Source organism: Dufourea novaeangliae, unplaced genomic scaffold, assembly GCF_001272555.1.
Source record: "Dufourea novaeangliae isolate 0120121106 unplaced genomic scaffold, ASM127255v1 scaffold165, whole genome shotgun sequence".
Lineage (NCBI taxonomy): Eukaryota > Metazoa > Arthropoda > Insecta > Hymenoptera > Halictidae > Dufourea > Dufourea novaeangliae.
This window is the reverse complement of record NW_015374045.1, coordinates 635-72,723: the sequence shown is the minus strand read 5'-3', so window position 1 is coordinate 72,723 and position 72,089 is coordinate 635. Positions and strand designations below refer to the sequence as shown.

General features: G+C 48.2%; 1 protein-coding gene across 1 annotated transcript; it reads left to right on the top strand.

Annotated features, from left to right (window-relative positions):
* Window positions 1-36,060: 36,060 nt before the first annotated feature.
* LOC107189623 (PR domain zinc finger protein 16-like) lies at window positions 36,061-63,276 on the top strand. Its single transcript, XM_015578190.1, has 8 exons — window positions 36,061-36,109; window positions 39,536-39,925; window positions 40,378-40,577; window positions 52,533-52,664; window positions 53,876-54,002; window positions 58,890-58,989; window positions 61,038-61,194; window positions 61,276-63,276. The coding sequence occupies exons 1-8, from the start codon at window positions 36,061-36,063 to the stop codon at window positions 63,274-63,276; spliced, it is 3,156 nt and encodes a 1,051-aa protein (XP_015433676.1).
* Window positions 63,277-72,089: the final 8,813 nt, after the last annotated feature.

The following is a 72,089-nucleotide window of genomic DNA, read 5'->3' as shown; positions in this document are numbered from 1 at the left end:
AAACGCTCGCTACACGCAGCGCCCGCGTAAAGAAGAAAAAAAAATGCGCGTGTGTTCCTCCCCGCGGGCAGGGCCCGCGGGACACGTGTTCCCTTAAAGGAGTTGTGTAAACCTGCGAGTTAAAGCGCGCGAGGCGATCGGGGAACATTTATGATATTTTATTTTTATTTTATTTTTTTTTTTGTTCGTTCGTTCGCGGTACTCGAGGAAGGCGATACAACAGGGTCTCTCGTACAGAGGTCGGTTCGCATGTCTCGACGAGGCGGTCTCCGTGGTCACATCAGTCTCCGAGCATGCGAGGGCCCTCGAGCTAAATCCCCGTAATATACACACAGGGGCACCGTCGAGGTACTATCGCGGCATTATACAGACATACCTATATCCCCAGCCCGATGACTGCTGATATGACATGCGACCGTCTTAGATATAGGCTGCACGACATGCTTCGCTCTCTTTCTCCCTCCGTCACAATTTCCTTCTACCCCCTCACCAACACTCACCCACCTCTCTTCGCAATCCTTCCCTCCCACTCGTTTCTCACCCTCCTGTAATCCGCCCATCGGCTTTGGAAAACGCTTGACTCGGCCACGACGTGTAATCGGCTCGTGACCACGGGCTTCTTGATGTACGAACAGTTTTATCACGACTGGTTCGACTCTATCTTTTTTTGAATAAACCTTACCCTGCCCCCCCCCCTCCCCGGTGACTTCTCCGATCGTCGTAAAATATAAGTGGGAGAATTAAATTAACCGTACCGTATACACCGCGCGATGTAAGGGTGTGGGTGTGTGTATAAATGCGGCGTGCGGTGCACAGCAGTATCAAACTCTTCGTATCTTTCGTATTAAAATGCAGCGTGCTTCCTTGCTTTCTCAGCAATTATTGCCGGTACTTTACTGCAAGGCAAATGCGATTCGATTCGTCTTGCTCGGGGTGCTATCCCGGTTGCCGATCTGCATAGCTGTGCGTCACGCACTTGAATAAAAAAAAATGAAAAAAAAGAAATAAGTTATGTACTCATGGTACTCGCGGTGCTCCTATGTTAATGGATGTTAAGAGTAAAAGCTCATTCTTCTTATTCAAAGATACTTTTAAGATAATCGCGCACTACACGCATGAAAAGCATTATTTCATAATCTCGCGCCCCCTGTTACCCCCGGCGAACTAATATGTATACAGCAAAATTACAACTCTCGATCCCCCGACGTCAGAGAGATCGCGAGTTCTGGAATGTGTAATTGAAAAGCACACACAGGGGACAGGGAGAAAAAAGACGAATTTCGCGATGAATATGGAGAGGGTCGCACGGTCGAAACTTTTAAGCGCAAGAACGACGGACAAGTGATTCGGGAGTTTCACGCTTCCGCGAAGTCGTACCGGGCCGGAAAACAGGCGGATGTAAAAGCCGCTGTAAACCCCTTCCTCGGCAATCTTCGTCGGGTAATGTCTCAAGCGGTATCGATTAGCAGTGAAAGAGAGGTTGAAAAAAAAACACTTATAGAGCTTACCCAACCGTTTATGCTTGTGGAATACAAGGAATACAAATCCGAAAATATCGATGTCCCTAAAATCGCAGTCCGGAAGGGAGGGAAAAGTTTCATCTGTACATTCGTTATAATTCGTTAGGAAAAAGCGTTTTATGCGGATATAGGGAAAAATGCGGGAAACCGTTAATTGAACTCGCAAAGATGAATCCACAGGAGGACGGCAGGCAGGGGGTGTAAGGTGTAAGTCGGGTTGATCGCGCGCAAGAAGTCCGAGTCCAGAAGCCAAAGAGTAACCGAACGCTCGTTTCTTGTGGATCGATAAGGGTGGCAGGGCGGATTGGCCTTTTAGCTAAGGGTCGAGGAGAAGGAAGGCGAGTGGTTTTTATAGCCGGCGAAAGGACAGGGAGGGTCCTGGGATCCTCGGGTGCCTTACTCGACCAGAGTATCCCTAATATACGTCATCCACGTTACCGGCACTTTCCTACATCCCTCTCCCGACCGATTCTCTCCTTTCGGTCAGAAGTGGCCAAATCTACTTCCTCGTTCGCTTTTATAGATTTCGAGATCTTGAGTAGCCTTGTACAACTACTCTCCCCTTCCCCGTGATTGGTTCGCGTTTTCACCCTTCGGTTTTCCTTCGATATTAAATGACACATATTTCAGCTTGTTTACTTCCAAATAACATCTGTACACGAGTCACGTCGGGATCGTAACCGAACAGGGCCGATCGTATTCTGTTCTTGCGCCTTGTATGCATCGCCGCGACGAATAGGCGAGGACCACGTCGGTGATTAGAATGATTGAACTCGGTGGGCACAAGATCCCCGGAATAATATCTGGGAACTTATTGGAATTATTCCATGTTACTCAAGAAGTCGCAGGGAGAATGTCTGTTACGTATCGTTGAAAAGAACTGTTGCACTTTCGAAATATGTATATGTGTATATCCACGCGACGAGAGAAACTCGTGTCGGCTTCTACGCCACTGACAGGCACGTATTCAATTTGTACGAAGAACGTGTGCACGTTTGCCGCACGGTAAATACACGTACGCGTGTGCATGCCTCTCTCTTTCTCTCTCTGTGTATCAGACTCTCCGTTCCTCTCGTTGACCCTCACCGATACGAGCGGCCAACACCTGCCCCCCGCGTTAACCGAGGTTAACGCAACCGTAACCGGCACGCACACGCGCGAGTCAGCGCGAGTGCGGGCGCGAACCAGCGCACGAAATACTATATCCATTTAAACATGGATGCTTTATGAAGTCACACATATCCTTCGGGGCTCGCTGGTTTCTCTCCTCTGGTTGCTCCTTTTTCCACCCCCCTCGCGCTGCTCGCGTATTCTTTTTTTTTCTTACGCGTGTACAAACGCGGGTGGAGCACGTGCAGCCCGGAAACAAAGAAAGTCTGGGTGGAAGAAGGAGGTGTCGCCGTGGTGAATGCGGAAGAAGGAGGGAAAGAAGAAAGCGAGAGTCGGAGAGAAACACGCGTTGGGCAGGGGGTGAAGGGAAGGTGACTCGGTGAACGAGAAGGGAAAAAACGTAAAGGAGAACGAAAAGAAACGCGCTGGGACCGGATGAAAGTGTGCACTGTGGTACACAGTCTTGGTTGGTGTGCAGGGCGGCGGTCCGAGCTAAAGGGAGTAGAGGTGGAAATAAAGGGCAGAGATCGCAAAGGAAAAGAGTTTATGCACGTTCGGTGGTACATACGCATACTTGGCTTCGGATGCAGGCACCCCCAACAATTGTTCACTGAAAATTAAACCACAACGAGATTTAGCTCTTTAGTGTCTGCATTGGGTAATAAATTTTAGACTTTGAAAAAAAAATGAATGAATAATGCTCGTAGACGGTATGCATTTCTACCTATCGTTTCGTATATTTTCGTTGTACCTCCAGGAGACGAACGCAACGCGCGCGCATGGCCGTCTTTCACGATTTCCCGAGATGAAAATAAACGCTGGACCATATTGGCTCGCACCCGCGATACGTCGTGATATTTCTGCGAGCCTCGCGCGCGCGCGTTGCTGTGTTACGAACTGTTGGAGACCCCAAGATCTCCGGAGCGAACCGTAGCCGCCAATAAGCGGATCGCGAGACTCGCACGTAGTTCTCATTAAAATAATAGCTACTTGCAATCTGAACAGCCCGTGCCGTTTATACATAATTGTGCCATTGAACTCAGGAGTGGCCGCTCCAACTATTCCACTTAAAATAAAGTTGACCGTCGGTCTTCGTCGACGTTTTTCTGTCAGCGGTAAAAGAAACTCGCACGGGGAGATCGACCTATGAACTTCGTTAACTTCTCGACCGATCGAAACGCGAGAAGTTGATAGTCTTATGCATTTCCGTCTATCTGTCGCTGTTTTCTAAATAGTGCCTCCAGATCCGTAAACGCACAGAAATTAAAAACGAGTTTTCGAATGTCAATTCGACCGAGTAAAGTCATTCCTTTTTCACGCGTATCGATGAAAACGTACATGTGAACGAAAAAAAAAAAAAAGAAAACAGAAAGAGGAGAAGAGGTGCCGATCCCTGGTTCCAAAGGGCGAAGAAGCAGGGCGGAGCTGCGCTCGGAAGGGTGCGCGGGCGCGTTTCAACGCCGAACCACCATCCGTGGGGTCGGAGGTCGCGTTCAGGTGCGACGAAGACGGAGAAGAGGGGCGCCTAGTGGAGCGAACGCACCCAGAAATGCAAAGTCAAAGTGTCGGTGCGAAGCGAGTTGCCAGCCAAGCCCCGAAGTCGACGCGCCGGGATCCGGCTCGTATTTCCACCGACGATTTACATTTTCTCGCGAATGTGTCGCGTCGCGCGCGTTCCACCTTCTTTCTATCGTCCATCACGCGTCGGCGGACGCCTCTTGACGGTTCGGGAACCGGTCACACGGCAGAATCGCGGGAGTCGTCGCATTGCGCGTAATCGATCGACGGGACCGGTTCACGGATGGATCGATCGATCGATCGATCGATTCTCTCTACCAGACAGCCGTGGAACCAAGAAGGGGTTGCTACGAGTGCACGCGTTCGTTGAAAGTGTGACTACTACCCTCGCCGTCGATCGCGATATCGATCCCCGGAGGCGATTGGTCACCACGTGTTATTCGCGCTACGTGAGAGATTCGATACTGGATGGATGGGTATTCCATGAATAGAATAACGTAATCGAACAACGTTGTCCTGCCAGCGAAAGGAATCATTTGTATACCTACGTATTTTTGATACATCGAGAGCTCTCGATAAAATTCTGATGACCGCGGATGTTGCATAACGACGCAGACGATGATCTGAAAGTTGAACTTGAGAAACGGCCGAGACATAACGAAATTATCGGACAAGAATGTTTATAATCAGTGCACACGTTAGATACTTCGTATCGAGCCCGTACAGACTACACGTCAGCAACAAGAAGCGATAAGAGCCCCCGGCACAGAGGGACAAAGTCGTGGATCAGTGATCAACGTCGTCAGCAAAAGTGATGCGAACGCGGTGAACACCTGTTCCTTACCAAGACGTCGACGTTCGTTCCAGCATACGTGGCCGAAATTGAAATCAGGAATGATGAATGTACGAGCCCGGAGGGTTGGTCATTCACGATCACTGAACAGACGACTGGAATAAAGTCTGTTGCAGCTTATTTCGTTTGCAACAGTAATGCTCGGCAAAATGATACACTGGGATCTCCGATGAATGTAAACTTTCTCAAGTAGAAGTAAACACGATTACAAGTTGTTTAAAAAGTTAACGATGGCTCAGCGAGGCTGTTATTGCAAAAGTAACGTTACTGGACACGAATTCTCGGTATCGTTCCCAAACATTGATAAGTAAATGCAAACAACATCGACAAGCCTTGCACAGTCGAAAAACTATTTGGGTGGTCCATAAAGCCGGCGCTCGTTCCACCGCTCCTGCATCCCTTAAATCATATTTCATCGGATTCGTTCAAAGTTTTCATCGGTTCGAGAAACTGGCCGTCCTAACGCTCGGAATCACAATCGAAAAGACGAATCGAAGACGTTATCGTCGCGTCCATCGATACGATTCGCGTGGTAGTGGTGCAACCTCGAGTCGCCGACGTACATAGGTCTCGATAGGAGAGGAGCCCGGGAGCGAAGAAACGAGAGGTTGCGCTCACCGTAGGAAGAGAGGAACGCGGCGGAGAGACAGCGGCTGATCATTGGTGGACAGCGGAGCCGGATCGCCTAGGTGGTGGGGAAGCCACCAGGTCGACTCCGCAGGTGGGGACGGCCAGGAGGCAGAAGGTGGAGAAGGCGGAGGTGGAGGCAAAGGCAGTCGTGGTAGTAGAGTAACACGAAGCAACACGAAGAGGAGAGAAAGAGGAGAAAGAAGGGGGTGGAAGAAGCGGTGGTGTAACCGGCAGAGCTCGCGGCGGAGCGAAGAGAACGGAGTGACGGGGCACGGGGAGGACGGGAACAGCGAGGGTGGAGAGGGTGGGAAAGGGTGAAGGAGAGGAAGAGAGAAAGAGAGACAGAGTGAGTGAGATCCAATCGGAGGGAGTGGAAGAGGAGGGGAGAGGGAGAGGGTCGCGAGGGTGGAGGACAAGGTGGCGGAGAAGGAGGAGACGCGGAGGACAGGAGAAGCCTCCACTGTCGGAGGACAGATCCAACGCACGTCAGGATCCCGGTTGGACGGACTGACGGTGCCCGTCAGATTACGAAGGAACCAGAGGGTACACCGTCGGTGTATCGGAACCCGCGTGTCGGAATGGACTCTGTTCGCGTACCCTTCGCAGTGAACGGCATCGAGCCTCGATCGGGACGCGTTTGTTTCGTCCTATGATTGATCCCAGTGAAGAGTACCGAGGGGAGGAAAAAAGAAGGAACGCTTTTGTGCGAGTCAACGTCGAGTCCGTATCCTTCTGGGAACCGTTTCATCGACGGGGGTAGAGGGTTGGGGTCAGTGATATAAATCGGGAGGATAAGACGATCGTGCATAAACTCTCGCATGGCTCGGAGGACTGTCAGCTGCGTTCTTACGATTAGTGTTTTGTTTTCGAATTTGCCAGCCGCCCTCCAGCGATGAGATCCAAGCCGGTGGCTAGAAGATTGGCACAGGGTGAGTACGTTGCCGCCCTCTTACTCTCTCTTCAATTCTTTCATTATTTCATTGATAGATTTATATTTACAAGTCCACTGAAATGTTCCGTATGTATGTTACGAGTTATCGAAAATTTACGTAACGCCGTGTACGCGTTAACGATAATTTAGTGAACAATGGGAAAGTATCGAGGATAAAATTCTTTGAAAGTTCTTTTGACGTGTCTTGTTTTTCCCCGTGATTCGATGCGCGTTTTTAGCCGATGTTCTACATTGTGATGGTTAATGTACAATAAACAAATGGATCGAAGTTTAGGAATGGGAAATTCGCTACAAATTTGAGGAGCGAATAACAAAATTTTGAAGAACGTGCTGTTTCGTTGCTCTTCTGAAAAGTGACATTATAAAACGTAAGACATTACGAGTTTTTTCGCGGAACTTACTCAACGAAGCTATAAAAACGTACCCGCGGCATAGAGGCTATATAAGTCTCGTTTTCGAGATTGCCTTTTAAAACGAGCTTGTGTCTTCGTCGTTCGCGATTCTGCGATAATACCGTCGGCAGTTCGACAGACTTTAGTTTCGCTAAACAGATCGCGTGACCAACGGGAAATGTTAAACACTAATGTACACATACACTCGCCGAATTCCTACTCTCATTGCCCCTTAATTTGCAACGGCTCGATCCAATGGACTGTTACACAATTAAAACGGGCAACGAACTTGAAAAACTGAACGAAGATTACAAGGATATGTTTAAAGTAGCCGAAGAAAATTTCATTCGGAGTTTTCATTACGGAAAACGGCTTCGGAGCTCTTCTTTATTGTTTGGAAAAAATTAATTGCTTGTGGTGGGATCGGTTACGGTAGTATGTTTCCTGATAACATTATCACGTACCGCGAGCCTGTGTCATTGTTCACGATATCGTCCCACTCGTCACCCCGCACAGAAAGAGTAGTAGGCGGTTCTCGCGCTGGCGCACTCGCGACGTCGATATCGTTTCTTCTTTCCTGTATTGTCTAGTCACTCTGCTCGTCCTCCTGCCTCCACCTCCTGGTTATCTACTTTCAAAAGTCCCGCCCATTCTCGCCTGTCACCATGTTTGCGAGTCTCTACACCGCGGATCGCTAAACCGGCTTGTTTTCTCCCCGTTTCGACAAAAAGTTACTTAATGTCTTGCGAGCACGAGTTCAAAGCGTTCGAAGTAACTTGTTAAGTTCGACGAGCTTCTCACTAACGCGATTAAAACAGTTCGGTCACACGAATTTTCTGACGTCAATGGGCAACATTTTTCAATACTTCCGCACGATCAGAGAACATTTGCCCCGACAAGAACGCGGATCGATCTCCCTTTGTTTGCCGGTTAACAATGCAGGATCGCTTCGTTCACAAAAGATTCGCCGGCACAACGAGCGCAACGTTAATTTATTGTTATATCCTGAATGGCGGCGCGCGGCTAACTCTCCACCGACGATTCACGGATGGGACGGATAGGCAAATTGGTGGAGAACGGTTGACGCGATCGACCGATGTCTCTCGTCGAGAACAATACTCGTGACACTGATAGCGCGGTTTAACGGAACAATGTCTGCGGACACATCTGTCGTTTACTTGTCTTACATTCTTGAGAGCTTGGTCCTGAGCCTTGTAGTCGATAAAGTGTGAATGAATATTTAGTTTCTGTAATAAAAATTGTAAAGGAAATAGAAGATCAAAATCGTACCGAGTATACGCGAAGAGTACTCCGTTTAGATTGTCTGACAGATTTGTCGAGTAGCACGGCCTGCTCGTTGCATGATTTATATCGTGTTCGCGATTTATAATAAAGCATCGCTTCCCACGGTCTGCCACGCACCGACGATGACGACGACAGGCACTTTCAAGGGATCTAGTAATCTGTAAGACAAAATCCGTTAACGCTTGACTCACAAGTCGACGAAACAATGGGAAAGAGGAGGAAAAAGAGAGAGGACTCAGGGCGCGAGGACTATTGCTTACGACGACGCGCTTTTTCGCAATGGCGCTTGAAATTAAATCGAGATAAAAAAAAGTAGTTTTCCGTTACGCATTCAGCATCGAATCGCGGCTGACTATCAATTTTCTCGATCCCGCAGACAATATCGAACCACTGTGCTCCGTTCTCTCCATAGGTATTGTGCTCCGAGAGCAGACAGGAAATTTTTGAAACTGATAGGAAGTAGATCGGGGATGGGGAGGGGAGAAGGGCGATCTCGAGCAAACCGCAGGAATAATCGCGGAATCCACCTACAACGCGTTTCAAAGGCGCATCATCCCATTGAGGGTTGCGTCTAGCCGCGGCACCGGAAGTCGTATCCGAGAGGAGACAAAGCCAAAGAAACATACACACAGAGTGCCGTGCACGGGGGTGTGGGGGCGGGGGGAAAGGTTCTGTTTCATCGGTGCTTTTGTCTCGCATCCTGAGAGAGTACGATTGAATATAAGGAGCCTGAATAGATCGGATGATCCTAAGGTAGGTCAGTCCATTCTCGTCTTGCGGGAGACTCCTGCTACCTCCGATCCCACCTCTTCTTCTTCTTCTTCTTCTTGTACCTTCTCCAGGCATTCCGCCCCTGGGGACAATCCCAATTAAAAGCGTCTTCCTTCTCGATATACATACGTATGTCAGGAATAATAAGATTCCTCGTTGTGTCCTCGAGTTCTCTCCAAGATTTCCTGTCGTCTTCGATGATCGTTTCCACCGCAGCCACCTGGAAGAGTCTGTAAACGGATGATTTCTGGAATTACGTTTCACGAGTGACACGGTATTCCCATAATTTTTCGCGGCATTACCCGCGTCTTGCGTATAAATACAACATATGCATAATACGTTTGACCAGTCACGCGATCAGTTCCGAGTACTTTGAATTTTTCCTAACGACCGAACGCTTATCAAATAATGAGATGATCACGTTGTTGCGACGGTAGCTCGGTCCGTTTGCAAGTTAATTAATCCGGGGGATATACACGGTGTCGAGTCTTAAACAGATGTGGGGGATAGGTGACACGGAGCAGCGAGACGATGACACGAAAATCGTAGGAATTTCGATGTACAGTGACGCAATGCCTAGGGAAGTAACCCCGCGCGGTTATTGGACGACCGGACGTGATCGATTCGAGCCGTATGAATTAAAATGCCAACAATAGCCCCTCGAATAACTGCACGCGGCCATGCAAATCCGATAACAGAAAGTACGAACAATCGTCTCCGGCTCCTTCTTCGGGTTTTCCTCTTCACCCTTTTCTTCCGACTTCCACCACTTCACCCCTTCCTCTCTCCCCCCTCGGTTTCGATGCAGCAATAATCCCGCAAGTCTTCCTTGACTCTTTTCTTCCGCGCTCTAGCCTCCGCCAATTAACGATCGTGCACGGTGTTTATCATTTGTTTTGCCGTTTCCGGTGGAATGCAATCAGGCCGGCCCTGAAAGAACCGTCGGCCAATCAGCCGCGACAGACCAACGCATCGAGAGCAGCCGGATCCCTCTCTCGATCGAGTAGCGCGCGGTTCCACTCGGTGTAATGCTAATATAATTGAACGTCGAAGGTGGAATTATTCCCCCGCGGTGGGATTTCCCTACGCCCTTCCGTTTCCGTGGAACATTCGCCTATCATCGACGAGACAGGCAGCCGTTCGAATTTATTTAATTGCCAGGATCGATCACGTGTATTCCATGAATCGATCAACGAAAATCGTCTCCGTGTTCGTACGATTTAGACTTCGCGTCGCCGTCGTGTGTTGCCATCCAAAAGCACGCTCGGGCGATAAAACGAGGGCCGTTGTTGATGGTGCGCTAGCAATCGAACGATTAATCAACTAATTAGGCATTTGTCGTTCCGGCTATCGCGATTCCTCTCCGTCCCAACGATTGTTCGCCGGATAAACATTCGTTTCTTACACTCCACGCGACTTGCAAGGAGGGCGAGCTCGCAAGAAGAGCAGGACGCGTGATCGCGGCCGATTCAGACTGACGGAGCTACTCGGCGCCTGAATGCGGCTAACACGCCGTACCGACGAGTCGCGCGATTTGCCGGAATACCCGATCGCGAGCGGGAGAGAGAGGCCGACTGGTATTTTATTCGCTCCGCGATATTTCGAGCGTGCCTGAAAAGGAGCCATGTCGAATACACCGGTCTTGTTTTCATCGATGCAGATGAAAAGTTTATCGGGGGGGAGGTGAAAAGGGATTTTATTCGATCAGTTATATTTTCACTCCCTTTCGCGAAGGAACTCGACGATATCGGTCGATGTTCCGTGTAGAATCGGAGCCGAAATTTTGTAGAACTAAATATTATGCGAATAGTTCTCTTGGATCTCCGATATCTACTGCATTTGCATACGAATACGAGTGGTAATGTTCGATAAGACGACGCGTTACCATTGTCTTCGGGGGGAATGAGGGAGCAACGAGTGCCGTTTAACGAGCAAGATTTCCTGGAAACTTTTCCCCCAGGAGGTACTAAAACACTATGCCGTCATAACGATAAAACTGACGCATACTGATGCCTCGTTCGTTGCGCATCAAACTACATACCCTGGACTACGAAGTAACGAGAGTACCAGCGTACACACGTTAACAATTCGAATCGAAATAATGGTATACATAAAGCCGGAATGACGTAACCTGTCGACGTACGCTCGCGAGAAGGTTATTAAGTCGAAAATTCTCTTTTATTTCGACGGTTCTCGGTACGCAGGTTGGTAGACGTGAAGGGGAACCGAGGTGAAACGAGTCTTTGGCGGAGGCGTGCGTACGTAAAGTAAGAAAGAGTAGAATACCGTAACGGATGAGCACGCGTGTTCACGCATGAACCTTTCGCCGTTAAAATCATCCTTGTTGTTTTTCTGTTTCTCCGAAAGAGTATGTTTCTGTTATTTTTTTGCTTCGTTTCGCTCTTTGTCGCAGCGCCAATCAACAAGCGACTGCTTTTCCCCGGGTGTTTCGCGAAAGGGATCGAATACCGTTTTCTGCTTGGAAGAAAAAAAAATGTCCCTTCCCGAGCGGCGCTTAATCGGAAATTTATGCAATATTACGGGGGACATGCAACGTCGAAAATCACGAAGATAAAGCGATAAGACATTAATTAACGTCGAGGACACCGGGCAGAGAGATGATGTGAATCGTACATTCAGAAGCGAGTCCGGGGATCGTTGGAAGGTAGGACTCTCGGGGCCACTTTCCCCCCGAGGTGTTCGCGTGTCTGGTATTGTTTTACGAGACTCATTTCCCGCAACGTCATTCCACTACCACCGCCACAAGCACTTTACCACCCGTCAACGTTACCATCACTTTTCGCCGGTCAGTTCGCGAACTCGCCTTCCATTGAACTGGGCCAGAATTCCGGGATTATAATCGATCTGACGCCTCCTGTGACTCGCTGAAAAACTCCCACTCGATAGTGTACGTTCTCATGTAAATTTTCCGTGGCTGGTCACGTAAGCTTCGACGCCCCGCCTCTACACGTAGCTGAACACTTTTGCGGAAGTTAACGCGACGCGACAAGGTATTCCGAGCCGACGAAAACATTGACATCCAGCTGGACGTTGAAACCTAAAACGTCGAACATAATTTGCGGTTTCGAGCACGGAAACACAGCAACAATTTAGATGTAATGTACTTCGTCGTAGCTCGGCAGATAGTTTGAACAACACGCTGCGGCGGTCGGCTGCGTGATCTGATAAAAGTCTAATGAATCTGGTATTAAAGGGAATCGAATATCCCGATAACGTCAAGCGTCCTCCCCCTTGTCCGTAACATAATAACTTCCATTCTCATTTCCTCGGTGTCCAACGCGAGCGGTAAGATTTTCCTGATGACAATCGGCTACCGACCATGTACACCCGTTGGGCTCTCGTGCAGCCCGCGAAAGTGTCCCTACCGAGGAGTACACCGCCGGTCGCACGAAGAACCTGCTCGGTGTTAGTCGGACTGAGAAGTAGGTAGTCGATGTAGGAATGACACGAGCGGTTATCTCGCTGGCCACGCGATATTGTCATCAGGGGTAGGAGGGGATAAAAGTAGTTAACGAGTGGGAGAGAGAAAACGTGGCAAGAAAGAGTAAGATCAAGGAGGGATGGAGGAGGGGGTGAAAGGTAGCGGAGGAAAAAATGAAGGAGGAAGGACAGGGAGAGGGGGAGTGAGGACGCGATAAGATCATCTTACCACCCCCTGGCATAAGTCGACAGTGGCCTTTCCCTGCCCTGACCAACCCCCTCCGTGACTCGACGGAGACCATTTCAACGATAGCACACACACACAGAGGCACAACCTTACTCGGCCACCGCGTTATCTCGCACGCGAATTAGCTCTACAGATTTCCTTTTTTTTCTTCTTTCTTTCTCTCTCTGCCTCCTTCCTGGCTTTCCCTCCCCGTCCTCTCCCTTATTCCGCTCCTTCTCCAGTCTTTCTTTTCCCCTCGTTACCTTTTCCTTTACGTGCTCGCACCGTCACCGTCCTCGTCTTCGTCTCCTCCCTCGCGCGCTGCCACTTCTAGTCGACGACGTTGCGACAACGCCGAAGGAGGAAAACCTCTTACATACGACACACCGCACACGACCGTCAGCCAGTCCACCCCCCCTACCCCTCCACCTACCCTTACTGGCACACGTCTATCGCATTAGCGCGCCGTGCCACGTTGTTGCCGCTGCACCACAGTTGTGCCGCATCGGGGACCTCGCGAAATGCATATGACGCGTGGTGTGTGCGTAGGTATGCGAATTTTCATTGGAGCAGGACCGACGCATAATTTTGCATAAACCCGGCTTCGGATCTGTAACGACCACGGGGCAGGCGATTAAATTACCGGTACGCGCTCTCGTTTAAAGAGAAACCGTGCTTATCCTCTTTGTCCTTGCGGAACCAACCGCGAGCGATCGCCTCGTTAATACAATTCCGTCCCCATGGAAAGAAGTCGTATCCTGGCTCTCTATCGCATGGATTGTGTTTAGACAGGTCACCAAGATTTATCGATAGCGACGCGGTTTTACGATCGTTCACGTCGCGACCGACCGACAGACCGCCGCGCCGCAGCAATTGTTTGTGTATCGCGTGGCCAGACATTCAGGATTTTACGACGGTTGGGAGGTTGGTTACGCGACCGCGATGAGGATGTCACGGTTCGCTAAAGAGATCGACACAGACCTACGGTAATAAAATCGATTCGAAGCTGAAAGCTTATCTGGCATTACGCGTGTGTAGATTTAATTACCCTCTTTCGGTGCATAACCCTCGAGAAGGGTGATTTTTTTTATGGTCACAGCTTCTCTGGTTTCTCAGAGCCACTTTCACCACGACTCGCGGTGGGTTTCTCTGCTATCTCAAGTAGTACTTGGTCTATTCGGCCGTGATGATCTCACGGGAACGAGATGACACAACCACGCCTTGAAAACGTTTTGGTATCCCACGTACGTGTACCTATATAACTGCTCGTTTCAAGGTTCCTGTTCGATATTTCTCCCTGTCAATTGTGTAGGTAATATATGTACACTTTCAGCGCGTCCCTCGATCTCTCACAGCTCCCGGTAGCAGCCCGTAATACGTCACAATATTTAAAGCAGTGTACAGTGACACTGGAAAGAATGAACACGTACACCGCGAAACGTGTTGCCGTTTCGTGGCACGTACGACTGTTGCGTCTATTTTGTCCTCGTGAAAGGTACGTGCACGAGGGTAATGCTCCACGGGCAAGGTGGATACTGGATACGTATGCGCAATGGAATTCAATTTGGTGTCGATGTATAGGGGTTGCTCGGAGTTCCCCTTGATACACCTAACGCTCGCCTTAAACGCGTTCCAACGAGGAGAAGATTAATGTGTTATTACCGCGTACGATACACTTTGAAATTGAGATTGAATAAAAAAAAAAGTCCAGAAGTATCACCGATCGTTAACAACGATGTTCACACGCTACAATTTCGACGACTCGCCGCGAACGAGGATCTCGCCGCTGCGAATGAAGCAGCTCCCCTTATCGAGTAACTTATACAAAAGGGGGTTCATTATCTTCACGACAGACTCCGTGATGTCTTTCGGCCCTCGAATGTCTTTCTAACCCTCTACACCACGCTCCTATTCTTCCCTGAATGGCGGTCTCCTTATCTTCACGAGAGATTCGCGGGCCACTCTTTCAATTGAATTCCGCTCTGGGAATCGTGATCACCCGCCTCTCGCAGTTTCACACACTGCACGTCGGTGAACGTTCACACGTATACCTACATCCCCATCGGGCCACTAACGCGCGTCTGAGTCCCTGTACGTTTTCGCACAGACTAACAGCGTGTTCGTTTGTATGTGTTTGTGTACACGCACGCGTTTTCGCGTGAGACCACGCATATATTTCCAGCAGTACATCGAAACGCCTGGCAAACCAATACATGGACGCTTATTTCCGTACACCGGAGGAACACCAACACAGACTCGCATTTGGACATGTCGGTGGTTATGTAAGTCCACCGTGTGTACGCGTGGACTCCTCTCGTTTGTTCTCCGCTTGGGAACAGGGACTCCGAGACAAAAACTCGCAGTTCAGAACAGAAAGAAGAGAGAGAGAGGGGAACGGAGAGAGAGAAGAGACAAAAAGGGCGAAAAAGGCGAGCCAGAGAAGAAGAGCGAGCGATCAGCTTGTGGCGCGAATCGGGTTTAGGACTGTGTCAAATGACACTGGTCAAAAACACGACCGCGCGCGACGATCGTCTCGAGAGATCCTCCTACCATTACAAACACACAACCCCCCTCCCTTTTTAGCCTCTTTTTTTCTCCTTTTCGGTGTTCATTCGAGAACCGAGATGAGACCGTGCAAGAAATTTGTGTAGGTCGTAGGTCGCGTGGGAATGAAGAGCGCACCGTGAGCCGAGGTCCCAGACACGAATTACACGGTCCCGTCTTCGTCTCCATCATCCTCCACTCGTTCTCGTCAGCTTCGGTTCGGCAAATAACCGGGCACGATCCTGGCAAAAATTCTACACTAAATAGATTAGACATGATTACCACCCCCACCCCCCTGCTGGATTCTACTTAAAGAAATTTATAGTCCCTTGCGCTAGAACGTGATTCTAACGCGACTTCGGGGAAACGATAATCACCGTCGAGGATTGACTCATTACACGCCACGTTCCACGACGACACCTTCCGACACCGCAATAAGCAGACCCTCGTAAAGTCTTTATTTCATAGGCCGCGTTGGTACGCTGTCGGACACCCATGTCGGATAACAATATCCGTGGATCTTTTTTGGGCAAAACGCGTCGGGGAATCTTTCCACGGTGAAACTTCGCTTCGACCATTCGCAGCAATAAGCGTACTTCATGTTCCCGTCTCGAAGACTACAGACAGAGAGACAGAGAAAGAGAGAAGGTCCTCGAAACTTGCTCGTTTCAGGTTGTCTGGTCGCGTCAGGTTGTAAAAAGGTCGGGTGGGATGGACCGAAGGACGACAGCAAATATATGTAGGTATGTCTCTGTATACCGAAGAAAAAGGACACGTGTGAACATCTTCGTGGTACATGTGTAGGACGGTTACGTAATCGTAAACCCCTGAAGGATGTAGGCGGGATCTTCTTCCATGGGGCAAGTAGTAGACCTGACTTCGCGTGCATTTGTCGGACGATCGGCTGGACAGAGAATCCTTAAGACTAGTTAAGACTAATCGACCGGTACACACGAACAGATGTTGCAATCCTCCAGGGCTACAACTGTCCTATACGATCGTATTCGATTTTATCCAAGCATCGTTAGTTACTTCCGGGGACTGAGATGATTTTAGATGTTGTTCTTCGTGTCCCTCGTGGACCGCGGAAAATGAATACATATCTTAAAACATCTCGTTGATCTCCTCCGGCCGTGACATTTGCCGGGAGGGCGCGACAAATGTTATATTAATTTTCGAAACGGAGAATAATAGTCGTCGTTCGTCTTTCTTCCATTGAGCCCGGTCATTCGTCAGTCGAGCACAGTTTCATATTATGTCATGCGACACTGTCAACTGTCAACGGTGAATATTGTACGTGAATGGCGCGAAGCGGGCGGACATGTGTGAAATTAGCTTAATCTTTCAGCTCGGATGACAATGGTGATACAAACGCGGTCCCGTGTACGACACGTATCGTCCCGTGTACAGGGTGACAAATCTCACCCCATCGACACACCGTCCCCGCGCTGTCTCCACCCCGTGTAAATACATTAGAGGATGATCCTTCCATTGGCGTCGGCTGTACATCGAGTCTGTCCAATATCTGCACGCGTGTTCAACTTGTCCCTTTTGGAAAATCTACCAATAACCTATACCCGATCTTTCGCGTACCGAAATTCTTATAACAGACGAATATATAATGAATTTAAATAATCTTAATGAAATCATGTGTTTCGATCATAGAATCTATTTAACATTCGGTGTACGTAGAATATCGTTGCTGATTAGTGAACCAGTTTGCGTAGCGTCATTGCATCACAAAGAGCTTAAACGGCGTTAATAAATTTCCACGATCGAGATTCTACGCCGCTGACAAACAGATATCGGTGGGGTCGTAATTTAACAATGAGCCAGCTGGCGCGTGCTACGAGGGGGGGGAAAGGTTGCGACCCCTAATGTAGTTATATAGTGTACTTTCCTACACGCAGACAAACGTATCGGGGACTACGCGCGAGCGCGCGCACGTACATACACGCGCGAAATTTCACGCAGAGCCCGACAACAATAAACAGCGATGCCTCAGCCCTTTTGTCACGGTGGTTCTCGCGTCAATGCGCATTGAATCTCTCGTCCGTTTTATCATCCCTCTGTCTCTGCCCTTCATCCCCGAGGCTCTTTATTCCGTGTCGCCCGGATAGCCCGTACCACGAAGTCCCCCGCCCCTCTTTATCGAGCTAATTGAGTTGTTCGTGTTTTTCGGGGGCGAAAAATATGCTTTTACGCGGAGGGGGTCGGATCATGAGCGTATCTCCCGCAGAAATCACCCCTTGGATCCGCAACAATTTCACTCTTTCGATTCCATACTCGAGTATCTATACTGTGAGAACGGTTATTTTCAAAGTGGATTATTTCACTTAATTTCGTACCTTACATTCGTAGTTATTGCGCCCGTCTCTTTTTCTCCGTTGTCCAACGGCAGATCTCTGTGATTTATCGAGGACCGACTTCTTATCCTCGAAAGTCTCGTTCGACGCGTATGAATAATTGGACCGTGGCATAATTTCTTCGTGTGTCCCTTCCCTTCTGGATGCATTATGCCCCGTTCAGCCCCCCACCACGAGCTGCAGCAGCAGCAACCCGCCCCCGAGCGTTATGATTAAGTAATAAAACATTTAGGCCCTTCTATCCTGCGACCCCAAACTGTAAAACATCCCCACCCCCCTGGCCGCCGCTTACGCGTCTCTCCGTATGAACGACATGTGACTTCGCGCGTACACGGAGGACACGCGTGCACACGCACACACACATTTGCTCCGCGAATATACACGTATGCACACGGGAAAGGGCGTGACGACAGATGCAACGGAACATATCTACCCTTCGCATGGGCGGTTCAGATTCTCCGCTGATTTTTTTTCATTCTTTCTTCTACTCCCGGTCCTCCGCTCACGATCGTAGATAGCATCGTTTCGTCGAGCAGTTTTCACGTTCAGATCCTGATCGTAATTTACGGTTATTCCATGGCGATCGAAATGCCGATCTATTGTTGGCCACGAACCATTGTTTCTGCGAAAACACGGACTTCCGGAGCGTAGGTTTTCGATAAACGCGTCCGCTCCACGGGATAGGTACATATCGGGAGATCGAGGACGAGCACGAATGATTGGGTAAGGTCGAAGCCGCAATCAAAGTTTCCTCCGAAGTCGATGCACTGTTTACTCTGGACTGAAAATAGCGTAACGTTCTCAAGATTAGAATTCACCTTTTCCGACAGCGTCGGATCCGATCGATGGAGCGGCAGGGTAGGCCGGGAGGCGGCCACGTGATCGCGTGACGAATTTAGGTTCAACCGAAATCCACGGATTTTCCGGCGAACCCATCCTCTCCGAGCGTTTTCTCGATCCGATCGTTCCGTCGTTTTGTCGGGGCAGGCATTATTGGGCCGGAACGACGCGAGCAGCGAGCTCGTTGCGTGTACCGGGCCAATGGAACGAGCCACCGGACGCTCGTGCTACCACCCTTGATTTATCGGTCCTTCGAAGCTCGCGGATTGCCCGTAATTCCAGTTATTTCGTCCTAATCCGAAAGTTTCGTTCCTGTCCGGTTACCGACGTGATCCCCCAACGCTCCTCGAACTTCTTTCGCCGTGTCTTCTGCTTCCGCGAACACGCTCGTGTTTCACCCTTTAACATTCTTACAAACTTTCCATCGCCCGTGAATCGTGCTCTCTACCCGATATTATACCCAACTATTTACGGGCTATCTCGTTCGAACACGGATAGGAGGAAAATTGAAAAGATGATGGGGGGTCAATTCGAACGATCTCGATTTCTATTAGCCGACGAGTAAATTACGTTAGGTTGGAAAATAATACGCCGGTGTAAACACGTGTCGCTAATGGTCACACCGCTTTGGAAACGAATACTTCGAAATGAAATCAAAAACAAGACACAACGATTTACAACGTGTTCCAGAACATTCTTTCTCTCGCGTGAAGCTCTCTTACGATTGGTCGCTCCAGGCCAACCGTTATTTTCGAAGCAAGACCCCCCTAGGATATCTAGTTTCCTCGTGGAGGAGGACTTCTTCGGGCTCCCCCTGTCGATCCTATACACAGCAAAGAGAATCTTTCGTGGGCGGTTCCCTCTTCTTAACGTTACGCGCGACTAACCACGATAACCTGGATGATCGAGCACAATGGCGTATGGTTACCAACATCTGACCTCGGGCACAATGTCGTCATTAGAATATGAATGCAGCAAACGGCTCGCGTGTCCCAACGGCACGCGACGTGTTTTCGTACAATCAATTCGATTTCGGGCCCAGGAAGTCTCTTGTTTAAACTCGCGGAGAACACCCCCCGATAAGACCGTCGGCTTCGAAGCGAACAACAAATTGGCTGTTTTTATTGGTGGTTCCGTGAACATTTCGCATCTTTGCCGGCCGTCGGGGGTGGCGAGGGACATTTTTCTCGCGCGGCGAAGGATATTGTCGTCGGTCCGACCGTGCGAAAAACAAACACGGCGGAAGTTTTCTCTCCTCTCTTCCCCCCCCTTCCCTCCCTTCCCTCGCCCCCACCCGACACACGAAAGAAAACGCAATCAGCAAAACGGCAGATAGTGGCGTGATCGGTGTGGCGCCGCGCCGTCACTTCCGGCGCGGACGATAGGCTGACGCATAATTTCCGGTCCGAAGCTCGAGGATCCATCGATCAAACACTTTGGAACCCGAAGAAGCTACGGAGGTTCCGTCAGAGATATCCGAAACGCTCCGACCGACGTCCGTGTCCCGCTTGTTACTCATTAACGATCGACTCGCGTGGTAACCGCGTCGTGCATGCAGACGTAGGTGGAACACGAGGTCCACAGAAGAGAAAAGAAAAGGGAAGACCGGGCAGGGAGTGCCAAGGGACAGAAACATCGAATTCCAAATGTAAAACTTTTTCCCCGTTTTTATCTTGTTTACCGTTCGCGACGAGAGCATTACCGATCTCGAGGTTAATAAAACCGATCGTTCTCGGTTTCCCTTCTTCACGAAACGAGCGTTTTATTGGCCGATGTTATTGACTTAGGATCTGATATATTATTGCCGCGTCAAGGAAGGAGTCTCTATGTTTTTTTCTTTTCGGTCAGGGAAATGAACGGACAAAAAAGAAAGAAAAAAAAAGAAAACGTTTTCACTGACTTATCACCGGTCGACACGAGATGGTCGGCGGTCCCCGACGTCCTCTCGACGACGCGTATCCCCGCGGGTTAGACCGGCGCAGAACCCAGAGGCGGTAATTATTTGGAACCCTTTGATGGACGTCCTCCTGGACCGCGTCTCGTCTACGCGGTCTCGGGTTGCCCCATAAAGAACTCGGACATTCATTGGGCCCACCGAGCTACTGTGTCACCGAAGAGAAGCCGGGGAACACCGGGACCGTGTATGTGCGCGCGCGGCCCGCTCGAATTCGAAGCTTCATTTCACGCCTGCCTGCCGGCCCAACTGGCCCCGCCAGGATCACCATCGAGTCCTGGCGAGTCCTTCGCATAAATCACCGAGCAATACGGGTCCACCGAACGCCAACTCGGTCACCATCGCCTTGCGCTCTCAAACTCGCCGATTCACGATCGCCGCTGAAACCGTGTCTTCTTAAGTAGCTATACCTAAAGATCGTCTCCCGCGAGATAGAAAGTCGGGGGGACCATTCTGCCGTATACCGTAGGCGCCTGAATTTTCCTATCGACAGGAAGAAGGAAGTCTGTATCTAGGGACAAAGATAGTTTTCGTGTCACGGTGACGATCGTGCGTTCGCTCGAATCCTCTTTAATACCTTTTCGTATCGGATGATCGAAGCAAGAAGCGGAAAGGGAAACCGCCAGAAAACCGAACAGAATTAAAAACGAACAGACCCGTAGCTGGGCGAAATCCGAGGCGGTCGACAGGAAGTCACCGCACGCTCGTATCGCTGAACAATAAAGGTCATTAAGGGAATAATCAGGAAACCGGCCGCTGTCCACGAAGATCCCCGGATGTTATCGACCGCGTCCTCTTCAGTTTTATCTGGCGGAGTGCAAACAAGAGCCACGAGTGTCTCGAAAGGCTTCTCGGAGTGGCGGTCGGTGCTTCTTTATCTCGCGATGTCGGCCCGGGTTGTTTAGGCTGCTGAAGCCCTCGTGACACATACGGGAACATCACACGAGGAATCCGACGATCCCACGATGCACAGGTGGTCCGATGATTAGAGGTTCACTTTGAGCGATTCCATTCAACCATGAATGCTGTGTACCTACTCGCACGTCTGTCGATGAGCTCTGGCACGGCGAATTAAAAATCATACGGCGACGCTTCTCGTCCCGCGGTATAAAGACATTTTTTTTCGATGTTAATCAGAGCAGAAGAGAATCCATCGTGATCTATTATTAAACACGATCCCTTGTTGTTGTCACTGCCTTTAATGTCGCCGATATCTGATATCCGGTTATTGGACATTGGTCACTGGATTTGCTGATATAATCGGTTATTTCTGTATCACTATGTTGCGAGTGTCACAGTACGATATTGGATGGGAAATATTCAACCAATTGCGCATCAGCTGGATAAGGTGGTCACTGACAACAGGAAGAATTTGAATTTTCGGTCGCTTCATATGTAGGTAGGTACAATGTACACTGGACGAAGTGGAAAGTTATGCGAGCCACTGACGTTCTCCTCTACTATCATATCTTGCTCATTAGTTGCCATTTACCATACGTTCCCGGTGGCGTAGAGGCGATTTGCGGTTACGACCACACCGTCGCGATACAATTTATCTTCGGGACCCAGATTCTTCTCGGAGAAACTTTATAACGACCGTCGAGATTTTATTGCGTATCTCATCCGGGCTTGAATTTCTGTAACGAATCCAACAAAACGCGGTTGTTCCGTTTCCTTCGAATCTTCGCAGGACAGGGAACATTCGAAAAGTTCTTCGTACTACCGTGTGTGTGTGTGTGTTTGAAAATTACGAGGAACCAAGTCAATTACACAAGAATTCTTTTTGGCTAATCTATGACACACGCGCGGTATGACGTAACGCGACACGACAGGTGTTATCAAACGTACAATACAGGTACGAGTCACTCGACGAATTTCGGACCGGCTGGTGGATGGAGTACTTGTGTCGGTTTCATCGTGTACCGTTTCGAAATGATAATGACAAAGGGTGGTCGAACAGATACAATCAGATATCGCGAAAGTGTCGTCAGCGACGTTCAATTTCCAGCGAAAACGATTTCGGCTGATCCCTCAGTAAACATCTGCGCGGGCCATGCATACCGTCGTTCTATCATATGCTCGGCGTTACTGACATAAGTTGTGCTTCTGGTTTGAATCGAAGGGTGTCCAAAAGGTACGGTGGAAAGTTTCTTCAATCCTACCCCGTCCGCGGATCGTGACCGATGACGATGATTTTCAACAGGAATCGTAAGTAACAATCCACGTTTTCATATCGTTACGCTTATCGAGAGTCTCATCGACATGTTCTGTAATCGAATTTGACTGTGATTTTCCACGTTTCCAAATACGTGACGCCTGATTCCCGGCGTGGACAGCGAGACAGAATCGAAAACAGGAAGGACAGAAATCGAACGAGGAGACAGAAAGAAGCTAGACGGCTTTTATTTGTGTCGTTTCTTGTTCGGCAAACTTCACCGAGTGCCCATTCGCCTTATCGACTCGCACCCTCTCCTCTGTTCGCGCGCCCTCCTCGTTACTCTTTCTCGCCTCGTTCTTTTTTCTTCCTTTTCACCTGGTTTCTGCCTCCTGGCCGAGCCGAGTCGTCCTTGCCAGGAGGAACAGTCCTCGGCACGCAATCTCGAAAAGCTACGTAACTCGCATGCTTCCACTGCGTTTCGACCCGAGAAAAGAAAAGAAAAAAAAAGCACCCTCCACGGGCATCTTGATAATGAGACGATGAATTACGCCGATAATCGTCGGCGGATGGCCGCCGATTAGGTTTCCGCGCGTTGCCCTACATTCCTTCCACGCGGTGGCCGTTCGACGTCCGCAATCTACACATTTGATTTTGTTCTTTCCGTCGCGTTCCCACGATCATTTCGCTCCGGATAATGGTACGGTTATCGTTTTAACCGGAGCTTTCGCGCTAGGAAACCGTTTCACGTGCCAACGTCGGAACAACACGTATGTATTCGTTATTCAAAAAACAGAGGAAAGTGTGTGTGTGTGTGTGTGTGTCGCCGTTACAAGAAGAAAGAATCGAGACGCAGTTCACGAATCGGAATAGGAAATTGCCCCCTCGGCATATGATTAAGAATACGTGTATCGGGAATCGGGCATCTTTCGTCGATGGAATTGTCTTCGACTGTCACAGGACAGTTGCGTCAAGATACAATCGTCTTGGTCGTAGTCGATAAGATTAGTCGAGTTTGGTTTGAATTAGACAAAAGGTGGGTAAATTTGGTAACAAAGCGATATCTATGTCTTTCTAATCGATGAGATAACACCAATACGAGGCGACTCCTAACATCGTCTGTTTCATGTCTGTAATCGATCGGTCGTGATGCGGCTACACGTGTTAATCGAGACAAACGAAATCATCCATATAGATCATAGTTGACGACAGAACTACAGATCCATTGTACTTTTCGTAACAGCCTGAAATCAGTATTTTATCTGAATGTGTGCTTAATCAGTTTCCGGAATTGAGCGAAAACGTGGCTAAAATTATACCGCACGAACTCGTTTTCATTGCCACGGTTGCCCGTTATCAGATTATTCGTGACGCGATAATGGTCGCACAATGGCCGATGAATTTTTAGCCTTCGATCTCCACGGCACGTAGGTATTATCAACGACACCGGGGCGAGAACGACTCGTATCATTAATATCAGCAGAAAGGCGTTCATGATTCACGGATAGGAGAGGAAATATCGTCGCGAATCGTTTGATCGGCCCCCACGACGAACGTTGCCTCCTTCGAATCGGCCGCGAGTGAATGAATAAACCTTAAAGGACTTCGAGATGTCGTAGGGGTTGGTGTCGGCCGCGGGGCTGTCCAGGGGAGGGAGAAAAATGAGTGAAATCCATTAGAGGGGAGATTCCGTGGCTCTGACCTGTGTCGAGATCCCCTGCGCTCCCACAGCCTATCGTCTCCTCTGCGGACGAAAGAGAAGGAACACGTACGGTCCTATGCTTCTATGAATTCTAAGTCGATGGGAGTCCACCGTGTACTTACGAACGTCTGACGCATGGCCAGGCGCAGTTTCGTCTCCCGAACTGCAGAGCGTCACGTGTATCGCTAATGCGTTTCTCGACTTCTGCCCGTCGAGAGGAGAAACGGAACGACTCCGGATCGCGTGAATCGTGCAACGAAAAAAAACACACGGTCGTATCGGACGAGGATGAAACGGAGCAAGATAGAACCACGGAGTCCACGGAGAGGTGTCTTGTGCAGGCATCGCGCGGGTTTATCTATGTTTGTTCTACCACGGAGAAAGAGCATCGTAAAAGAACGGTGTGAGGGTTTTATGGACGAGCGGAGAGCCTGACACAAGGGCTCGCTCTATAGAAAGTCTTTCGATGGAAATGATCGTAAAAATTACTGCGTTTCAATTGCTCGATAATAAGCGGGGGTGATAGTTTACATTGACGGTAATAAAAACCTTTAAACCTGTCGAGTATCGCGCCACGTATTTCGGAGTTGTTTATCGTAAAAGTCGCTTCGGAATAGAATTACTGGCCTTTCGTTGACAGACTCGATTGTTTATTTTCAGTCGGGGCGTTTTCTTCTTTTCAGAAAAGTGTCGAAGATATCTCGTAGAAAGTGTAACAAATCCAGGGGGGTTTGTTTGGTATAATCGTTACCGTTTGCGTCGCGAGAAACAATGACCAGCGGTGTTTTTTTTTCCATTGAAACGGTACACCGGATTTCAGTTCGGGGATAGCCATCGGTGTCCGCGAGAGCAAACGTAGCATATGCGACCATTGCGCGACGGAACAATCGACAACGATTACAGCCCGTCGCAAAGACAATTGAATCCGGGACCCGGGTCCGGTCGGCTCGTTGCACTTGCAACAACCGTTCTCGTATACAAGTATACTACTCGGAATATTATTATTCGATTGCCGGGCGTGTGCGCGCGGCCAATCGTATCATTGTCTTCTCCGCCCTCCGCGCCTCGCAATCATTTCCATTCCTCTTTCTCTCTGTCTCTGTGTTTGGACATGTGGTACGTGCTTCTAACGAGATGATATGGTCGATCGGTACTTCCTGAACCGTCGCGATCCCCGTTCCTCCCCCAACCAAGGCCCCGCACTCGAGCCTCTCGCAGCTTTTCTTTTTTCTTTTTCTTTTTTTTTTCAAAAGGCCCGATCGTCGAGTCGTTTTGTTCCGGTAATGCGACGATTGTTGGCGCGAGCCTTGAAACAAAAACGCGGTCCAGCCATCTGTCGAGCTGCACGGGCGAGGAAGACAGGCATGCCGGGAGGAGAGAGAGGGAGAGAGAGAATAAGTTGAAATGAGCGAGAAACGTCGGCGAGAGGGACGAGAATGGAAGAAAAGAGCATCCGCGAACGCGACCGTGGGGGGATTGTTTTCTAGTGGCTCCTCGTTTAACCCCTCCAATCTTCTCCTCGCGACGAGAGCTGCCCCTGTGGCTCGACCGGATTGTCGATAATATTCTTTAACCATGTCGATCCTTATCCTGTGCTCCTCCGAACACGATATCTTCGAAATCCCTTTCCTTGGAAATACAGTTCTTTGCTGAATACAGTTCTCTTGTATGTATCCATGAATAATGTGTATATCTTATCGAATTAGACGATTCCATAAATACTTATCCTAATCTTCCATTAAGATTAATGTAGAGATTAATGCATTTAATAGAACAACAAACGGACCTCGATTCCGTAAGTGGTCGACGGCATTGATGTTGTCACGAAACGAAACTTCCGAGACACCCGGTAGGTGGTCGATCCGTTCCTAATACGCACCCCGCATAACGCGTAAATGCGGTGTAGTGGCGGGGCCCTGGATTCTAGCAATTACACACCCTCAAGTGCCCTCAAAGACGGGTCCCCATTAGGATGAGAGTCGGGGGGGGGGGGATGCTTTAGCACTACGGTGGCTCGATTTTCGAATCTCGCGAGTAATCGAATCCCGATCCGTTGTGTTCCCGAGAATTTTTATCCGCTCTCTGTACGACAATTTTTCTTCAGATTTTTAATCCACCGATCGGTAATGAAAGACCGATGAAATCGAAACTCGACGAAGGTTTATCGCGAACAAGAGCCCGAAACTATACGTATCCCTGGTCCTTGTATCGCGTTGTCCTGCTCCGATGACCGGCAAAAACGGCGAACCCTCTTTGAGTGCTTCGCTGTGTAAGCCATTTCACCGAGCGGTGGATATCGGACATTCGCATCGTTATATCCAGAGTACAGGTTCACGATATTCCGTGATATATACCTATATACAGAGATATTACATGGGCACGGGAATGGTTAGAAACGATTAATCGTCCACGTCGAGACGTCATTGCCTCGCCCGCGGGGGGGGGGGGGGGGGGGGGGGTATACCTAGCTACGTGGCGTCGACGTAATCGAACTTCGGTATCGCCGCTCTCTCTGACCGACAAGTCGAAACTTTGGCGGGCTGAAAAGAAAGTTCCAAGGGAACGAACGGAACTACGGGGCCGCCGTCTCGAGTTCCTCGATCGCAGCTCGCGGATTTCTCAGAGAGTTCTCCGGTGGCTTTTGGCCACCGCACGCCCTTGTCATTAGGATAAATGTTAACGATCCCGAGCGATTGCGACGAGCATTTGGAAATGGAAGCTGATCGGAGCGTCGAACAAGGAGCAACGATTCAAATTTTCCGACTCGTGTGCTCGTGAAACGGAAAGAATTTCGGTCTATGTATAGTGACGTAAATGGAAAAAAATCATCGCCGGCCAATTGAAGCCATGGTGCAGGCGCGACAGGCGTCGATAGGTGTTCGCACGGTGTCTATGACACAATAATCAATTTTTTAACGTCCTGCTAGTAGTATGCCGATCCGGTCCGGCCCGACAGAGTCATCTGAATGACAGAGCTTGATCAAAGGGCCAAACCGGGGCGTTTGATGTCTGACGCACGCGGTACCATTTCAACCGTTCGCCAATGACTGAATTCAAATTCTCGATCGAAGTTGAATTTCCACGGGCGCCCGAGCTTTCAGCAGATATTTCCACGAGCGGGCTTGTTATTATCGAGGCGTTTTTACCCCCGTCAAAATCATAGTTTCGATATTGCGAGGCAATTAGTATTTTCAAAAACGAGCTCTCTCTCCGGTGTTTAGGTAAAACGGAGCAACTCGGAATGGCTAGCGATACTTTTAATAAACGGCAACACGCTCGTCGAGGACACGTTCTCGGTGTTCAGAGAGGGGGTTTGCAACCCCTCTGGTTCACGCCCCGCCTACGAATTCATATTTGATGAGTCGTTCGTCTCGAATCGGCGACGAAATTGAATCTTCTCGCGCTTCCGGCGCGTGGGTGCTCGAGAGAGAGGTTGCCGAATTTCTTTTATTCTCTACAGCAGTTCGTTTCTCGTCGGTTATTTATCGAGCCGGTTGTTCTGCGTTCTCGGGCGCGACGAGTGTCACTGCAATCAAACTCGAATTATAACGGGGAAAGGAAGAGTTCGTTTCTTTCCCCGCGAACAATTACGAATGAGTTATAGATCCCTCGGGTTATTGGCTACAAATCGTCGAGGAGTCGTGAAGCCAGCGATTTCTCACGCCTTGGAGTGGAATCGCTCGTAACTTTTTTAATCGAGATTTTTCGGAAAGGTCGACGGGTTAACCGCAGACAATGCTCGACGAGTGGTCTGTCGAAGAAGAACGAATCTTCGTTCGACGAGAAAAAAAAACCGAGAGGAACCCTCTCGTCAATTTTTTTTTCCACCTTTCCCGTCTTTTATTCTTGACGAAAATGTGAAAAGGGTAACTTGACTTTTCAACCCCCCGTCCCTTGTCGAGTGTCTATCCTATACTGTTTTCGCAAGAGTTATACGAGTCTGTCTCGCTCGCAGGTGGCTTCTGGAAAGCCCTCTGATTATACTATAGTTCTTCCACGTACACATTTGTCATACGTCGTCCGTAAATTGAATCGCAAAAAGCGAAACATTGGCCTGTCAAGAAAACCTGTCGATGGTATCAGAAGCATATCCGAAACAAGATCATCTGTTTCCTATTTAAATAATTTATTATCGTTCGCATTATCCTCCGTACAATATAAATAGAAAAGTAGTGAAATTATTAAAGTTTTTCACAACGATCGTGAAGGCATCTTTATGTAACTTCAATTACGTTTCGATCCGTGTCACCGCAGCAGGGTTTCCTGCACCCCCGGCCATCGAACTTCACGCCTTTCACCAACCCCTCTCGAACGGTTCTGTTGCGTGGAAAAATTTTCATAGGACAAAACGGGCGCAGGTTAACTGTCGCCGCCGTACACACACGGGTGGAGAAAAACATCTTACTCGTTTCGAGCCTTTTCAATTCGTGCCCCCCTCCCCAAAGGGTCCCAAAGGGTGCAATCGTGACGAGCCACCCCGTGAACGTCGCGCAGCCGACTGTCCATCGATTACTCTTCCACAATTGCGGATACTTCGATGGAAAGACGCCGTTAGATCGAAGATATTCGATTCCCAGATGGCTGTGTATATCCCCTCTTTTGGATTCCCTTACCCCTCTTTATTTCTCTTGCCCCGATACCGAGTACAGTTCTCTCCGCGCGTTTCTACGTCTCTCTTTCTATCTTTCTCGTTCCGTCTCTCTTTTCTCTGAATAGAATCACGAGGCTATTCTTCCAGCCACTGTGAATAGGAGCCGGAGGCAGTCTATTCGCACGTGATGGAACGACGACTGCCAGAGATATCTGGGTTCTTATCTCTTCGATTGCGAACCCGACTGTCGGATACTGTCGATCGTCCGGATAACGATTGTCCTGCGACGACTTTTCCATATTTTTCGCGACAACAGGAGTGAGAAAGACAAAAATCGTCCGTCACAGATACACTCGATGCTTCTATCATTTTAATTACACTCTGTTCTTTAACGTATTATCTCAAAGATAGAATATTCGTCTGTGATATGCAACAGTACAAAAAGGATTAGCATTCGCCAATTATCACTCTCGCGATGCAGGTGGTGAGTCAAGATTTATAAAGTATTCAGATCTCAGATACGTTTTTTTTTTGTTTACGACTCATGCGTTCAGTGATTCAATGACATCGATGTCCGGATAAATGATGGTAACCATGGTAAACATCGCGATAAATGTCAATCAGAAATCGTGATTTCGAAATGAACTTCCTCTCCGATGAAAGGGGGGAATTGGTAGGACGATCCTCGTTCCGTCAAACGGCTTTCCTCTTTCACGGTTTCTCGTATTTCCATTCGATCGGTACGGTTCTCGGTGAACCTAGGTGGGGGGAAAGCGGTAAACGGTCAGATCGTATCTGTGTCTCGGCTAGAAGTGGCCACCCCCTCCGTGAGTCGTGCCCGGTTTTCCTCGTTTCAAGGCGCGCGGAGAACCCCTTGGGAGGAGGAAAGTCGAGCAACGAGACCGGTGGCCGAAGATTTAAACTTTTAAATCCACTTTATCTCGCTCTCCTCCGTTCTTCGATCCTACGCTCGGGAAACGATTCGACTGTAAGGGATGCGTGAATGCGGGATCGACACACGGAGGGACGGTCAGCGGCGCATTGTTGCCCTTGTTTACGAGCCGGGCGTGAGATCCGAGTTGGCTGATTCGATTCTTTCCCGGCCGCGATTTATCGTGTGTCGAGAAGCTCGCGGATACAGCCGCGAAAATTGAACCGAGCTTTCGATTCTATCCTATCGCCAAGAAACCGGGGTCCGGGGGGCGCTGATAATTTTCAGAGCTTCCGCAGACGCCTTCTGTTAGCGTCAGGGACCTTTATCCGTGGACAAAGAAGGTCACGAGACTGTGCGGAACGATCGAAATGTCCGAGGGACCACGCGTAAGGTGGGAGAAGACGAACAGCTCGATTTTTTCCTTAATTATGATGTTGCGGAACATAGATTACGATGTTAGCTCGCGCTCAAAAACATCTGTTCCCCTTCCTTCGTGGACGGTACTGTTCTACCCTTGCGCAGCTTGCCCCCGCTCTAAGGGCTGATATCCGCAGGGGGTTATGCCCTTCGATCTTCTCTCCTCTCCCCGACGGTGGCGGGAAGAGAGCTCGTCGAGAATTCGTTGAAGGACGTGCGCCTCGTTTAAACAGCCCGGAGCACGAACCGATGCGAATCTAATTAGAGTCTAATCGTTCTGATTACCATCCCGATCGCCGCGGGCAAACGATCGAATATGCTTTTCTAATTGATTAGCCGAACGTGTTACTTCCTCTGTTGAACGTTAAAGACGATCGTTGGGCCGTTACATAAACGTTTCATCGTGAACGAGTTCGAGCCGATAAAAGATTTCTTTCGGCGAGGATCGCGTTGAAAAGCAATCGGTGGTGGCCTGAGGTAGTAGGCTTGAACGTGGCAGTGTTCCGTACAAAATTAATATCGGACATGAGATAAAATTAATTTAACGGTGGGTTACGCCTACGAGCCACCCGGAGGCTATTTGCTGAAGCCCGGATCACAATGGCGAAATGGCTGGACTGGTGGGCACTGCAAACTACAACCACCACCACCACCGTTATCGTCGTCGCTACGCCATCGTCGACAGCGTACGCCATGACCGAACCAAAACATAATTAGTCTGCATTGTTAATGCATCAATATTTGCACGCTGTCCTGCCTTCCCGCAGCAGCAACAGCGGTAGTAGTAGTGGGCACGCGGCTTCGCGTTTTCCAATAAGCTCGCACTTTGTTGCGCCGATATTACGCGAGTATCGCTGTTGATTCCCCCATATACAGCCACCTCCCACTTTTCTCTTTCTCCCACTTTCACCGCGGAATATAACGTGCACCACGGCTGTTCTCGAAGCGCTTACGACGGACCGCCGCGGCCTCGACGCGATTCGTTGTTTCCGCTTCGCGCGATGTAAACTTGATGCTCAAACCATTCCCTAAATTAAACCCACCACCGTTATTCGACGAATCCGCGGTACACAAGCCATAACGTTTAATTTACCAATGAATTTTCACTGGTTCCGAGCCGGTCGTTTGTCGATAACAATACGCGCGCGCCGGTATTCGTTAATTTTGTTACCTTTGCCGAATATTCTAAATCTCACCTTTGTAAACCAAAGCGGAAAATCAATATACCGGCGTTGTAATCAAAAATTGAACGTCGGTCAATCGATATCGAGCCGCGACGAAACGTATTGTTACGCCCGTTTCGCGACGAAAGAAATGTTATGATCGTTAGGATCTAACGGAGAGGTTCCGGAATATAGGAGAGAAAGCTGAAAGGAGCGCGCCTACGGCGAAGAAACGAGGGTGTTGCACGAGAAGGCCCAATGTATACCGGATTTTCCCTACTTCAGCCGGTTCCGGTCGCTCGCGTGCCACAATTCTATCGTCCGCATCTGGATCTTCTCTCCTACGTTTCGTCGATCTTGACCCCGTGACCCGGATCTCGAGGTGGAAAACACCTTCGTGCGCGAGCGTGCAATTACGTTTTACGTATCCCTCGCGTATATACATACGTATATGTACATATACGCTAATTCTTACGAGCGTAATAACATCCTCCTGTTACAGCGATTGAAGACGTATTCTGTCCCGTTTCGTTCCTCCAAACGGACGAACATACGCTCGAACGGTATGCAACGATTATGATCTAACGCGTATCTTTCAGGGGTGCGAAATCACATTCGATGTCCTTGATGGGGGCACGCATGTACGCACGTACGCACGCGTGCGTTTAAAAATCGTTAAGTCGAAAGGAATATCGCCCCCCCGCGGGGGGGAGGGGTCAGAGACAAGCTGCAAAGTCTGTCGAAAGGAGGGCGTCGGCAGGAGGAGCCCGATGGTAGAGGGTCTTCCGTTAGTTGATCGTCTTCCGGTGACTTCCGGTGGCCTTTAACGAGGGACAATGCTTCTGGTACACGGTGTGCACGCGGCGCACAACAATCGCGTCTCAAGTTCCTTCGTGGCAGGAGGGCGGGCGTTCCTGAGCGCTTCATAGAGCGTACGCGGTGGCTCTCTCCTTTCCTCTCCACCTCGTTTTCTTTCTTCTGCTCGACTACTTATGCCACATCAACGTGGCTCTCAATGGCGCATTAGAGGGCAGCGCGAATCGAAAGGTAGCCAAGGCGTGTGCGTACACAACGCGGAGAACCAACTCGACTCGAACACAAATTATAGACTCCCGGGCACGACCGTTGAGACGACGACTTTGGCGGACGTGGATTCACCGATCGCTATTTCGGGTACTCACGGACATACTTACGTCGGTACAGTGCGTTGCCAAAGGGGGTACGGAACACCATTCACGGACACGCACGTCTCTCGATCCTTTTCAACCTCTAGCGTATCGTTGTTCGAATGATTATTTCTTTCTCTCTGTTCCTCTCCTCCTCCCCACCACCCGTCTCACCAATCTCCCCGCCAATTCTATGCTCTCGCGTCTTTGTCGACGGACGCGCAAATCGCTTTGGGGTAGATCAAGAAGTCGACTACGCGGACTCTTGGAAGACCACTCGAGCAGCAGCCGATTGTTTGATCGCATCGAGTACTGACTTCTTTCTTATTTCATTCCTCGACAATTCATTCACCGCGCCTAGCTACCTTCTTTCTCTTCCGTGGACCGTTAACGGTCGACGAATTCCCTCGACGCGAGTGTAGTCATCGGATCTCTCCTTGATCCTTAGGCCAAGGCCTCGAAGTTCTCCTCGATCAAATCACACCGAATGATTTTCTAATCCTGATTTACATACGTAACGTACATATTTTCGCGTTTTTCGTTCACTTTCGCTTGGAATATTTCGGTTTTCCTACCGATAATGGAATTTTCATCGAGTGATCCACGGTGGTCGGGGTGGGTATTTCTTCTCTGTGACTGGTGAAATCGTGAGCGGTCGCAGGAAACAATAGCGAGAACGAGACACTGGGCCCCGTGTATCTTGTCGCAGCCGCGCCGTTTTGACAAGCGACAGGCCGCTTGACACGCCTGTAAAATTGCTTCCCCGACCGAGCGAAAGTTGCCGGGCTCCGGGCGAGCACAGAGGAGACAATTTTCGGGTGTGTGTGAAAAATATTAATAACTCCGGTGTTGCAGTAAGGGACGGGGAAGGGCTTCCCGAGTAAGGGATGGCATAGTGTCGGAGGCCGAGGGGGGTGGCTGGGTCAGAGGAGGGGGTGGCAAGTGTTTCTGTCAGTTTAATAGCTTCGCGCCTCCCCCTCTTCCTTTTGCCCCCACGGACTCAGCCCCCGTACCACGCGCGCACACACTTTGCCACCGACATTACGGCATCGTCACTCTACGTGTCAGAAGTTACGCCAGACCTAGAAGCTCTGCTTAGATCTGATAACCCTTTGATACTCCCGTTATTTATTACCCCTACGGCGTCGGCGTCATCGACGACGTCGACGTCCCACGTTTCCCAAATCGATCACCCTTCCTCCCGTTCTCGGCTAGACCGTTCGCAGCCGCGAATAAACTGTGTGTACGCAAGTTTCGAGCTGCTCCTACCAGCGACCTGACCACCACGCTGTAACCCATATATTGGAGAAAAATTTCCTTTAAAAAGAAATGGTTCAAAATGAGTTTGCCATTCGTCAGGCTTTATACAGAACGTGCGATTATACGTATGAACAAGAAACGGGGGTTGGCGAAAAGAAAGGTGATATCCAGATTCGAGGGTGGTTGGAAGTCAGAGACATTTTTATGCCGGTGTAAATCAACCCTCTACCCAAATATTGCGCGGACGGTGTTCCTCGTTGAATGAACGAAGGGTACCGACATTGCTGGCCATAAAGAATGATATAACTGCACGCGACACATGTCTTCCTACCTCCGGAACACACTTATATCGCTTCCATCTCTCTCTCTCTCTCTCTCTCTCTCTCTCTCTCTCTCTCTCTCTCTCTCTCTCTCTCCCTCTTTTCCTAGCAGATTTTCAAGGTGGGAAATAAAGATTTGTTTCAACGCGGTTTTTGGCCCGTTATTTATTTTCGCGGTCGTTCCCAGTCCCTTCGTTCATTGCGAACGGAGTCTGCGCGGAACGGATTTGCATGGTCGGTTCTGGAATGTATAACCGACGCTGAATCTTTTCGTTTCTGATCTACGAAAAAAATCGAACGCGAGACAAGTAACGAAATTCCGTATGCGAGTGTGTCCTACAGGGCACGAGCGACGAAAGTGCAACGACCTGACTACAGTTTCCCATTATATCGTTTCCATTGAACGGAATCTTATTCAGCGGTGTGAACAAGAAAAAAAAAAAAGAACACAGAGACCGTTTCCGAAATTCTGCGCCTTCGATCGGCTTCAAAGTCACGTCTGACGGACGGTCGAAACCGCAATGAATTGTGAACGGTGGTTGTGAAGAGAAAAAAAAATCTAGACAAGCTCGTGACAGCTACTTTCCGAAGAGAAAGGTGACCGTGCCTGTCCAATAAAGATTTCGATGGTTGTTCCACTGACCCTGACTCTGCGTGGGGTCCGACTACCGACTTCCACGCTTTCTGGAGCACTTTTCGATCGAGGGTTCGGACGACGGGAAAAAAATTCTTCGCACCCTGACATTCGACCTCTGGTTGCCAGCGAATCCTCGATTTGCCGCGTGTTCCTTCGAGGAAAAGTTTAAAGAGTCTCGAATTTTATTTAGTATTTTCACGAAAATTCCATTACAAAACTATGAACAACTGGTTTTCTCAATCATTTAATCACGGGTGTATATATTCGTAAAACTGAGCACCCATCCCAACAAATAGGTCAATAAGATAATTTTATATTTAATAGATTTTTTATTATATTTAATCCTAATACGATCGTATCGTATACATCGAGAAATGTTTACACGAAAAATCTCTCTCCAGTGATCATCGTGAATCGTTCCTAGAAATGCGTACTACGATCCATGAGGTTCGCACAACGACCGACCACCAGTGTGTCTCCTTCGTTATCAGAGAGAGTCACGTTTTCCGATTCTTCCTCTTTGCCCCTTCCCCTGTCACCCGGTGGTCTCTCAGACTCACTTAGCCAGCCGCAGCGGTGTTCCTCCACCAGTGTAACGCGTACTCTTCTCTCGTTCTCGTCCTCTTGCTCGCACTCTCGAGGGATGCTGTGGCGGCCTGGTGGGGATCCGAATGCGATAGGGGTTGCTCCGCCCGTGAGCCAACCAGAGGTCTCGATGGAACCGGCTCCGCCACACCCCGTGGATCGTCCCTGGCTTCCCTCGGGAACCCCTCGTTGTGCCATCCTCTTCTCAACAGATTTCGGATCCTCTAGTCTGCCAAGAACCAGCTGACACGGAGCAGCCCGGCTCGTCTCTCGTCCCGTCTCGTCCGTTTCTTATTCCTATATCGCGCTCCCGTATTTCGTCGCGGGGTATGCGGCGTCGCGACGAATACATTTGTTCACCTCGAGATACATGTTCGTGCGCTCGTCGGCCACCTACCCCCCGCGAGGATCGTTTTTAACACCCCACGCCGCCTCCACCGCCGCCGTCCGAGCAACGCGCCGACGACGACGACGAAAACTTTTTATCGCGCGTCTCAACGATCATGCGTATCGATCGATGGATCATGGACACGATTAGCCCGGTATTCCCCGCGATTCTTTCGCCCGTTGGATTTCGTTGATCTGTGAAGAACTTTTGTGACGGCGAGCATGTGTGGACAGTGATTTATTATTATTTGCTCACGTTTCTCGGAAAAACGAGGTGCCTGGTCACGGAATTTGTGGAACGTGCACACGCGGGATTCACGAATGAGCTGTCTCGATTTGTCGCGACCCATGGTCGACTACAAGATGAACGGTAAGTTTCGCAAAACTTTCGTGACGTATGATAGCAGTTTATTGGATATAATTTTGGAGTGTGTCGGTATTTAAATAGGATACGTACATACACACGGCGGAGAGGTATCCGAATTAATACTACAGACGATCGAAGGTGAAGTGTGTCGATAAGACGTGAGACTGTTTATGTCTTGGCTGCAGGAAATAACAGTGATATCGCGAGATTCGTGCTGGTTACGCGACTATTTTTATCGTATTCTGTTTCGATTAGATGACTGTCTAATCGGCCGATTATGGATCGTATCGTTAACGCTTTCGGGGAATCCAAGTTTTCCATTTAAAACAATCATTGCCGGTACTTCTATTATCTCGTGCCGCGAGTTTTCCGGGCTCTGTTTTAATTTTACATTAACGAGAAAACGTATCTTCTGAACCGCAGACTTGGCCGGAAGCCAGTCGGCGGAGATTCGTTTGTTTGCCCAATTCAATTTGCCATCTAAATAGTCTGGATTCCGTGACAAGCTGATAGTCCTATCGTACGTAGTACTTACTTATCATGGTATTCTATCACGGTCGTCCCTTCCAATTAACCTCGATTCGTGGATTTTATGCGACGATCACGAAGGGACATTTTGATTCTCGTACTGTTTTCAACGATAGAAGTTAATGGGGGAACCATTACTATACGCGTATTCCATCAGGATCTTCGTATCGCTCAGGATGTCCTGTGCGGTTAGAGGAACGCGGTCTACACGCGTGTAAAACACGTTACACACGGTACAATCGCTCTTCAGACACCCTGTTGCTCGCTCGCCAATTTGCTTAATTATCTTTTCCGGGATCCGTCGAGAAATATCTGTGGTGGCCCCCCACCCTGCCCCTGATAGTTCTCCGATTTCACGCGGACGAACCACTTGGCTCCGTGCGAGGACAGTTCAATTGGAGCTACGAGACATGCTCTCTCCCCTGTCTTGAAAACGTTTATTGATCATCGATGATAATAAGCTGTTCAGAAGAGTGCAGGTACACATTTGTCCGCGATTACGGCCCAAAGAAAAACAGAGGTACTTAATTACGTACACTGGAGTACCCTTTCCTCGAAACAGCAGGACAAACGCGTGAATAACTCTTTAATCGTTGAAACCTGTTCACCCGAGGGGAATGAGGCTAGGCGAACAAAAAAAAAAAAACACGTAGGAGTCAGGATGGTCTTCCCACGAGCACAATTTTGATTCCTCGAGCGGCGGCACTTTAGCTCTAATCGCGCTTGAAGCCTCTCGAGTCGCTATCATCAGGGATAATATCGCGTGGTATGGTTCAACAAGTACATGTATACACGTAGGTCTGTCAAGGGAGAAAGTGCCTTGAGCACTCTCGTCTGTCCCACAGAAGTCAAAGACCCCTGGAATCGTCGAGAGTTTTCCAAACATTGTTGTTGTTGTATCGTATCGTATCCGACCACTTGCACAAGAGAGGATCCCGGGAGCTTCCTATCCGGGGGAGTCTCTATAAGCCCCCATCCTTGGGATCGCTTTACGATCGTCCGCGGAAACGTACGGCGGTCGACGGAATCTTGTTTACTTTATCGATTCGAACCGGATTTCCGTTTATCGAGGCCGAAGTCGTCGTCGACCCGTGAGATTATCCCTCCCTCCTTCAGCCCCCACCTCTCCACTTCAGGCTCCGAAATCGTATCTTTACGATTATTTTTAAAGGATCCCGGAGATTTCGCTCGATGGCCCGTTGATATCGGTGCAAGACATCATCATTCCCCGCATAGCCAACACGCGCGCGCACGTCCCCGATATCTGTATTATCGTTTGTCTCCGGCGTTTTCGTGTCGATTAGCCCGCTCCGCAGGATCACAGTTTCATTTTACGACTGGTCCGCGCCGGGCATAACTCGGCGGATCCTTAATCCGTCAGGTGTTTGCTTTCTCGATTAGAATGGAATCGAAGCGTACCGTCGCAAAATTGATATTTTTCACATTTTTATTACACGCTTCGTTGTCGTCTTTGGCCGACAGAGATATCTCTATTCCATCGTCGAGTGGCGGAACGTATAGTGTGTCGTACGGGGCGGCGCGTGAATTCGAGGATCGTGTGCTCGTCGTGGAGGATCGTAAAAGATCGACAACGCGAAATGAAGTACACCGTGGCCCTCGACGGGCCACCACGATACATTCCGTTTCGGGTACACCTGCGAGCTTGTCGGCAATTTGCTTAGCCTAGCTAGCGGATTCACGGGGTCCGCTTGTACACCTTGTTTGCAGAGGACTCTGGATCGTCGCAGGTCTCTCCGTGTCACTCTGTGGACGCGCGTATAGTTCGTAGTTTGTTTTTAGATAGCCGATACAACGTCGGGGGATAGATATCTTTCGATTCAACGATAAGTCGGGTATTAGAAGGGCCCGTCGTATCCGGTCCGGAGTTATACAAACAAATCCAGATTCGTAGGACGGTCCTACAAAGTATGTGTATGATGTATGTATGCCACGGTCGAGGGGGAGTTGGAAGTTTCGAACGAAGCATCGCTCGCTGAATATAAATATAACGAAAGTGAGTATACTCATTTCGATTGGACGTTACTGGGCTGGACAACGTCTACGAGAGGTTGGATCGCGAAGCTGTTTGCATCGAAATCCGGCGAGTAGTGGAGGGTGGAAGGGACAATAAAATTCTGGGCTTATCGCGTCAAACATCCTTGGCTCGGGCTGTCGCATCGCACACTCGCCGCGCTGTGACTATGAAAACGACCGACGGTTCCGAGGAGATAGTGTTCTTCGATTGCCACTTGTCCTTGTGTGCCTAGGATTTTCGTCCAGTCCGTGAAGGGAAAACGGCGGGGGTCTTGGCAAACAAACTCGCCGTTTCTCCAGAAAATCCACGATAATTCTCGCCCTCTTCCACTCCGTTGTCTCGAAGATCCGAGAACAGAGTATATATGTATATATACACGACCGCTTCGAGGAGTAATATCCACGGGTGTGCATCGAATCGCGTTTCAACTTCGTTCTCTCACTTCAAATTGCCGTCCACCTGGTTGCGGAGCTGTACGCTTCATTACGACAGGATCGGATATACTATTTCCTTGGGAACGACCAATCGATGGGGTCGCGTTTAAGAAACATTTTCCCTCGGTTTCCATCGAGTCGATGGAGTCTCGGCACGCGGAAATCACCGCGGGTAAATTGAATTTTTCACCTTCCACGTAATCTCCAGCCCCTTCCCGGTTTCCTTGGTACACGAATGCATCTCGTCCCGTGGATGTGGAGTGGCTTGACCTTCGGGACAATCGGCGAGAAAGAAGCGAATCCGTGGTCGGGCAATTCAATATTTAACCCTCATCCTGACGTTGCTTCTTTGATCTGCGGATGAGGAACGACGATCTGTCGCGCGAAAGCTCGTGTTTTTATCTAAACGGACGACGTCCTCTTATGTTCCAGGAAGCAGCGACGAAGGCGAGTCGACGTCCGGCACGCCGGTCGGAGGTGGCAGCGGAATCGGCGAGAACACGGAAATGGATGAAAACGGGTCGATCCGCAGCGGCGGTAGCAACACCGCTGCCAGCAATCCGGTCTACAGAGACCTGAAGGCACTTCACGCGACCAGCGCCCACGACGTGCCGCAGGATTACAATCCGCAATCGAGGCCGGCTTATCAGCGGGGCTACTCACCTGCCATGGACAAACAGCAGAGCTACGAGAAGGAACAGCAGCACAACAGGCCACCGTCGTCCAGGGACGAGGAGAAGGCCTCGTGGGACTACAGCGACAAGAACCTCGATCGAAAGGAGTACTCGAGATCGCGGGATCCGTATAGGAACGAATCGTACCGTGAGTGAACTGGACTTCTTCGACTTACTTGCTGTTCTTTTTTTTTCTCCTTTTTTTTTTTAACCTTCTCTTTTTGTAGAAAATTACCGCTCGAACCACGTCCCACGCGTCGGAAGTTAATTGCGTAAATTAGAATACTGGGTCAACCGCGGGTCTCTTAATGTTACGAATTACGGCGTAAATTATCGCGAGACGTGCGGGCTTAATTGTGTCCGGATTAGAATAGTAGGTTATCGCGGTCGTCACGAGGGCTCGGTTATCCAGAGGATTTAATTTTCGAAATTACGATGTGGCTGTGCGAACCCCTGTGATCATTTCCACTCGGGATCGTAATTCTAATTAAGTTTTATTCTCGATAGGGGGACTGGTGGTAATTTCTGTTTTTCTCTCGTGAATACCTAGATTCGCTGGTAATTCTGGTTTCTTTTGGTTTTTGTTTTTAACAATCACAGAGGACATGGTGGTGAAGCAGGAGCAGAAAGAGCAAACGAGTCACGAGTGGGTGTCACCTGTGCCGGAGGTGGAGGTGGGAGGCACGTCGCCCGGCGGTCCTCAGGTGCGAGCGCGAAAGGACATTCCACGGGGCGCGAGGTTCGGCCCGTTCCTCGGGAAATGGGCGAGCGAGCCTTTCAACCCCCGTTACGCGTGGGAGGTGAGTTGTATTTCTTTCCATCACGCGAGAATCCTTATCGTGTCCCGCCGCGCTGTCGCGAAACGTCACTATCCGGGGATTGCCAAAACGGGCCTGGGACGCAGGTGAACGAAGAAGCATGAGTATTCGATGCATGATCAACCAGGCTCCGCATTCGATACGGTTACGAGAACGATCGATGAAATTGTACGGGGATTGGAACGGTAATCGTTTTGGAAATTACATTCGGAAACGAACCCGCGATTCAGGGTTTCCCGCAAAACCGAGGACTACGCAGGCGATATCATCTCGCACGGGGTTCCTGTGGAACCGTTTGAAAGATGATCGATCTGTTTATGGTTCGGGATCCAGTGGAGGAATACTTTGCCCGAGACCAGTGCCAGTGGGCCTTGCTATCCTCCTGCTATAATCCCCGGTATTATCCGGCAGATGCCGAAGATGGGAAACTGTGCGATAGAGAAAGAACGAAACGAAGAGAGAGAGAGAGAGAGGAAAGAAAAAGGGAAACGGACACAGACGGAATCGTCTCCTGGTTTCGACGGTGGGCACCTGGTCGGTCTGTTCGTCGAAGGTGTCATCCATGTTGACAGATCTGTCAATTGGCTTACCTCGAACTTAAAGTTCTCTCCCTCACACACGCTCTTTCTCTTTCTCTCTTTTTCACGTACCAATTCTAGAAATTCCTTTCGAGACTCACTCGTGGAAACGTCTCTGTTCGGCCGTACGTTCTTAAGTCGACCGTAAAATCGATAAACGGAGTCAAAGTTGACGAAACAGCCCGTGAAATCGTTGGCAAAAGTCCACGGTTTTCGAATCTGTCGGACGAAGGATAGCTCGCGTATATATCCAAAACTTGATCCAGATTCGAACTACGATAAAATCACCGGTAATGCTTTGTAATTTATAAAATTTTCTCTGATTATATCGTTTCGCCGGGGTCGTATTCTCGACGCGAAAAACGCCTGCCCATTATAAAACGAGAGATTATATAGCCCCCGGAGATCGAGAGTCAGGCTCTGGCTGCGTACCGGTAGGTCCACGGGGGTGTGATAGATATGATAGCGGCGGCGTTATGTTACGTTAGCGCATGTCGCACTGACAAAATGTAAATGGCGCCATCCATCTAACTGCCGACAAAAAGGCAGCCGGGGCCAACTGTCGGGCCGGCGATTACAGGATCGATTAAAGCCAAACTACCCCCTTCGTTTCGTCGGGCCGATCTATCAACCCCACACGCGCGTGAACGTGCGAGCGGCCGCGCAGAACCCGGAGAAAACATCGCGACAGAGATCTAACACGTGAGTTCTCACCGTATTTGGGAATGTGAATCGAGTCCAGATATACGTATATAGAGAGAAGCGATCGAGTGTATTCGTTGGAAAATGTATACGTCTCTCGAGGGAGGGGGGAAAAATTATTCGGAGCGTAGGAAAAGTTGCCGAATTCGGTGGAGACGCGATTTACATCACAGTATTGGTAAACGAACCCGAACGGTTGACGGTACAGGCGTGATCCTTTTTCTGAAATTGGAGAAATCTAGGAGGGATCCCTTTCGTTCGATTCGCACGCTATCCCCTAATCCTAATCCTTTTCTCACATTCCCTGGGCGAAAGAGCCGAGGTTTCTCGCGCACCGGATGAACGGAGGGGAAACGATCGCTACCGAATTATTGATAAACCGTTATCAACGGAATCGATGAGATTCATCGCATATATCGAGTATACATAGCGCGTTCTCTATTCAAATCGAAATAACGAAGAAGATACAGTGGAATTAGACATGTTGCATCAATAGGAGATTCGGATAGGAGGGGAGGGGAAAGAAACAGCTCTCAATCCGTACATTTTCCCCAAATTTCGTGGACACTTATTCGCCGCGCGTACACACCTGAACTAGAACGAAGAGGGAAGCTTGTGGATGTCTGCGTGTAACGAAGGGAGGGCGATATTCGAGGTATCGGTGCTACCCCACCTGCCGCGCCGGCCGGGCCTCGTTTTTCGGATCCTCCAAGTAGGGTGAAAAGCAGAAAACGGAAGGCAACCAAAAGGGAGGGGGGCATCCTCTCTTCCTGTTGCGTTTTGCTCGGTGACGCGTGATCCACAGAACTGCCGACTCGCGGCGTGCCTTCGTGGCGACTAAACCAATCTTGGGCTTAGCTCACTCGTCTGTGAGACCCCAGCGCGTCGAGGGTATGCCGCTCCAATTTGCCGAATGATCTCGACAACTCGCCTTAAATGATCAATCTTGCGGCATTTATTACATCCGTTATCTTTCCTATTTCGTTCTTACAATGTCATTCGATGAACGACAAATAATTCAGATTTCCCATTCATTCTGACTCTTGAGATTTCTCCATAATTTTTTTTAATACGTCTATTTCCATACGGGACACTAGGGTCGTCCGATTGCATGAAACCGACCACTCACCTCGGGTTTTGCTCTCTTTTCTACGCGCTACACGCTCATCGGCATATTGGAAGCATCGTCAATTTTTCCGCGTGATCGCTGACGGCCCCTCTCGACGTCCCTCGAGGAGAGCGAATGCCGGCTGGCTTTGCGAGCAGCCACGAGGGAGAGAAAGAATGAAAAAAAGAGCGGAAGATCGGTTGTTTTTCATATTGAAGCGGGCACACGCGCCTCGCTGATCGTGCGGGACCACTTTTTCGACAAATCGGCTGGAAGGCTGAGCCATTAGCGGCGTATGTCGCTGACAAATCATATAAATGGCGACTCCCGGGCAAAGCGTGTCCTCGCGTAAACCGCACGAGCCACCACCCCGATTCTCCATAATTGAGACGAAACGGACCGGCAAAAAGGAAAGAGACCCCGTGCATCACGAAACGTTCGCGCGCTGTCGTTTTATCCCCACCCCACATCACTATTCCTGGGCTTCGAAGCTCTTTGAAAAACGTTACTTAATCGTCGTCGATGAACGTATTACGCACCCTTCTCGGATTTCGTCGAGACGATCTTCATTGAAATAACAATGTCCCCCCACAATAGTCTACTTTTACACGCCTATCGCTCTCCAGCGAAGAGGAGGGCTCTTCCGTAAGGATCCTCGTGAAACGTAGGTGGTGCCACCGGGTGGCAGTTTGTATTGTCGATATTATTAAATTTCTGCGCGATCTGGAAGTACGTATCCGGAGACAATCGACGTGTCCGTCGTACCCTGGCCGCACAATGCGTAACACCGGTGCCCATTATTCGTGGACATTGTCCAGGTGAACTGGTCTTTAGGGCGTTGCTGGAGGTCAAGCCCCGGAAGTGATTCGACAATGAGCCACATTATGCGTTCGCCCTTCTGCTCCCCTTCCTTCTCCACCTTCTCTTCCTCCTCGATTCAAGCCCCGCTTCTTATTAACTCGAACGGGGGTTACGTGAGTCGCAACGACGACGTATATATACGCACCTCCGTTACGTCGTCTTTTTGCGCACATTCCTCTGCTCCTTGTTGTCGTCGTTGTTTCGCGAATCGGTACGCTAGAAAAGGTGTTCCTAGGCGACTCGCGCCTCGATGACCTTCGGTTTCTCAAGGCGTAGGGTTACGCGCGGCCGGTGATTTTCGTCTCTTGAATATTCTGTAACCGGAGAAAGAAGCGGCGAAGGGGTAAAAAAAGGTGACCACCGCGGCGTCGAACGGGGGGAGGTACCGATGGGTGGAGAATCGGCAGGAAACAAGTGACAATCAGTGACGCGGGGAAATATCCGGCATTGTCGTGCCTGTCGTACGGTCAGACGGTGCCGGGATATCAAAGATCCCCTTGGTCATCTATGCGAATCCACCGGTCAAGGGGGTGACTCAGTCTCGTACCACCCAATTTTCGCACCCCTTTCATTAAGAACAGAATATTTCTCTATCGACTCTTACTGCATAATTTCACAACCTCTGACTGCGAAAACTGCACAACGAATTACGGATTTTTCCTTCGCAATTTCTTTCCGACGTTTAACGAATTTTTGAAATACCAATGTAAGCATTTATTACATCGGTCTGTGTCGATCCTCGAGGTATACGGCCCTGAATTTAACTCTAAACGCGCGACGATGGAACTCGTACAGCGACAACGGAACGCGAAGAATCGTCCCGGGGTAGGTACAATGGCACTGGAAAAGAGTTTCGTTCGGTTATGCACCGAGGCATGCATACGTTATCGTTCGCAAGGACGGGAATGCAAGGGTCACTGGTTAACTAGCCCTTTTCTCGAGGATCGGGTTTTTTGATTGACGGGTCTGCCTCGGGCTTCGTTTCGCGGCCCGCACCTTCTCCTATTATGTTAATAAACTTATGACACAGCTTTGTGCATACCGAATCGTTAACGTGGTATATTTTGACATTTAAATTCACCGCGAACGAGTTCCGCGACGCGGTCTCACCCCTTGGTCAAACCCTCCATTTCACCCCGGAGGAATATACACGGGTTTCTCGTGACTTTTGAAAATCAAGAAAAGTTCCGTGGTGGTCCTGTCGAACCGCTTTCACCCTGCGCGCGCGCGAATGCGTTAGGTGATATCGTCGTAGCACGTGTCCCCGCGATCCGATAAATTTCGTTTTGCTCTGTGTACATTTGAGCCCCGAAACGATCGTGTCGCACGGGATTCAATCGTAAGGCTTTAACTGGCCTTTCTTTCTGTCAAACCAGCTGTAAACCCGGCTCTCTCCTCTCGCTTCACCACCCCATATAGGATCGTATCCCTCGGCTTCTCTCGTTTCTCTGTGGGGCGCTCCGGCAACGTAGCAGGGTGATAAATCTCGTCCGCTCGTTACCCCACTATCTGTCGATAATAGACATAACAGACACGTGTTGCCCGGTCGTCAGGCTGACCCGGCTGTCTCGAACAATGGAGACGCGTCGTCGGAATGATCGTCTTCAAAGACATCGCTTCTTGGTCCTTTCGTCCCTCGACCGGCACGAACCTACCGACCCGCTACACAATTTACTACCCTCCTGGACCGAGAGCACGAGACCTGCCGCACGAGGGAAGGCTTCGATCTTTCCTGACACTTTATTAAATTTCCCCCCCCCCCCCATCCAGTATCGGTTAAATAGTTTTTATTCAACGTCGAGTATCATTAAGACGGGGACGGTGTCACGAATTTGAAACGTTTGAATCCTACAGGGGTGGTTAAAACTTTGCGACTCGATAACAAACGCATTGCCTTCTTGGTTTCTCATTGTCACCACACTCTGCTGCTCTTTCCCCCTTGTTACTCTCTCTTTCTCTCTCTCTCTATCTCTTTCTCTCACTCTGTTTCCTACCGTTTGGGTAGTTCCATGGGGTTGATGGCGGTGCAGACGCCGGATAGGGCCTCCGTGTGTGTAGGAAGCCGTTCCTCGTCTTCGCCCGGTGTGAACTTAATTGAACTTGTTCGCCAACTCATAACGAGAAGTCAAGCAAGTGCTCTCCCGGTTATAATTTACGGGAAACAATCGGCGCCTTTGATGTGCCGCCAATTGTCTCGGATCTGCGGGACTGTTACGCTTGGGAGGCTGGAGAGGGGGGTGTACACGCTAGAAGGGGCGCCGAGACCTTGCGGTGATTACCACTACCCCCGCCCGGAGAAATTTCCAAATCTTCCGGGAAATCTGACTCTTCGGCAGTTGAATTCACGCCCTTAATGCGAACGATAACCGGCGTTTGATGCGGTAACGAGGTAGTTCCAGTTTACGAAATGCTATGTCAAGAACCACCGACCGGTTCAACGAAAACGATCATTTCAGTTTGACCGAATTTTCAAAAACTCCCTCACATCCGACGAATCACCGACGCCAAAAGAATTGCTCGAGCTGGGAATATTCGTTGGATTTACGATGGCCAGTTAGTCCAACGTGGCTTTTCTCTCGAAATGATTCCGCCATCGTCGATCGACGAATCTGTCATTAAATACAGTGTCGATGCATTCAAAATGTAAGCTCAATTCCGACGGCGAATCGACAGGCAATCAACAGTGGGAATCAGTCGTTGTTTTTCGTTGGAAAAAAAGAGGAAACAGTTGCAACATACGTACAGGGACGTTTGATCCGGTTCAATGGGAAATTTTCTTCGGATCGAGCCAATCCGTGGCCCCGAGGAGGGCGAGCTTGATCCTCTGGATTAATGGAAACCATTCAGGCGGATTCGTTGAATATCCATCGCGTGATTTCGCGCGTACATCTACTTAGACCCGAGATTGGCAGAATTTGCCAAACCCTCGCAGGTTGACAGATTGTGTGTGTGTGTGTGTGTCTGTATGCATACGAGTGGCGCGCGCGCAGGTTTCGCCACAATGACCGAACTAATCTTGTCCGGTTCAGGGAGGCAGCCCAAGTTCAATATACACAGGAATACACTGCAGCCTGAAGGCGTTCCGTGTGTGCCTTCCGTTAGGCGGCTTGCATTAATCACGACGCCACTGGGCGAGCTTGAGGTACGCGGTTTCCGACGTCGACTTAATTGTCCCCCGTGTTTCTAGAGGGATTCATGGAGTCGGGATGCACTTCCATGGAGAAACGACCGAGCCGAGCAACGAAGATATTTCACGTTAAATAAATAGAATATCCAAAGAACCGCGAATAATCTACCACGATATTCAACGAGGAGTCGAAAGCTGTCCATGTTCGAAGCCATAGCCGATCGTTTCAAACAGCAGCGACCGTTTTCTAAGAAACAAAATCCAGCTGACGGGAAACGAACCGTTCCGTTAATTTTACAGTAGCCCACAGCGATCATTCGTCAAACGAGGAAACATCATTATTGATGGCGTTTGGTGGCGGCGAAAGGAACGGAGACACGATTCAGGGTCTGCGGTGAAAGGCGCTCCGGTCTGTAGCAGAAACGAATCAGCTGATTTTTGGCAAATTTTTCTGGCATGCTGGGCCCACTCTAATGATCGATCATATGTAAGGGGCTGGCAGTGACGCGACTTGGATATAATTTATACCGCCTAGATACGTCGAGGGTAGCTTCCCTTAGAAACGCTAGAAGGGGGAGGGGGGCGAAAGAGGTTCGAGTTGGCGTTCACGTCGGGGGTGGCATCTGTTTCGCGTTAGACACGGGTCGGAGGGCACCGTTTGCCTCGTCATTACTTGCATTACTTTCCTGCTACGAGTCAAGTGGGTCAAGTACGAGAAAATATGTATCTAATCGGGGTGAAATATGAATCCAGGAAAGCACTAGGGGTTTGAAGCAAATCGTTCGAATGTTTCTTATTATCTTCTCGACGAAGACTCGTCGCTAAAGATTTCATTGTTTCATTCACCAAACCTAGAAAGCTGATTTCCTTCGTTAAGATTCAGGCTTCACGCGTGAAACTAAGCACCAATATCCTAACAATTGAAGTGAGCAAAAATGCAATTAACCTTCGTTTCCTGGTTCGAGCTAACTTCGCAAATGATTCCACGAGGAGCTGATATCGGTCCCTGGAAATTTCTCCTGATCGATGGACGCGATCGTACACCATTTCCACAGACCGGCGTGCTTATGGACGTGCGCGGGAGCTCGTCCTGGAAATTAATTAAGGAGCAACTAAGACTGGCAGGAGGCTCCATCGGTGGCTGTGAATCGTCTACGGCTCGTTCCTTCCCTCCCGCCCCCCTCCCAGATCGAGGCTTTAAACTAAGAGGAAATTAAGCAAAGATGTCGCCACGGCTAATGCCGGGTTCGGTCTGGGGGATTGCGTTCGCGCTGTACGACGCACGGAATCGTAAACAGTCCTGTTATTTAGGGGATGATAATTGACCGTTTCGTTCTCCCCTCCTACCACGGGACGCCCAACGAATTTCTGGAAACTCTGGGAAATTCGCCGGGGCGCACGATGCGTTCACGTGGGCCCTACTCTTTCTCCTCGATGAACCTAGGGGAGGGGGATGAAAATGAAATTCGATACGCCATTGTTGCGTCACACGACGATAATGACGTGTATGTTGTCCCCGGGTATGATCTACGTTGTTGATCGCAACGATTAACTCGTCGAAGACCTCGACCTCTTATTGGCGACGTTAATCACCGTTACCATCGTGACCGGAACGTCACCGTGTATGTTTCGATCTTAATCCCGTTGAGAATTCGATCGACGCGACCCGCTCAGTAAAATTATTGAGAACGCTTCGACACCGCGATGCCTCGAAGTTGACGAATCGGGTAAAGTCGGGTGATGGGTTTTTCCAACGCGGGGGTAGAGGAGACACGCTGTGTCGGCTAAAAGCATTTTTGCGTCGGCCATCACGGGGGACTATCATACGCTATCGATCCGTTTTATTCATAACTTTTGTCCCACGTTGAACACGCTCTCTCCCTCTTTCTCCCGTAAGTTCCACCGGGGACAATGAATGCCGCTCATTTAATCCCCCGCCCGTTTAACTCTTCCCTCTTTTGTTTCGCCTCTGGTCTAGATATTTCTGGACGTTAAATAAATTCAATTACACGATTCCCGTTCTAAATATTCTAATTAACTAATTATTCCCGGTTCGTTCGTATAAAATACAACCTCGCCTCCTGCGCTCTGAGTTACAATATCGTTTCGATCGTGGGACGCCTTTGACGTCACACCGACAACGGATCGTCGAAAGATCGGCAGGCGGATCGCAGGTATAGCTTCGGGCGACGATATCTTAATTTGTGAATGGACACGTTCCACGTCACCGTCCCCTTCGCGCCATTACATTGCCCTGATAGAGACGCGTCGTCTTCGACGGCAAAGATCACGATCGAGCCCGTGGTTGATCCCCTCGAAATGTGTCGAAAAACGACGGCGTTACCTCGCCCGATTATGAGGGTCCATTCACGAGAATTCACGAGGATCTGCCGCGCGGCGTTGTCTGCCGTCTCTTTTCTCGTGGGGCTATTTTCGGTAAAACCCAGACCGACGAACGTCGAACGATCTTTCCGTCGGCCACGTTTTTGTTGGAGGTGTGAGGTTACAAAAGGGGGAAAAGAGGAGATCGCGTGTTTTGTGCGACACGGCTGTCCTGCTGGCCCCATGCCGGGCTGAACGAGAAGAGGATTCATCCTGACCGCGTGTCCTGCAGATCAACCCCGATGTATGCGTCCAGCCCGGATAGTTCCTCGATCCTTCCATCCCTTTTTCGCCAGATGACCGGGAAGGTGGACCTTTCTCCTCGCACGAACGAACAAATTGGGGATATCCCAGTTCTGCAAGGATTATTCTCGTGTCGAAGCTAGGAAAATCGCCAAGAACGGGATTCGATAGAAAGAAGAAAAAAAAACGTTTCCTCCGTAATTTCTCCGTTTCTCCGCTGTTTCCTTGGGCTTGCGTCGTTAAAATCACCGCGGCGTTGCCGTTCAATTATCATCGCTGACGTCTAAGCACCCGGCTAAGCGCCGATTTTCCAGAACCAGCCGGAGATGCATGAAAGTTCATAGAGAGAAATCAGTGTGAAAACCGCGGGGATGTAATTAAAATGGTCGCGCAATTTCTGCCAATTTTAGCAATTTCGCGGTGGCGAGCGCGCGCGCGCGCGCGCGCGTTACGCTGTGCCGGCAAAGAGGCTCAAGGAATCATGCAATTATAATTTATTCACGTGTCGCTCGTCGACATCGTTCGCTCCCTCTCTCGTTCTCTCTGCGTTTCTACCTTCGTTCTCTCGTCTGTTTCCGCTTCGCCCGCGGCTGTTTCCCAGTTCTCTTGTACACCCTTTGAATCATTTTCCCGCGCCGGTGTCCGTCGCCATTGTGCCGAGATAAATACGCGGCTTCCAATTAATTCTGCCGCCACTCGATGGAAAATGAAAAGGGAACAGGAATAAGGAGCGCAGAGAAACGAGAGAGTTTCGACTATTTCTTTTTTTTTTTTTTCGTCCGACTTTCAAAGAATCTTCGTCGTTAATGCGCGTTCCGCTTGCAGCGGAAGAACCTTTGGAGATCCCAGAACCCAGAAGCACGCCACACTTCTGTGCGACGATTATGGGGGGAATGAACGTGATCCACGGCTAGACAAATCTGTCCGACGAATTGTTAGCACATGTCCGCGCGCGCCGACAAAGCGTTGGAAGTTCCCGCTGTGAGGTTTCACAGCCAGCCACGAGCCTCCTTTCCAAAAACCGTCAATGACGAAAGCAGAACGGGGACGAAGCTCCGGACGAATCTGAACCAATGATTCATCAACGGTTTCCATTCGTAGAAACTGAATCACACCATTCTGAAATTAAAAAACACATGTATCGAAGGGAAATGGGAGATCGATTTTCACGGGAACGATTGATTTTACAACGGGCAGAAGGGTCGCCGAAAGGTTGAAGATGAAAAGCCCGAGTTTTAACAAGTTTCCATTTTACTTCGCCAAAAGCACCGTTTGCCGCACCAACGAGCTTTCGGGCGCATCATTGTCGAAGGTGTCACTGGCGAGAGATTCTAATCTGTCGCGTTACACGACGAGACGTCCCATTGTGATCCGCTCGTTCGTGCCCATCTTCCGGAAACGGTCCTTAGTGGGCCCCCGCAGCAACTAAACTGGCCATTATGAACGGGGTCCCAGGGAATCCTGGCCATCTCGCCTCTCTCTTTCTTCGTGTTCCTTTTCGCCAAACTGTCCCACTTCTTATTCCCGCATTATAAGGTATTACCAGTTTCCCGGGCTACCTGAGCTTGCCTACGGTTGATCAATGATACTCGACGGAACGGAGTGTGTCGCCCTAGAAATCATTGATGTCGCCGAAATCGGAAGTCGAGGCGCGCTGCTTTCTTGCTCCGAATACACGGCTTTTCTCTGTCGTCGTAGTGGCGAACTTCAACGTTCGAGTAAATCGTTCGAGCCTGATCGAAGTTGAAACCTTTCTCATCGAAGTATAGAACCGTCTCTCGAAACGTAATGGAAAGTGTCGAGGCGTGAGTAAATACTCCGTCTCGGAACAGTTCTTCGTCTTCGGGTGCTCGGTAACCGTGATTACTTACCTGCAAGGTAGACGCTTATCCACCTGCGAGATTCATTGATTTTTATGGGCGCAGCTAGTTGCACTCACTACCGGCAGGTGGTAGGATAAAGCCCACCACCAACGGTCGGAAGCCTGTGCCGAAGCGTTCTTAGATATTGGCTGTGATAAGGGTCCGAGAGAATCGCAGGCAAATCTAGGAACGCTTCTACCTCAAAACAATTGTCAATATTAGTCGAGTACCTAGTCCGATTGTTCGGTGTCCGGACATTGTTGAACCGTCGACGAAATCTTATTACCATCGACACAACGAAAAATCGTTCCGCGCGATGCATTTAACGCTCGAGAAACTTTAAACTACAAGATCTCGATTTCTTATAGATTCCACAGTAGGAACTGAATAAAATGAGATTTAAAAGAAGGACAGTAAATAAATGAGAAAAGATGGAATTCCACGGTACGTTCGTGGTGCGTCAGGCGATTCTGGCAGATGAAACACGAAGAGAGAACGAGCTTCTCGGTGGAAGTGCAAAATGTGTTTACAGCGTGAGACGACGAGAGAGGGTGTCGAGGTGGAGAATTAGTCGGAAGGGCCGACGAAGGGCGGGGTGTCCACGGGCGTGTATCAGGGCGAGACGCTTGGCCGGCCAAGCGTCTCGGAGCGTTGCACGGCCTCGCGCAAGACAATTGAAAAAATCACTTGTCTCGCCCTAAAAGTACGGGGGGTAGACAGCCCACCCCTATTGGATGCTGCGGCGGGAAGTAACAGTGGCCACGTAACGAGAGAGCAAGGGTGATGAGAGGGCGATATATATGTATACGTATCCGTGGGCGGTAGTCCGTTAAACGCAATGTCCCGGATCCAAAACATTGCGGTTCGCCTGCGGAAATTCACATTCGTTCGAAACTATTTGCCGCACGTGCACAAGGGCGTGTTACATCCCCGATGGAAACTTATTGTTCGTTCGCGACCAACGAACTTCTTTTTCACATTTCATCCGTGTAGGTATACTGTCGGGCGTGAAGGATCGTTTTTGAATAAAAATCATTCGTTCCTCGACTTAAAACGTGCGTATTTTGTTTTCAGGTTCGTACCTCCGGGAGCGGAGTAAGGGGTTGGTTGGACGCGTCCCACGAAACGAATAATTGGCTGAAATATGTACGCAGCACCAGCAGTCCGCACGCTGTTAATATGCGCCACGTGCTCATCGGTGGACAGGTAATTAACAATCTGCTCGGTATTTTTAACATCGACAGAACCGTTCTAGCTGTCGTCGATTCTCGTTTAACGATCACCAACTTCCGGTTCTGTCCAATGAAAACAGTTCTCCATGCAGCACGTGTACCCCTCCCGTGTGTAGGTAATTGTTTCACAACTCGGGTATCAACTCGCGTTAACCATACCACCGTCGATCGTTTTACAAATTTGATTCCTAGCGCGACTGACACACTCGATCGACAGTTGCATTTAATAGGAACGAATAATTACAGGGTGTCAGAGGCAGTCCGCTGTTGAAATTACGTGTGCCGGTGAAACTAATACAAAAAAAAATGTGCACCGTTTACACTGCTCCACCGGTTACGTGACTCTGTTAACGAAGCGACGATGGAACGTGGAAACTGCGACCAAGTTCGCGATATACGTCTGACTGGGCGAATGATTAGCTTCGTTTCACTTCTGAATCGCCTGATTAAATTCAATCGAAGCTCTTATTCCACGTATCGAAATTTCGTGTAAATCATCGAATCGATAGACGAGATGATCTCGACGATTACTCGATTTACTCTTTCTATTTCTCGATTCTCCAAAAACAAACCTAGGTCGAACGGTAGAGATCGAGGTCACGGTGTCAATTCGGGGTTCACACCCTGCGTCGTGCGTCCTTTCGTTTCTCTATCTATGCGAACCCCGACACATGGTATTCGCGTTGTCGTGGGCGTGCCCTAAGCTCCGTTGTATACAGGGTGTTTAGTTATTAAGTCACCCCACGGGGTGTCGTTTCGCCGACTTCCTATACGCGGCCCCCGCTCGCAATCGCTGTGGGAATGGGGGATGTGGCTCGCTCTATCAGAGTCCTGCAGAATCGCCAGTTGTAATGACTTTTCGGGGAGACGGAGGGGTGAGAGCCTCCCGACGACACCATAAAGATCCTTTCATTGCTCTTCGAACGTTATGAACTTCGATGTAAACTACGTGTCGCGCGGAAGCGAGACTTTAATGGGCACATGGGGGGTTGAGAAATTATTACGACTTCGATTCGATGATTCGACCTTACTCTCTTACTTCTGCTCCGTAACGTTCACGGATTATCGGCCCAAACATGTTGTTGGTGTATTCGTTTCAAGCGGCACTCGGTAGTTGCAGCGAGATCATTCTCGCGGTGAAAGGTGGCGAGGGATCGGTGGATTGAAGGGTGTAATTGTCCGCAGATGGTGTACGAGGCGGTGCGGGGCATAGCGGCCGGTGAAGAGCTTCTTCTCGGCGTTCGAGAACCTCTTCAGCTACAGGACATGCTCGGCGAGAATACGACCGAGGACAGAAGCGACCGAGAGACCGGTGAGTATCAAACGCTGCGATCTTGTCACGGGGAAGTGGATCCGTGGCCTCTATTCTTCGGGCGCGTTATTGCAGGCCGTTAAACTACTCCTTTGGATCCCCTGCGCAAATATCTATCGATCGACGCCTCGTTCATGCTAACGAATTTAAAAAAGACATTGATAGGTACACTTATTTATTTGTTTGGAATCGCCGTAGGTCGATAGATTCGACAGACCAGGTTGTGAAACGCGTGTTCAACAACTGACGCGAGAACGGAAACCCTCGGCAATCGGCTAGATAATCAGACCAGTTAAACAGTACAACCGATTGGCCGACACGGTGGCAGGCTGGCTTTACGACTTCTCGGGCCGATACACATCGCGCTGACTCGTGCGCACTTGCGCGGGGGATCGCGTACGATTTTCGTAGCCGTGTGGGGAGGGGGCAGGTGTCTTCGAAAAGCGGAGTTCGCGCTGATGCGAGGGAGGACAGTGACGGGAGGAGGGGTTAAATCGTGAATCGTTGATTGCACGAATTGCTGCTCGTCATGCACCCGTGATTCTGGCGTGATTCACCTGGTCGGCCGTTGCGTATTAACCCCAGTTCTGTTGGGTAATAAGGGCTGATTATCTCGAGATAGACGCGTTTTCTACCACCGCGCGTGTGTGTGTGCGTCAGGCCAGTCTCGTGCCATTTTAAATTTCGCTATAAAACATTAGTCTTATTTTCGTCGTATTTTCGTGAATCGCGGCTTGGGGAACGCTTGTTATTTAGAGAATTTTGAAATTTGGAACGGGGAGAAAGTCGGTGAACACCCGCCAATTCGTCTCCAAAGTTTCATTACGTTGCCACGATAGGAACGAATAATATTCGGGAGATTTTGCAGAAGAGGGGTGGCCCCCAGGTCGCCTGACTGCGCGACAATTATCTGGTTGTAACTCCTGGCGCGATGGTCAGAATCCGGATGGTTGCTAGGCGCAAGATTAGACGGGGGTCTATAAGCGACACCCAGATGTCGCGGTAATTAAAACCGGGATTATCGTTGAAGTTCGGCTCGGTGTCTACGGTTAATTCTCCGACGATTTTTCACCGTAATTTCCGTGACTCGTAAATGTCTCCTCGGCAAAGAGGGTGTAGGATTGAAGACAGCGTGGCCGGAGCGACTTGGTTCTTAATTAAATCGCCGCCCCACCTCTATGCCCTCCCCCGTCCTGGGCCAATTAAAATTTCAAAGATTTCGTTTGTTGTAACTTTATCATCGACGGGGGAACGGAGTTTATTCCATACTAGCCTGCAACGGACAGGCAGGCCCCCGGAAGTGTGGTACTCCAACGGTTCCGTCGAATGTTTATTCATAATTACGGAAGTCCGTGCGGGGAATCGGGGATTACCGACGAATTCTTGCCACTCGTACCAATTTCCGTTTCACCATTTAATCGAATATAACAATTCTTCTAATTAAATAATAAGATTCCCTTATTAGAACGCTTGACTCTTTCTCTCCTCTGATCGTGTCTCCCCCCAAAGCAGTTGATAATAAAGAGCACAGAAAAAAGATGGTACAACTGGATTGTCGTTAATCCAACGGGGCCATTTTCACGCGAAATCTCCGGCAAGCTGGTGCGTGTAGCGAGAATAATGATGTCAAACAAACGGTGTACACCCTGTCGCGACTATTGCGAGGGATGTCTCTACCCTGTCTCCCCCGAGAGGATCATTTTTTTACGAGACAGAGACAGAGGGGGGAGACAGAGAAAAGGGACCGAGGGACAGATACGCGAATGGAATCGCTTTAACATGCCTAATGGGGGCGCGTGTGCATACAACCGCATTGAAATGACGTCCAAATCCCATTTTCGACATAAGCTGGTTCAGTTAAAAAAAAAACAAATTCCACGCATTTTAACGTTCTCGGCAAGTAGGTTAACCAGATATTTTTCCATTCCATCGATGTCGTATCATACCGTATCGAGGATATAGAGAAACGGTTGTCACGAATGCAATTCCCTTTTCCATTTACCCCCCTCCTCCGGTACCGAAACGACAAGCTATACGTTTTATGATCCGGGGACAGACGCAATTTTTTTTCGACGATTCGGTAAACCACGTCGCGCGTAGCGCGTGTGCATCGGTGGGGGACGGGGGTGAGGGGCGTAGATGCAACTGGCGACGGCAGTTAACGTGAGTTATGGTTTTGATTTTTCCCGGCGCCTGTTTTTTTTTTTATTTCCAATCTCCTCCTCCCCGTCCACCCTTCACCAGGGTCCCCGTGATGCTCTTCCCGTTCCGTCCACCGAGTAGACGCATCATCTCGCCTCCGATGGCTCTATTTAGGGTCGCGGATAATTTATGGCCTGGTATTGTAGATTAACACGCGCGTAACCTGGCCTCAGGGGCGGCCTTCAGGGGGAGAGAGAGAGAGAGAGAGACAGAGGAAAAAAAATAGAAAAGGGTACCGCCTGGAAAAAAAAGGGGTATCCGCGCGCATAAAAGGGCACGCGACGCTATTTTCCGAGGGGGTGGCACGCGCTCGCGCGCGCGCAGAGGGCGCGGACGAAAATGCGTGACACGTTGCAACCCTATCTGATTCATCGGGGACTAATGATACGTCCTGTTTGACGTTTGACTTTCGTCCGTCGTTTCGAGGCGAATTTTCCGTGAGCCGGTCGTGGGACAGCTGATAACGACTTCGATAAAAGGACCCGAAACACCTTCACCGCAAAATATGTATACAAACTGCGCGCGTAAGCCGTGAATCTGGAGCACGAATTGCGAATACGGATAATCAGGAGTGTATTTATAACGTGGCAGAATGAGTTGGGTAAAATGCGTGCACGACTACTCTATGACCTAATCAGATATTTAATATTATTAAAATTTCCACCTTTTCACTATCAATCAACCGGTGTATCGTGTACGCTCATCTGACGTTCTGTAACACGCAATTAGTTCACCGGTGGTAGTGAATTATTTGTGTCGCAAACTGTGCTAGAAATATTTGTTTTACGCGAGCCGATGAAAATTCCGTGTTCGCCGATGGCCTATGTAAGAATATGTTGTAACAATGTAGCACGGTAGTTTTCTGGGGGGGGGGGGGGGAGGGGATCTACTTGATCCTGGTCCGTCGTGGATGTCACGGAAACATTGATTTCCGTTACTTTTTCCCATACAACCGCCAACTGACGCGTCTGCAGGGGGTGTAGCCGGTAGATCCCACCTGTTGACTTTCCACAATGTAACATTCCGCTGGGTATTTTTTAGTATCGCAAAACTAACGGCTACTGCTCCTAGATGCTACGGATTCTAATTTTGCGCCAAAAAAAACGAAGGATTATTAGATCACAATGGTGCAATTCCGACTTTACGAATAATTCGATCGAATATCTTTCATTCCGTTCCTCGAAATTCGACTTTATACATCTCAGAATTATGTTGACTTCACATGTTTCAATTCTTTACGTAATTTTTTTTACCCACGGTCCTTAAATGTTTATTTATCTTTCGATTTTTTTCTTTTCTTAAAGACTGGTTAGCTGACTCCGTTTAGCGGATCCCGAGGTTAACCGCATCCTTTATTGTTTAAATTCACGGCGTGCCGCTTCAAATTAGTCGTGGATGGAGGAACGATTAACGTTCTATGGGGGGTTTGAGTCGTGGCGTGGGGCGTAGTTGGTGGCGTAGGGGCTGTGCCCGGTTCCCATGAAGGTCCGTTGGGGGCCATCGTCCGACCATATGGTTGGGACAAGTGTAGCGGCAGATTTAAATAACCGTTGGAGGACGAGTAGTGGGGTTTCGATTTTACCATCGGTCTGGTTAATAATTCGATCAATGTACATCGATTGGCCAATTGTTTTCCTCCCCTATCGTCGCAAGTTCGCTCGTATACACCTTTCGATCATTTTACTCGATAGGTTTAACCTTCATTTAGAAACATTAGCACGATCTTTCGTGTGACTTTAATTCTCAGGTATTCATTCAATCGTGCGTTTTGTTGTTTTGAATAAAAATTTAATGTTAAAAAATACCATTGGTCTCGGTTCAGTCGAGAATCTCCGACGGTAAAAAAATTCAGCGCCGTCTCGTTCACGGGCTTCTGATTTTACCTGCCGTTGCTTCTGTTGGTCGGGGGTGAAGAGAGGCCGCAGGGGGCAAACGGAGACTCACCTGCGATTGGCCGAGCTCCGACTCAGCTTTTACCAATGGGAAGCGGTCCCGGGCACCCCCTTCGCGTTTTCACTCGCGGACAACGTGCGACGGGCTAACCGGTGCATCATTGTGTCCATTGTCTTCGTTGACTGCAGCATCGCGACCGATTAACGAGAGGAAAAGGTATTTTCTGGTGCAGTGTCATCGTGTCGAAGCTTCTACTTCATTTGTCTGACATTCGATCGTTTGTCAAACACAGTTACGTTTCGTGTAAACTAAAGAAGCAGACGATAAGTTATTCGCGCTTCGTGACGATTAATTTTTTTTCTAACGATCGACTACATTTTATCCTTGGTTCTGGCCTGAGGCTCATTATTGAAAAGTTCCTTTCAGTGCATTTCCTCGTAGAAGAGTGTAGGTCGAACGAAAAGAAATTATGGGTTCGTGGGAAGCCTCACACATACACAGCGAGTTGAAAGGGTATATGGATAAAACGATAGTGCCGTTTTGATTTAATAATTCAGGAACAATCCTGGCATCCACTTGTCACGCCACTCTCCACTGGCCCCCGCATAGTTCTCGATCACGTAATTCGCCCACACCGCGACGGGTCACGTATCATCGTTCTCGGGGGTGTAATTTATAGAGCCGCGCGGCCCGTCGCAAACTGCAACACGGAATTATGACTTCCACCCTGTGTCTCGCGGTGGTCGCGGTATCAGCGCGGTTTCACGAACCGTTTCTTCTTTGTGCTTGCAGCTTCGCAACACAGCGGAACCATCGACGAGGATAAAGAGGACGAGGAAGAAGGAGAGACCAGGTGCCCAGTCTGCGACAAACCGTTCCAAGACATCGAGCTGTGAGTACCTACCTTGAAATCTCTCGTTTGAAGTTTCCTTTGAGTTATTTTTTGATTCTGAACCGAATGAAACGAAAGATCAATCCTCCTGTTTCGTTACTTTCGATCCCTTTGAAGTTCTATCGACGTGAAACAGTCTTGTTATACATCCATGCCCTTCGTTAACGGAGAAATCTTCGATCGGACGATACAAATGCTCGATTCATGAAGGATTCATGATACGTTATTACACGTTTTTCGAACGGTATCGTTGAAAATCGCCACCTGAATCGGACACGCTGACGTCGAATCAAACTCATTACACGACTCGTTCTCGTAACATATTCCTCCGGGCAGAGTTCGAGTTAGCACAGTGACCCAAAAGTCGGAAGTTCAAACGTTCATAAATAATCGAACCATCGAATCTGGTAATTGCCGGGTCGCTCGATTCCCGTGGATAAATTATTCATTAATCGTCGAAACACAGGAACGAACGACGCGTTATCCACTCGAAATCTGAACGTTAGCGCTGCACTCCGCACAAAAAGAGGGGGGCCTTCGTGCACGCGAACTATTTTCGAGGGGGTAGCTGCGTCGACCCGATAGCTTTTTCAGGGGTCGGGTGCTGTTTGCGTTGCCGCCATTAAACGAAAAGTCAAATGCTTAACCGATGTATACCGCCATATGGAAGTTGGCGTTACTGGGCCGCCGATTCCTTCCCACGATTCGACGTTCACGAAACACGCGGAAGTATCGAAGCACGTGTTGCTTTAATTGCTCGTCGAGATTCCATCTCTTAATTGAAAACAAATATATTCCTTTTGCAACCGCGTTTACCTGTGAAATGCTTCCAGTATGAACTCCAAACGATATCTAAACTTTCATAATACTTGTTGACACATCATCCATAACCAATAGGACGTCTGTTCAACGTGACGTGGGCGCAAAGACTGACTCCCTGCGTCCTCTGTTACCTCGTAGACGCCTCGTCGAAAGAAATTCAACTCGCGATGCAGTCATGGCGTTTTTTTTTTTGACACGATCCAATATCACTGGATCCCCAACAATACTTATCACTGAAATCTTGAAATTCGATACGGATTCTCGGACCATCGGGACAAACCTTCGTTAGACCGCCAATGAAACAAACTCTTTTGTTTCTCGGTTAACCGATAGCACCGTCGGATCTCGGACATTCATTCCGTCTCGTTCCGGCATCTGTTTCCCGGTCCCTTGACAAGCCGCAACACCAGCCGCTTCCGTGTCGCTCGGCTGGTGGCCCGGGCAGAGTCACCTGTTGTGGCGCAATAAAGTACGCGCGAGATCCGCATTCGGTTGCATCGAGCCCGGCCGTCCCCTTATGCATCATCGAAGGCGTCGTCGCGTGCCCGCAGCTCATCTGGCACCGCGCACCGTCACCGTGAGCCTACTATCTCACCGCGAATAGGTTTCACGCGACACACGTGTGTTCGAGGGTGTAAAATCAATGCCGGCGCACACCATGGCACATCCTGTGACCATAACCCGTGGCTTGACCACCTCCGCGGACACACCACCCCTGAGGAACGAAGCCGCACACCCATTCCGTGTGTGTGCGCAACAAAACTGCTTCTCCGTTTGGTTTGTGTGTGTTTATACGTACGATGGCCACCCTCTTCTTCAGGGGAGGGAGGCGTACGACTGTTATTACGCGAGAGGTTGTCCGCTGCCGCGCTACCGAAGTCACTTAGTCATCATCCTCGACTGCACCGAGCGCAGTCTTCGCCGGTGCGCTGCCCCGGATCGATTACATCCGAAGTTTCTTACACGAGGAGCAACGAGATTTCGGTGTGATCCTACCGAGGATTTTTCGCCGGAAAGAAAGTGTTAGGTATTCCTTGGATCTTAGTAATTCCTTAGTGCCATCGTAGGACGATTCCATGGAGAACACGGATAACTCGTTCGGTACCAGACCACGAAAGATTTTAATTCACGTTCCTCGCTTTCGTTTCGTTCGATTATCTTTCTCATAAACGCAACACCATCTCGAGCGTCGATCATATTCTCTTATCTCGTCGTTCTCTTTTCAGGCTAGACAACCATCTGGTAACCTGTCACAGATACCCGGCGGAACAGCACCTTTGCGACAGCTGTCCCCGCGCCTACGCCTGGCGACCGCTTCTGGTACGTCACCGCGCGATCGTGCACGGTGATCTCCGCAACTATCCCTGCGAGAACTGTCCGAAGGTAAGTATCATCTCTGACCCGATCGAGATCCAACCGACACGTTCTCCCTCCAGAGTAACATCTTCAAAGTTTCGCTAACAGTCGGACAATCCTCAGGTCTTCACCGATCCGTCGAACCTGCAGCGTCACATCCGAACGCATCACGTGGGCGCGAGGAGTCACGCGTGCACCGAGTGCGGGAAAACGTTCGCGACCAGTTCCGGCTTGAAACAGCACACCCACATACACAGCAGCGTGAAACCGTTCCAGTGCGAGGTCTGCTTCAAGGCGTACACGCAGTTCTCGAACTTATGCCGGCATAAACGCATGCACGCGGATTGTCGTATGCAGATCAAGTGCGTTAAATGCGGACAGTCTTTCAGCACGGTCACGTCCTTGTCGAAGCACAAGAGATTCTGCGATTCAACGCCGCCGACCGGTCCGCCCGGCGCCATGTCGCAGTTACCAACCTCCGGGCCAAGCCCTTTCCTGGTGTATCCCCGACCACCAGTCGGTCTCCCGGGTGGTTTACCCTTTTATCCGCCCAGTCTGATGGCTCCCTATCCAGGCATCTTTCCGAACGCCCCGAATTTTCTGAATACACCGCTGCTGTTTCCATCCAAGCTCGAGGAAGTCGAGAAACGAAGCGTCAGTCCGAAGAAAGAACGTTTCACCCCACCGAGGGTATTGCCGCAACACAGCAAAGTGTCTCCATCCACCGCGGAGGAAGCCACCTCCTCGTTCAGGCCCTCACCTGCCAGACCACCTGTCCAGCCGACACCGGAGAGCGACGATGATCCCGCGAAGAAACGCGAGATCGGCAGAACCAACGAGAAGAAGATAGATTCCGAGATGGTCTCGTCGACCACGAACGAGGAAACCACGGATCAGCCTCTGGATCTTAGAGTTCAAACGAGAAAGCAGGAAATGAACCCGAGCGTCGCCGAGAGGAAGAGACACAGTCCTTCGCCCGTTCCAGCACCGTTGGACGATGTTCCACCCCCTCTAGACACCTCGAAACACGAAGAGGACACATCCACGCCGATGGAAGTCGAAGCTAAAGATCTGCCCTGCAGTTCGCACATAAGAACCAGTCTATCCGCCGAACGGCCACCTGCCAATACACCACCGCATATGGCTTACCCGAGACCGATCCATCCTATGTTTCTGGAGGCGATGTATCGCGGACCAACCGGTACCTTTCCAGGTTTTCCAGGTGGCCCACCGCCTCCCGGGGGCGCCACACCGGAATCCAGGCTGCTACCAGCGTTACCGCCGTTCGGACCACCCCGGGGACTTCCTTTTTTAGGGACCCTTATGAACGGACTCAGCGGCGCAAGGCCAGGAGGATTCGATCTGCTTGCCAGACCGCCGCTTGGACCATTCCCCGGCGTGAAACCGTTCCAAGAGGCCGTGATCGCGCCGCACCACCATCATCATCATCATCACGCTCATGGCAAGATGAAGGACCGTTACTCCTGCAAATTCTGCGGTAAAGTGTTCCCCAGGTCGGCGAATCTGACCAGACACCTGCGCACGCACACCGGCGAGCAACCGTACAAATGCAAATACTGCGAGAGATCGTTCAGCATCTCTAGCAATCTTCAGAGACACGTCCGGAACATCCATGACAAACAGAGACCGTTCAAGTGTCCCCTCTGCGAGCGATGCTTCGGGCAACAGACCAATCTCGACCGACATTTGAAGAAGCACGAGGCTGACGACGGTAGTGGCGTCGTTTCGGTGGCCGATTCGCCGGGTAGCAGCAACGAGAACGAACGGGAGGACACGTATTTCGACGAGATCCGCTCGTTCATGGGGAAAGTCACATACGGCGGCGAAGCCGGCTATGGACTGCCTCATCATCCCGCCTACCTGCCCAGTCGGTTGCATGAAATACACGAGTCGAAAATGGAGACCGAGTACGACGAGGACGAGGATAGCGAGGAAGGTGTGTCCCCTTTGGACGAAACCGACGGCCTATCGCCCGTAGGAACCAAGGAAACCACACCACCGCCGTCGCAGTACGATCTAAAGTTACGAGAAAAGCAAGAACTGCTGAATAACAACACAGCGGAGCCGGTGATCGAGATCTCTACATAGCCCATAAGTCGTATAGGTTGAACGAGAGAGATCGTCCGCGGGACGTGGCCCTTTTAGCGATACATAGGACTCCACGCGAGTATGTTCGTCTCGATGTAATGTTTTTTTATTAAAACCGTAGGTAGAATTACGTCGATCGTGTTTGAAGTTACTCGTAGTGAAACAAGTGTTGGTTCGATGGTCCGATTCCTACGGAGTCCGACCGAGAGGACGATCCAGGAGTGATTTCATTGTAATTTCTAAATGTCCTCGGAACGGATACCGTGTGTTCTTAAGTCCTACGTCTCTGTATGTACTTTCTTCGTTTCCTTGCACCTACGGAGCGATGACTCGCAGGAGATCAAGCGGACCAGAATCCTTTCTCTTACGCGCGCAGAAACGCAAACTCGTTAAGGGAGAGCGGCTTCATAGCGTAGTTCCTACATGCTCGTTTTTGTTCCACACGCGCACGTAATTGATAATTGTTCGTAACCGAACCCACCGTTTCCTCTTTCATCGTCTCCAGAATCGAGCGAGCGAGAACCCCTCGTGGTATTATTTATTCGCGCACGAAGTTACTTTACACCATGGACAAACCGTACTCGGTGAGGAGAGAGGCGTTCGTCGAGACTTCGAGTTTCTAAAACTCGATTTTCCCCCTTTTAGCGGTATTCGTGGACGGCGATGTAATCGCGGAACGAAAATAGGACGATCCCGAAGTTCGGAAGGAAACCGGGGTAAGATCGATCACCGAAATCTTGTCCCGGAAAATGTGTCTACCATTGTAATGCTTGATGAAGAGGGATAAGGGATGGAAGAACGTTAGATTATCGAATATACGGAGAAACGTATTCGCGGACAGCGTGGAGAAAAGTTCTACGCGCGTTAGTCGACGCGAAGCCAAAGCGACGAAGATAAGGATTAGCAGAACGAGCGTGTAATTAAGAGAGAAATGTTCTATGAAAATTTGTGTACAAATTTCCATTAGGTGATACATAACGTTTGTAAAGAGACAAAGATAAAGAAGTTCTTCGTGATTTTTATTAATATATAAATATATATACTATACATACACATATATATATATATATATATATATATATATATATATATATATATACAGATGCGATCTCCTCGGTTCATCGTGGTACGTGTGTCACGAGAAGCACTTTATAGGGATGCATAATTGTTAAATTACTTCGCTCGATAGGTAATGAAAATCACGCGTGTCCCCGTCCCCATTCTCGATGTTCAACGTGCCCGCGAATGTTTTAGTAAAGCAATAAATGATACTCGCGCAGACCTTGTACAAGCGTACACAAGTGTATGAAAAACAATGTTTTCATTTTCGATTTTGTTTGTTAATAATCACAACGACGATTTCGAGTAACCTTCTGGTAAAGGCGTTGACGGAAATGTAAGGCTTCACCTGTTTTTTCATGTAAGACTTTTGCGGATACGTGTCCTCTAGATATCTCCCCTCCTACTCCTCCTTCTCCTCTTCTTTCTCTCTGACTAGTAGACGATAATAAACTTACGGATTGATTAAGCATAATTACGTCAATCGAGATAAATAAGAACGATCATATTACGGCTCTATCTATACATATTGTATAAAGCATCCTGTAACTTCATTATGATAACTATTAAAATATTACACTTCAATATCAGTCGTTGCGGACTCCCGATCATTCAAAAATTGATTGATTTCTTAAATTAATTTCGGCTTAATGGCGTGTTTCGCGTTAGTATTATGTAGTTCATGGGAAATGGACATATACCAGAAGTATATTTAACGATCGATTGAAAATATTACTATCTACATCTGGTGTTATCTATTCGGATCGTACCAAATCATAATTTTTGTAAAAGTCAAGTCACAGACGAGGTGAAAGGAATAAAAACGCCACTTTCGGATAACAGTATTTTGCAGAAGAATCTCCTAGGAATGTGGCTATATTCTATCTAGATGTTTCAGACAAAGCATATGGACAGGTTTGTAACAATTTTTATTTTCGCCGTCATGTTTCATGAGTGTTATATTCAACATTTAAATAACGCAAAGAACGTGATCGAATCACGAGTGATTCACAAGTAGCAGTTAACGTCATCTCTAGACGTACATAATACCACAGACGAAGTATAAATGACTTCAGATACAATGTAATTTTCTATCATGTGATTCCGGGGCTCCAAAGCCCCCTTACTATTTCAGTGGTAATCCGACGTTACCGATAAGACATGAATCGAGTACACATTACCACACACGAGGTATAGAGGTAGACATTTTATCCAATGTATTTTTTCACCGAAAAATAGTTGATGCCGAATATTAGTGTTTCTTAACAATTTATATCTTAAAAAATTGCTCTCAATTTGCTCCCTCGGAATCTAAAATTGCTCCCATCGCACCATTTACATTTAATTTAATAAATGAAAAGTTTATTCTTATATCTCGTCTGTGAAATTACATATTATGCACACAAATGAAACATTAAATATTCCATTCATAATACTACCGACGAGGTACCTTGTATAAGAATAGACTTTTAAATTTATAAAAGTTGTTGGTGGCCCACCTATACTGTAGTACCGACACCTTAAAAAGTCTGTGATTTTAGCGACCTCTACATTATGAGAACGGTGAATCTGCGGTAGGTAGTGACACTAAAATGCAACGATGCGACGTCGCCACAGAACAGTGGACCGAAAAAATACATTGGATGCAATGTCTACTCCAATACTTCATCTGTGATAAAACGTGTATCCAAGCTTCCGTTTAAAGAATGAATTGAATACTGATGAAACATGACGCGCGAAAGTATATATTTGTTCACTTATTTATGAGATAACTACTAATGCTGCTTTTTCCACGGTTCTTTTTTATTCGTCTTTACATCTTCTTTATCCGATAACGTGATGTAAGAATCTTAATACGTATAATCAATTACCTTCTCGCAATTGGTGAATTATTATATATAACTTTATTTAGAATAATTTTACTTGTTGGGAGTAATTAAATAATAAACTTCAAGCCAACTAGAGCTCAGCTAGTCAAACTTTCTTCATAATGAAAAGTTGTTATCTATTATTTAACTAGTACATAATATCTGTCAGATTGTATTTCAGAAACTTTGGCGCCATTGTCAAATTGACATATACATTTATCATAGATGGCGTTCGAGGACCATTGCAGCATTGAAAACGTCAAGAAGACGTCAGCAAAATTAATATTTTCCATTTAAAACAAATTGGAATATAACATTTTCGAGGTAGTATTAGTCTCTTTTTTTCCCTATTATGATAGTCATTCCCTTCTGAATTAATCTTGGATGCACATAAGAAAAATGTATTGAAATATAATTTGGCGGTAAATGTTCTATTTCGTTGAAATAACAAGTAACGTGAGGAAGGAAAGGACCAATCATTACAGTCTTCACCCGCCGATCCACCAATCACAGGCCTCATACATAACCGAATCAACCAATCACAGCCAGTCGGTCAGCGTAACGGTTATTCGTCTCGTGGAAGCTGAAGTGATTAGACGTGTAGTGATCTCGCTCGTGGCGAAGTAAGTATTATTGCTTTTTACTTTCAATTCTTTATGATATTAGTATCTTCGTTAGTACTGTATCGTTACTTTCGTTTAATATCTATTGAATTCAGTGTCAATAATCGTAAATTAACTCGGTATTGCTGGATGAAGTGAACCGGCTTCGCGATTTCTGTTCTCCCCCTGCCCCGCGATACCTCTTGTTAGTATTTACGCAGTTTTTGTACAATTTGCAATCTTTGACGACATTTCTGGAGTCAATAATTGTTTTGTTGTAACTCAATCATTGTTTATTTCGTATAATTACTTCGTATAAACGTGTATTTTCTGTTTCAGAATTCCGGCTAGTAGGAACGCACCACCGATGATAGGCAGGGAACTCTCCTGCCATTAGAGACAATTTGGAGGGAAATTGGTGAATTCTGGTGACGTATTACACTCCACTGTATATTTATATTATATTGCATTTTTTTCTTGTTTTTACTGTAAACATGGTCGCGATTTAGTAATTAACTGTGCTAAAATCGAGCGAGAATTCTTTCGAGATATATTGTGCATTGAAACGCGTAATTGAAGCATTCAGTATGTCTTGCTTGACCGTTAGGAAATTTAAACAAGAATGCTTCCAAACGTTTCGAAGAAATGCTCGTACTTTACTGTATCTCGGTCGCGAAATTTTTTCAATTTTAATAACTTTACTGGTTTAACTTTATAAAGTCGTTGTATTTGTATTTATATACGGTTTCAGATGTAAGTTTAAATATATAGAAGCTGCGTAATTTATCATGCTCATCGAAGCTAGAGTAAATAATGAAACTTTAGTAATTACAATCATCTTCTAAATATATATATAAAATTCAGGATGTGATTTACACAGAAAGAACGAGAATTCTTAAACTGTAACAACGAATGTCTTTAATATTATATATTAATAACAAGTATAAATGAATAATGAATATAATATATTCAAAAAATTGAGAATTATTCTGTGAGATTTTAGCACAGAATATTTTTAAACTATTATACCTTTGCGTAGTTAAACTAACATTTGCATATTTACGCTAATATTTATCATTGAATAGGCAGTATTTCCTGGATACACACTTGGTAAAATATAAAAATAGAAAGGATAAGCCGGTGCACGTGCGCCGTATTGTATTTCTTTCTCCCCCTTTTTTTCCACAGTATTTGGTGGTCGCGTGCAAGGCGACCGAGTCGAGTCAGTGTTTGTTTACATCGAAGTTTTTTCTGTTGATGTGGAGCGAACTGGCCCCGATTAGAATCTCACCGGAGATGTGTTATGGTCTTCGCGAAAGTAGAGTCAGTGTTTGTTGCGTACAATCTCAAATCACTTTCAGAGTTTCGGGACACTCTTTGCTTTTTGAGCCGCGAAACTAGTAATTTGTTCGCCGTCTGTGTCTTCATTCGCAATAGTCTTTTATTTTCATTTTTTTTCTACTTGAAAGTACTCGTTCGCGTAAGTAGAGTCAGTGCATCACTGAAGAGGATGTTTTTGGGCGAAGCACTACAAATAGAGATTGTAAGTATCCTTATAATTATTTCTTACACTGTTTAATTGAAACAGCTAAAATTTTAAGAAGAGGTTATGACGAGATCTGTTCCTTTTTTTTTTCAGATTTATCAGATGCTGCATAAATGTCCACTACAGTGGATGTCCTCGGACGAAGCTACACCATTGTTCGAGATTCTTCGAGTGTCATAGGGAACTCTTCAGTCATCGGGTGAGTGCATGTTTATATTCCTCCAGTCCCCAATCATGTCGTAGGACAATTGGTCCGAAACGGCACGGGCGACTGGTTGTATACGTGCTTTTGGCGAGTACAGTGAATGCGGATATGTATAGTAATCGTACGATTGCATATCCGCGAGTAGTATTTGATCTGTTATGTTTCTTAGTTAGGTTAGGGTCTTCTTGTACGCCACGCTTATTATTAGTAATATAGCTCATAAATATTATGTATTAAAAGTATATTTATGAGTAAAATATTTAATGTTCGATATAGAGACGAACATGATGCAGTTGAAATTACATTGCATATGATGTATTTTTTTTAATGGTTCAATTTGACACGAGATAGTGATCTTGATATTTCAAGACAGCGATCTATTATTTAAACAATTGTTATTCTTTTATTAATTCAGTGTATATCGTGGTACTACGTCATTCATTTGAGTAGAAAATTCAGTAATTTGAAGATGATGTGTACAATAACATCATTGTGGTCAATTCAGTATACTCATTTCAATACATTAGTCAGATATCATTATGAATATAGAATGAAATAGCTCTACATAAAAAAAATTACAGAACATAGAAAATACAATGTATTCACAATAGTCTATAAATAACGGTCAGCTGATTAAAAGAATAATATTCAACTTATTAATGTGTGAAATAAATATCAACGGTAGATTCGAATATAGAGTAGAAAGAACAGAAACCACACCGGTATGTTTAAAATAGAGGGGAAAACGTGGTGGTGCCTTCCTGGATAGGCATGTGTAGCAGTTAGCGCAATACCACGAGACGCGACAGCACGTTTCAATCCCGGAACCAGTGTCGCGAGACACAAAGGTATCATTCGTATTTGCAAGTTCCATGGAATAGTGGAACACGTGTACTGGGAATCGCGATAAAGTATCGATGCATAAAAAGAAGACGTATTAAGTTATGTCACCTGTGCATCGATATGCACGCCCTAGTGAAAAACCGCGTGTTATGGAACAATTTAACACGTTGTGCATGTATGACCATTGAAAAGTGCATTGCGATTTCCAGTTATCGTGGCCGGTGTTTTCATTGCCAATGGCAAAGAACGCATACGGTTACGTACACGGGTAGAGTACCGAGACGTACTGGCGTGTACTCACGACCACTTCAATGGAGTGTGAGCGTTAAATGTAGGGAAGGTACTACTGTGTTTCACGAGCATGTAGTGTTCCATAAACATATTGGTATGGTAGACGTATAAACTCAGAAGGAATGAGTATTTGTATTCTGTCCTTTAAAAAAGGGCAGACCCAGAGGTGTCCATCTACTCTTGCGAGCAGCATTCTTTCCCTCCGGAGGTACCCTGACTATGGGACTTGGATTGACTCGCTCGAGTCAATCTGAGGTCGGTAATTAGGGAAACCTACGAGGGGAAGCTTGTAATTGCTTGTAGCTCGTGGGCGGCATTTGGACACCTTTGGTATTGGAGTTAATTTTTATGGTAGTTACTATTTAATAACATTTTATTTCACCTATTAGTCTGTTAATTATTATTTTCAACAGTTATACCGTCATTTGTAGACAAATAACTAAATGAATATAACTTAAATTTATTTACTATTTGAATACAGTATATAATATATCAGTTTACTGTGAAGAAGTTTTGAGATTAATATTTTTGTCTTCATTGATAGTTTTAATAGAAATAAGAATATTCATGAAGCATCATTGAGAATATGCAATTCTAGATTAACAGTTTGTACTGAATTATATCAGAAATACGTACTACCACGTTGCTCGAAAACAGAAATAAAAATGAAGTAGTGTATTTTGATATACATGGATGAAGCTAAAACGTAACGTTCTGGATAAATATGATATTATAGACCATGTACAAGAAGGCGTTTCGCGACGGGTAGATTTCTGCGTCAAAGTGACATGTTTGTTACACTTATGTTATGTCTTATATTGACTTTGACGACGGGATCGCCCGAGGGTTATTCAATACATAGAGTCATTTATCTAATTGCAGAGTCTTGCTTAGAGTCTTAATAACTAAATTCTACAATATTAATAAATAGTCAATCTTTGATTTTCAATTTTTATTAATACAAAGTCGAGTCACTTTTATTGCAAAATGAAATGAAAAAGAATAAAAGAGAAGTAGCCCGTTAGAAGAGCAAAAAGTAATAATTATTTTAGTTAGGATTTTCAGGATAATTATTCCGTGTTCGTTGCTCGAACCCTTTCACGTGCCCAGGTGCTACTTGGTTGGGCGAGAGCAACGGGGAACGATGACTTGATTTCATATAATAATAACATGTCTATGCGACTGGCAATGCGTTAGCTTACCGTGCACGACGTATTTTCCACTTATGTGTGTGTGTGATTAGGCAGTGGAATTGCGTCGTTTAGATTTCTATCAATTAACATTTCATCTGTAATTGTTCCGTGGAACAATTTCGCACAATTTCCGGTATCGGTCGTACATATTCCTTTGCTTTATACAATGTTTATAATAAAATTTCCATGGAATATGTACCGGTTTAGAGTATCTCGCTATCAGACGAGAAAATTAACGCGTAATCGATATAAAGTGTACCAAGTATACGTATATTGCTTAAACAATTTTTCTATTCTCGCAATGGATGCTAGCCTTTGCCAGTCGATTTCAGGAAAATGGTACGTACATTAGAGTGTGCAAGTTGAATATCACGTTCGGGTGTCGGAGGCGTCCCGGGATGTCCTCTCTAGATTTGCACCCGGGCGCATGCTTGAGAACCGTGGAGTGTTGTGTGTTGGTGAGAATCTGTCTTGCGAATTTATGTTTAAATATAGGGCTAGGTAGGTAGGTAGCATACTCTCTGGTGTGTGAATGTGTACGATTAGACTGTAAGTAGGTAGGGGCCGGGGCAGGCTATCACATTCTAGGATCGGGTAGGCTCGCGTAGGTTTCGCGTGATAGTCCTGCTACCGGGATAATTTGTAGCGTCGATTCGAAACTGGTCCAGACGGAGCATGCTGTCTGCTTCCGATTTCGATTTCGATTCTTCAAATTCGGCGAACTCCAAGGGGGTCGTCGTCGCGGTCGCGGTCGGAAGGATAGGATTGTCGAAACGAACGACCTGCTCGATTGCACTCGTGGTACGATCATACAGACTCTTCGAGGTTAAGTTGGTTAAGTTGGTCGTCCATCGAGCAGCATTAGGGTTTCAGGGGGCGGACCGCCGAAGAAAAGAAGAGGCCCAGCACAAACTGTGTACTCAAGAGGGCAGCAACGAATGGCTCTGCATCTTCGGATGTGGAGTCATTATTAAATATTTGTTCACTGTACTCGCTTGTAATTGTAGTAGTAGTTTGTATATTGGCCGTCATGTCGGCCCAACGACCAGCAATATTGGGCAAAATCGCGGATTGAATTAGTGTTGCGGATGACACTTAAGCACGGGTTGTATTAGTCTTGTAAATTCTAAATATTGATCTTTTTAGTTGCTTAAAGAATAGTGTTGCGTATGATGAGTTCGCGATTGCTTTGAGATAGTTTTTGTA

Bases quoted from the DNA above. Each gene is read 5' to 3' on its own strand.
- LOC107189623 (XM_015578190.1), top strand. From the start codon at position 36,061: ATGAGCTGTCTCGATTTGTCGCGACCCATGGTCGACTACAAGATGAAC. The intron at 40,578-52,532 runs GTGAGTTGTATT...TTTTGTTTTCAG, and splicing joins ACCCCCGTTACGCGTGGGAG to GTTCGTACCTCCGGGAGCGG. The intron at 54,003-58,889 runs GTGAGTATCAAA...TTGTGCTTGCAG, and splicing joins CAGAAGCGACCGAGAGACCG to CTTCGCAACACAGCGGAACC.